The sequence below is a fragment of the Helianthus annuus genome, chromosome 13 (genome assembly GCF_002127325.2).
Source record: "Helianthus annuus cultivar XRQ/B chromosome 13, HanXRQr2.0-SUNRISE, whole genome shotgun sequence".
NCBI classification, from domain to species: Eukaryota; Viridiplantae; Streptophyta; class Magnoliopsida; order Asterales; family Asteraceae; genus Helianthus; species Helianthus annuus.
In genome coordinates this window covers 85815219-85887307 of record NC_035445.2, presented here as the reverse complement: position 1 = coordinate 85887307, position 72089 = coordinate 85815219, and the positions used below count along the sequence as shown (strand labels likewise).

Below are 72089 nucleotides of genomic sequence, written 5' to 3'. Positions count from 1 at the left end.
AAAATTTAATCCAGTCAACCAATTAAAAAACACTTTTATAGTTTTGCTAAAAAAAAAACTAAAACGATAGCAATACTGTAATTTGAAGTGAGGGCAAAGTTGTATTTGTTGACTTGGGTAAAATCGTAATTTGCCAAAAGTTAAAGTGATGGTAATGCTATAACTTTGAATCGGAGACAAAATCGTAATATAACTATGCACTAAAGATAAAATCGTAATTTTAAGCTGGGGACAAAACTATATTTTTAATTTAAACTCGGGCAAAATCAAAATTTTGAAATGATGGCAAAATCGTAATTTGAATTGGGGGGCGAAAGCATAGTTTTATTTTGAAGCAGTCAAAAACATAAATTTAAACTTAATGCGAAATCATATTTTTTGAAAAGGGCGAAAATGCAAAGTCGTCATTTTTAGTTTGGGCAAAAGCGAAAATTTATTTTTAACCGGGGCCAAAATTGTAGTTGTAATATGGGGAAAATAATAATTTTGAACCGGGGGCAAAATCGTAATTTTGGGCAAGGGACAAAAACGTAATTTCTTTTGAAGTGGGGGCGAAAATATAATTTTATTTTAACCTAAGGACGAAATCGTAATTTTAAAGCGAATATAAAATTTTTAAACCGAGGGCAAAATCGTAATTTTGAGCGAGGGACAAAACCGTAATTTTATTTTGAAGTGGGGGCGAAAATATAACTTTATTTTAAATTAAGGACGAAATCGTAATTTTAAAGCGAAGATAAAATAATAAAGCCGTTGGTCCAATAGGGGAGTGCCACACAGCTGTGTGGCACTATTCCCCCAATCTTCATTTTGTATTTTTAATTTAAACTCGGGCAAAATCAAAATTTTGAAATGATGGCAAAATCGTAATTTGAATTGGGGGGCGAAAGCATAGTTTTATTTTGAAGCAGTCAAAAACATAAATTTAAACTTAATGCGAAATCATATTTTTTGAAAAGGGCGAAAATGCAAAGTCGTCATTTTTAGTTTGGGCAAAAGCGAAAATTTATTTTTAACCGGGGCCAAAATTGTAGTTGTAATATGGGGAAAATAATAATTTTGAACCGGGGGCAAAATCGTAATTTTGGGCAAGGGACAAAAACGTAATTTCTTTTGAAGTGGGGGCGAAAATATAATTTTATTTTAACCTAAGGACGAAATCGTAATTTTAAAGCGAATATAAAATTTTTAAACCGAGGGCAAAATCGTAATTTTGAGCGAGGGACAAAAACGTAATTTTATTTTGAAGTGAGGGCGAAAATATAACTTTATTTTAAATTAAGGACGAAATCGTAATTTTAAAGCGAAGATAAAATAATAAAGCCGTTGGTCCAATAGGGGAGTGCCACACAGCTGTGTGGCACTATTCCCCCAATCTTCATTTTGTTATAGTAGAGAATATAGAACTTGGTTGTATTTATTTTTTTTCACATAATTAACTCTTATTATAAGCTGAACTCGATAAGAATGATCACTTAAAATATAAAGATCTTAGCCTAAATTAACTTTTAAATAAAAAAATAAAAAAGTTAACATTACAAAACCTTGTTAAGTATCATAATTTGTTAAAATTCACATACTATAAAAAAATAAAAATACACAATAAAAATTTACGAGAATGCAACTAGTACGATAAAATTTACGAGATCATCAGTATAAGTTAGCAACAAACCGAGAAAGCTAAAAGATAGTGAATAATCAGTGGTGTTTGTTGAAGTAATAAAGATACATATTCCATAACTTAATATATATTTTGTGATTCACATGTGTGTTCATTGTGGGTTTTTTGTTGATGTTTAAAAAAGGTAATTAAGAGACATACATCATCACTGGAAAAGATGTATTGTCGAGACATTTGCTAGGGAGAGGAATCACTAGTACTTCTCTAACGATAAATCAAATCTAAATAATTTGTAACATATTAGTCTCCTTCTATGTATATTTAACTTATCATTAAAATGAACAAAAAATCCCGGTTTTTCAAAGATCAAACTTTTTTTTCCTATGATTATTTTTTCCATTTTATATACAATACACACATCCTCTTTGTATAAAATTTTCGTGTACATATAATGTCTACATGTGTTTAAAAGAAAGGAAAGAAACAAAAACAATGGACCTATACAATACACACACCCTCTTTGTATAAAAATTGCGTGTACATGTAATGTCTACATGTGCTTAAAAGAAAGGAAAGGAACAATAACAATAAGCTTGCAAATGTCTCACAATTTCTAAAGCCCAATAATATCAGTTCTTATTTTTTTAATTTTCAACACACCCTTGTATATACAATTAGAGGAAGGTTAACGTACTACAGCTTAACGTATATCACGTACGCGACCAAATTACGCACGTTCATTTGAAAATCACGCACGTTATAAACTCAAAAAACCAACATGTGTGATTATTTCATATAACATGCGTGATTATATCAAATTTTCATTTAACCTGGGTTTGATCAATTTCATTGAATTGGGTTCAAATTTCTTTTTGTTTCACTTCAAATTGGCTATTGTTCGGTCAATTTCATCGAATTGAGTTCAAATTCATCGTTGATTTTGAAAAGTTTAATCAAAATATCGACCCTCGAAATCAAACCGTAGAACAGAGGATGAAGAAAACACGACCAGTCTTTGATTCAGACCGTAGAATAGAGAATGAAGAAACATGACCAAGCTTTGATTCAGACCATAGAACAGAGGATGCATGAACATGACCAAGCTTTGATTCGATTAGAGTCAGATGGCAGTAACAGTGGTTTCAGATCGTAGAACAGGGGATGCGATTTTTGAACTAGGATGTAGGGCATGCGTGATAACGTGCATGATTATTTGTTTCAACATGCGTGATTAGGTTTTGTTAAGTTTATAACGTGCGTGATTTTCAAAATAACGTGCGTAATTTGGTCGCATACGTGATGTACGTTAAGCCGTAATGTATTTTACACTTTCTCTATATAATTATATATACATACAAACATACTATACATACAAGTTGATTTTGCATCTTTTAATATTCAAGTTGTTATTGGACTCCCAGTTTACGTTTTCTTTCTTTCATTTGTGTAAATTATTCGAACTATTATTCTTATCCAAATATATAAGCCAGTAGTTACCTTTCGATGTAAATTGGTTCTAAGTGAAACTAAAGACGAAAAACAAGTGCATGGTAATACAAGTGTAGATAAACCACTCGTTTGTTGACGTATAATTATAGAAATAAGGCAAAAGTGTGTCTGCGTTTTTTTTAACGACGAAACTTTTAAAAAAAAATATAGAAAACCAGGCCAATAAGCAACTAGAACATCAAAAGTTACAGAATTACATCACGAATATTAAATTCACATCACCTATTCCAATTAATCTCAACATATTTTGATCTATTTGTCATCGAGTAAAACGAATTCTCTTTAATAAGATCCCCGGATATTATGGTTGTTGAAGGTCTTCTCATTTCTTGTCTTCCAAATCTCCCAAGTTGTAACCAAAAGAACCACTCCAAAGATCTTTTTCCAGTCTTTTGAACCTTTAATATTGATTACCAGGCCTAGGATTTGTTGGACAGGGAGCTCCGAGTTAGTGAACGGGATATTGAGCCAAACCATAATCGACCATCAAATAGATTTGGCTATCAAACAATCCCACATAATATGAGAAGTGTCTTCCTCCCTTAATCCACATTGAGAGCACTTCAGATCTTCAACTGCCGCACTACGAAGGGCCATATTCGATTTTGAAGGTATTCTGTTAATTGAAGCCCTCCAACCGAAGATGTTAATTTTTGTAGGAACCCGATTATTCCGCAACAGCCATGGTTTGTTATTTTCTAATCTAGCAGTTTCGTGAAGAGAGAGAGAGAGAGGAGATATATTGGTGTAATTACATAGCAATTTAAAATAAAAACACCAGTGTATAAATTTCGTAAAGTTACATCATTATATATCGTTCTGAAACTTTTTGAAAATAAACAATCGAAAGATTTGTAAAATAATAAACCAATGAATACTCAACCCTTTCCATTAAGACCAAATCCCTTCAAAACACAAGTCAAAAAATTATAGTAAACACGAACGCCTCATCTAGTTGTAATGATTTGTGTGACGTTTAAGTCAAAAAATTATAGTAAACACGAACGCCTCAAAATAACGTGCGTAATTTGGTCGCATACGTGATGTACGTTAAGCCGTAATGTATTTTACACTTTCTCTATATAATTATATATACATACAAACATACTATACATACAAGTTGATTTTGCATCTTTTAATATTCAAGTTGTTATTGGACTCCCAGTTTACGTTTTCTTTCTTTCATTTGTGTAAATTATTCGAACTATTATTCTTATCCAAATATATAAGCCAGTAGTTACCTTTCGATGTAAATTGGTTCTAAGTGAAACTAAAGACGAAAAACAAGTGCATGGTAATACAAGTGTAGATAAACCACTCGTTTGTTGACGTATAATTATAGAAATAAGGCAAAAGTGTGTCTGCGTTTTTTTTAACGACGAAACTTTTAAAAAAAAATATAGAAAACCAGGCCAATAAGCAACTAGAACATCAAAAGTTACAGAATTACATCACGAATATTAAATTCACATCACCTATTCCAATTAATCTCAACATATTTTGATCTATTTGTCATCGAGTAAAACGAATTCTCTTTAATAAGATCCCCGGATATTATGGTTGTTGAAGGTCTTCTCATTTCTTGTCTTCCAAATCTCCCAAGTTGTAACCAAAAGAACCACTCCAAAGATCTTTTTCCAGTCTTTTGAACCTTTAATATTGATTACCAGGCCTAGGATTTGTTGGACAGGGAGCTCCGAGTTAGTGAACGGGATATTGAGCCAAACCATAATCGACCATCAAATAGATTTGGCTATCAAACAATCCCACATAATATGAGAAGTGTCTTCCTCCCTTAATCCACATTGAGAGCACTTCAGATCTTCAACTGCCGCACTACGAAGGGCCATATTCGATTTTGAAGGTATTCTGTTAATTGAAGCCCTCCAACCGAAGATGTTAATTTTTGTAGGAACCCGATTATTCCGCAACAGCCATGGTTTGTTATTTTCTAATCTAGCAGTTTCGTGAAGAGAGAGAGAGAGAGGAGATATATTGGTGTAATTACATAGCAATTTAAAATAAAAACACCAGTGTATAAATTTCGTAAAGTTACATCATTATATATCGTTCTGAAACTTTTTGAAAATAAACAATCGAAAGATTTGTAAAATAATAAACCAATGAATACTCAACCCTTTCCATTAAGACCAAATCCCTTCAAAACACAAGTCAAAAAATTATAGTAAACACGAACGCCTCATCTAGTTGTAATGATTTGTGTGACGTTTAAGTCAAAAAATTATAGTAAACACGAACGCCTCAAAATAACGTGCGTAATTTGGTCGCATACGTGATGTACGTTAAGCCGTAATGTATTTTACACTTTCTCTATATAATTATATATACATACAAACATACTATACATACAAGTTGATTTTGCATCTTTTAATATTCAAGTTGTTATTGGACTCCCAGTTTACGTTTTCTTTCTTTCATTTGTGTAAATTATTCGAACTATTATTCTTATCCAAATATATAAGCCAGTAGTTACCTTTCGATGTAAATTGGTTCTAAGTGAAACTAAAGACGAAAAACAAGTGCATGGTAATACAAGTGTAGATAAACCACTCGTTTGTTGACGTATAATTATAGAAATAAGGCAAAAGTGTGTCTGCGTTTTTTTTAACGACGAAACTTTTAAAAAAAAATATAGAAAACCAGGCCAATAAGCAACTAGAACATCAAAAGTTACAGAATTACATCACGAATATTAAATTCACATCACCTATTCCAATTAATCTCAACATATTTTGATCTATTTGTCATCGAGTAAAACGAATTCTCTTTAATAAGATCCCCGGATATTATGGTTGTTGAAGGTCTTCTCATTTCTTGTCTTCCAAATCTCCCAAGTTGTAACCAAAAGAACCACTCCAAAGATCTTTTTCCAGTCTTTTGAACCTTTAATATTGATTACCAGGCCTAGGATTTGTTGGACAGGGAGCTCCGAGTTAGTGAACGGGATATTGAGCCAAACCATAATCGACCATCAAATAGATTTGGCTATCAAACAATCCCACATAATATGAGAAGTGTCTTCCTCCCTTAATCCACATTGAGAGCACTTCAGATCTTCAACTGCCGCACTACGAAGGGCCATATTCGATTTTGAAGGTATTCTGTTAATTGAAGCCCTCCAACCGAAGATGTTAATTTTTGTAGGAACCCGATTATTCCGCAACAGCCATGGTTTGTTATTTTCTAATCTAGCAGTTTCGTGAAGAGAGAGAGAGAGAGGAGATATATTGGTGTAATTACATAGCAATTTAAAATAAAAACACCAGTGTATAAATTTCGTAAAGTTACATCATTATATATCGTTCTGAAACTTTTTGAAAATAAACAATCGAAAGATTTGTAAAATAATAAACCAATGAATACTCAACCCTTTCCATTAAGACCAAATCCCTTCAAAACACAAGTCAAAAAATTATAGTAAACACGAACGCCTCATCTAGTTGTAATGATTTGTGTGACGTTTAAGTGTTGCATTATATGATTCTTCATATTTGGCATAAAGTTCCATTTTGATTTAGGATTTCATCGCCTTTTGGATTAATATAGGATTTGAAGGTGATTTGATATTTGGTTGGTGGAATCAAATTCTTTGGTTTAAATGAATAAAAGGTGAGTGGGAGTGGTGGTTAGGAGGCACTGGTGGGGTTTTTTGGTTTGGTAGAAATGCTAGTGACATCATTTTTTGATGGATTTTTTTTTTGGTTTAGTAATATATGATTAAATTAAGATAATTGACCCGTATAACATCATGACAAAAGATCAAATACAAATACCCTTATCATACAAAACGTATGAATATAGTAAAAAGGTAAAAAACGCGGTGATATATTTTCATAATTATTTACTTATATAATAATTATCAAAATTACCCTACAAATGATCTTGTAGGGTAATTTTGTAAAATGTTCTTATAGGGTAATATGGATCTTGTAGGGAAATTTTGTAAAATGTTCTTGTATGGTAATTTTAATTTTGTAAATTTTATATTTGTAAAGTATCATAATTACTTTACAAATGATCTTGTATGGTGATTTTGATCTTGTAAGATAATTTTGATCTTGTAGGGTAATTTTGTAGAGTATCATAATTACTCTACAAGTGTATCAAAATTACCCTATAAGATCAAAATTACCCTACAATAACATTTTGCAAAATTACCCTACAAGATCAAAATAACCCAACGAGCAAATAATTACGAAAATGCTACTGCGCTTTTTTGCTTTTTCATGTTTTTCGTACGTTTTATACGATAAGACTGTTTGTACGTGAACATAACTCATAACTTCATTTGTAATCTACTAAACGGCCTCTATTAATTTAGTCGGAAAATGTAGGGTTATAAATGAATCAAACGAACATGAAGGGGGTAATTCTTGTTTATTTGTTTAAGTTTAATGAACAATTATAAACCTTCAAATAAATGAATTTTCTTGCTTTGTTCGTTCGTAAAAAAAGATACCTTTTTTATCCGTAATAACAAATATAATTAAATGAATATAAATGACAAATTATAGAAAGTTAATGAAATAGTCTGTCAAAAAAGTTATGAAAGGAAAATTTACATAACGTTCACATATGCATACATTATTAAAATATGTGATGTGTATAATATAAATGACTATATATGAATGAAAAGTGTCACACATTTATTTACTAACATCAATAAATAAATAAATAAATAAATAAAGAGTTTGTCCATGTTAGTTCATTTACATAAAAGAGCATAAAAAATTGTATATATTTGCTCAATTAATAAATAAATAAACGAACATAAACAAACAATAGATGTTACTAAACATTCTGTAAACTTATAACCTTAACAAAAAATTTAGCGACCTATCACCATGAATGAAAAAATAGTTTATCTCTATAATAAAGTAACAGCAACAAAAATAATATTTTTCTATGCTTTACAACATGCTTTAGAGGAGTTTATCTATAAGTAAATAGAAAGAATAATATATAATCTTTGATTATATTGAATGATAACAAAGTAATTAGTAATAATAATTGTGGAGTGGCAATGAGTTCATATGGTACATATTCTTTACTTGTTTTGCAAACAAAACACACCCCAATCTGGGTGCTCACGACAAGAACGTGTCAATGAAATAGAGAAAGCTTACCATAGAAAAAATATTGTGACATCCAGCACAATGATGATGACACATCGCATCCATTACTATTTCGTGTGATTTTCCTTCCATTTAAATATAACTATAGTGTTGGAGGTGACTTCATATTCACTATAATCGACTTATAAATTATAAATTTCAACTAGTTCATACAAACAAATAAGAAATTTAATAGTTTACGAATCAAATTTAATGCTTTTGAAATTAGTTCCTTTATGAACACTATTTTAATAATCACAACTGAAGAGCTATGGTCCTAAATCAGGGTATATTTGGCATAGGGACCATACCACTTTTTCCAGCTTGACGTCTACATCCAAAAGCTTCTAGAAATTTCTGGAAGAAATCACATGTGACAAAGAAGATGCTCCTCCAGATTTAAAGGACGACACGTGTCACCTATAATTAGACGCCAACTGGACCTGTAAGATATTTGGAGGACAATCCGACAGCTAGTACATAGGAGAACCCGGCTGGATCGAATAGGCGCGCACCAGATCATACACTAGACTGGCAACGACAGAGGGGACTAGAAAAGATATTCCCCTTGGTCGGACAGCTGGCGCCCACGGGCTAGCTAGCAAACCTCCTCCTCCTCCTTCATCCTTCGGCTATAAATAGAAGACTCCACCTTCAGGTTTAAGGATTCTGCTCACACTATTTACTCTTAACACACATTATTCTCCTCAGGATAGTACTTATTCTCACACCGGAGGGTGGTCACAAGGAGAACCCCCTAATTCCCTTCCTTGTGGCGAGTCACTGGTGTTCTGTTTTGCAGGAGATCGGCTAACGACGAGTGGAGGAAGAGATTGAACCATCATACACGAAACAGTTCAGCTGGGATAACCTTGTGTTAACCAGTGTTTCATCATCTCTTTCCTCTTTTAAAACACTCTTCAATGGCTGAACAAAACCCCTCTTTCCACATCTACGGAGAAAACTCTCCGTTTGATCCGGCTACGGACGACGTTCACGTCCAAGGCCACCAAAGGGACGAGGCCGTCAGAGAGGAGTTAGCAAATACCGAAATCCCCGATTTCTTCGGAAGTGCTTCCCGGGTGATCAATCAGACAACTCCCAGCCCTCAAAACCCAAGCAATGGTGCTGGCCCCTCAGCACCATCGATCTCAGCACAACCAAATGTCTCAGCTTTACTTGGATTACCAGAAGGAGAAACTTTTACTTCCTGGTATACCAAGCAACAAGCTACACTAAACTTGGTCTACGTGCAACTAAGCGCACAACAAGCATTACTCCAAGTGTAAGCTCAACCGTCTCTTTTTGTAACTCCAGCTCAACGACAAACGAGTACCCAGACTCCGCAACACGCGCATACGCATACGCGGACCCAGCAACATGAAAGATCATCCACAATATGGAGGCAAAGCGTGTATGACACACGCTTGGTGAAACGGAAAGCAATTATGAACAGCATACTCATCAGCAGAAAAAACCCCGATTGCACAGCCGACTGGGCCCTACGCAACATCAACAAAGAACGGGAGTACAACAACGAAGAAGAAGATTCTACTTACTGACAAGAAGAAACTTCCGTCTTCAGCAGGCTGCCACCAAACCATGAGGCATACAGGCCCCGCGCGCACGGGGTCCTGATGCGAACATGATTTCACTTTAAGCTATTTTCCAGAAGGCGTAGCGGAGAAGTCCAAATTCATTAAAGAAATAGCTATGGCTCCGTTAGAAAAGACAAAGCTGCCACACAACGTGGGAAAATACAATGGCCTCACAGATCCGGATGACCACTACAAGTCTTCACAAGTGTAGGTGTTGTGGGAGGTTGGTCTTTACCACTCTGGTGTCACCTATTCGTACAAACCTTCGTAGGAGCGACGCACGCATGGTTTGATAGTCTACCAGCAGGAAGAATCAAGTCTTGGATGGATTTCCAGAGAAATTCTTGTCTCATTTCAGTCAACAGAGAAGGTACACCAGAGATTTAGCAGATGTTCTAAACATCTGGCGCAAGGAACACGAAGGTATTGAGGACTTCATTACCAGATATAACAAAGAATGTTTGGAGATAGGAAACGTTGGAGATGAGATCCGACGCGCGCACTTCATTTGCGCCGTCAAATGAGATGATCTGATTCAGAGAGTAAAAGGCAGATATGGAGGTCCCAAAGACTGGGAAACCTTCATAGAAGTAGCAAAAATCATCATGCAGACTGATAAATAGTTGACCAGTGACGAAGGCCGTCAACACAATTATAGCCAGCATGCCAGCGACAAGCGCAACAAGAAAGGACGAGGCCAACCTTGGAAAGCATCTAGTTATAGAGAAAAAAGCCCACCGGTAGAAGATGCGTGCGCAACCATCAATCAGATAGGCTATCAAAAAGAAGTCAAGAAAGAAAACAAATGCCTCTCACAAAGACCCCGTCCGAAGTTTTATCCACCGAAAATCACCAATTCAAGGCTCCTCTACAGATGCGCAACAAGAGAGGGCAAGACCCAAACCTCTTTTGCGAGTACCACAAAGATACTGGACATCTAACAGATGACTGTATTAGCCTAAGACAAGAAATAAAGCAAGCACTAAAGAGTGGCAAACTTACACACCTGGTCAAGAGCGGCAAGAGAGATACACGCCAAATCCAAAGACGAGAGGAAGGGCCTGATAACAAGAAACTCCGAAAGCTGGAAACACACATGATACAAGGCAGCTCAAGAAGACCGAGAAAGAATTACAACAAGCGTGCGCAGGATGACTCCTGGAGCGAGAGGCAAATCGTTTTTCCAGTGGTTAGAGGAGGACCAAGAGAAAGGAGACCCACCGTAATCTCAGGGGTGTTCGGCTACTACCAAACAGATTACATCTTCATTGACCCAGTGAGCACAACGGATATCATTTATGAACCGTGCTTCAATCAGCTGGACCAAGAAGACAAGGTGCTCTTAGAGCTAGTTGATTATCCCCTTACTGGTTTCTGTAACGAGGTCGTCTTTCCTTCGGGTCAGATATCTTTTCAAGTACTGCTTTCAGATGGGAGAAATTCTAGAACCGAGGAAGTTATGTTCATGGTCTTACCAGCGAACTCCAGACACGACATTCTGTTAGGAAGAGAATCCTAGGGTGATTTCAGTATGATCTGCTCAGGACCACATTCAGCAGTAGGCTTTCCAACTAAGACTAGGGTTGCTATCATTTATGCAAGCAAGGAGGTGCTCGTGACTGATGAGGCACGACCTTCAAAGACAAGCAAACCAACCCCGCGCGCAGAAGCAGAGAAGTGGATCCTGAACAGGAAATACCCAAAGTAAACAGTTACCTTAGGCGCAACAATATCCGAAGCCACCCGCACGTCCCTTAAATAGTTGTTATTCAAGAACATGGACATCTTTGCCTGGATACCAACCGACATGGTAGGATTTCCACGGCACGTTGTAGAACACATGCTTAATGTCTCTGAAAACGCCAAACCAGTTATGCAGACGAAGCGCAACTTGGGGCCAGAAAAGCACGAGGCCATGTAACAACAAGTCACAGAACTGCTGAATGCAGGGATCATCAGAGAAGTGCGCTACCAAACCTGGGTTTCCAGTCCAGTGATGGTGCCCAAAGGGAACGACGGATGAAGAATGTGCGTGGATTACAAGGATCTCAACAAGGCGTGTCCATGGGATTGTTATTCCCTACTAGAGATCGATGAGAATATTGATTCTTTAGCGTTTTTGTTTTCTGGATTGTTACAAAGGGTACCACCAGGTCCAGATGGCAATTCAAGATGAAGACAAGACGGCGTTCCGCACGCCAATGGGTTTATACTGCTATACAAAAATGCCTTTTAGTCTGCGAAATGTAGGAGCCACATACCAAAGGCTGATGAATGAGATGTTCGGGGATGACATTGGCAAGCACATCGAAGTTTACATGGATGACCTGGTCATCATGAGCAAAGAAGAAGATCTGATGCTACAAAACATTCAGAGGACTTTCGATACACTTCGAGGCGTGAACATCAAGTTGAACCCAACCAAATGCTCCTTCGGGATGGAAAAAGGAAAATTTCTGGGCTTCATAGTTACAAAAGATGGGTTCAAAGTCTACCTTGAAAAAGTGCAAGCAATTGAGCGAATGCCTTCCCCATCAACAGTGAAGGAGATGCAAGTCCTAGCAGGACGTTTAGCTGCGCTAAACCGTTTCCTCGCTAATCATGCAACAAAATCTTTCCCGTTCATCAAGACCCTTTGGAACTGTGTCAAGAAAAACAAATTTTTGTGGACTTCAGAAGCGGAAGTCGCATTCAAGGAAATGAAGGATTGTTTAATGCGCCTGCCAACCCTCACGGCTCCAATGAAAGATGAACTATTGGTTATGTATTTATCAGCCTCAGAGAAAGCGGTAGGAGCGGTCCTATTAGTCGACCGACAGGGTGTACAAACGCCGGTATACTACGTCAGCCGTACCTTGAACGACCCTGAAACGAGGTACTCCATGATGGAAAAGCTAGTCTTAGCTCTTATCCATGCGTCAAGAAGGCTACGCAGATATTTTGGAGGTCATGTCATCCATGTACTGACAAATTACAACATCGGCAACATCTTAGCTCGACCCGAAATCTCTGGGAGATTAGTAAAATGGGCCATCAAGCTAGGTGGACACAACGTAGTTTTCATGCCACGGCCGGCAATTAAAGGACAAGTATGGCAGATTTTCTCACAGAAGTACCGGATGATAAGGATCGTGAGTGCAAGGCGATGGAAAAAGCCGAAAAATAGTCTTCAGAGGAACCGTGGTTGTTGTACACGGATGACACATCCAATGAAGACGGAACTCAAAAGAGGGGATCGGTAGACGAATTATTCATCATTCTGTGGGCCTATCGAACAATGCCGAAAACAAGCAATGGGGAAACCCTGTTCAGATTGGTATATGGGTCAGAAGCTGTCATACCAGCAGAGATTGGCCTGCATCTCCATGAATGTTAGCGATGAATGCTGTGAACAATGAAGAGCAACGAAGATTGGATCTAGATCTCCTTGAGGAAAGGAGAGAGATAACCTTGTGTTAACCAGGGTTTCATCAACAACAAATTTAAAAAAAAATGTTAGAAACGTTATTATAATACACACACATATATAGGTACCAGATCATCTATAGAGAGAATTAACGTGCGAAGGCTAGGAAAACTTTTGGACCAATAATCTAGCAATCATATGGTTGCGGTTATGTGATCCCCAAATCACAAAATCATGTAACAAAAACAAGTGGGTAAAAAACAAAAAATGAATAGTAAATATTTTTTACTACTAAACTTATTTCTCTCACGATTTTTAAAAGGCCATAATTCTTTCATACGTTAATATTTTTGAAAAAAAATACACCATGAAAACGAGCATTTTATTCTTTTTAATTTGAGTAGAGTATTTTTATAGGTTTTTTTTTTCAACATGTTACATGATTATATAACATTATGTATACGTAGTATGCCTTATATTTAGAACAAATATAACGTTGCAAGATTTATATACACTACGTGATTATATACTACTACGCAATTATGTAACACTACGTGATTATGTACTACTGCTATGTGACTACATGAACGATTATACCCATAGCTTGAAGTAAAAATGTCTATTTTTACTAGGGTGGTAAATGAATTGAACGTTCAACTAACATTTTCTGAACCGTTTGACGGGAAGTTCATTTACGTTCGTTCATTTAATAAATGAACGGACATGAATATAAAATTTCGTTTGATCAGTTAAATGAATGAAAATGAACAACGGTCTCGTTCGTGCAATTATGCCCGTGAACCGTTCGGTAATGTGTTCATGAACGTTCGTTCTTTTACGATCATTCATGTTCGTTTGTTTATATTGTCCATGAATGATCTTTGTACATTTATTTATGTTATCTAAACATGATATATTATTACCCTAACAATTAAAATAGGAAACCCCTATCCCCCCACCTTGTTTTTGCATCGTTCCCCTTTCTTTCTCATTATTCACATCGATGAATACATTGACTTCCGTTCCACTATTATGACTTCAAGTTCCTACGCGGCTCCCTCCGACCTAATTGCAAAAACCACTAAACTTTTGAGCGGGAAAACACATTGGAATGGCTCTATAATGATGTCATGTGTCCCTTAGGTATGTTCTTTATTAGGTAGTATAGATATTTTCGATTATATAACTTTTAAATAGTTGTACAAATATTTTTATATTATATAGGTTAAGATAATTTGTATAGAATAACTCAAAATTATAAAATACAATCTAAAAATAATTTAAGAGTAAACAATGTGTTTTATGTTACGGTGGATGTGTGGGCACACAAGGTGTTACAGTGGAGAGATGAGAATGCTACGGTGGATGTGTGGGCACACAAGGTTAGACCAGATAAGAAATGAGGTTTTTAGGAAGAAGTTAGGGGTAGCTAGTGTATCAGATAAGATGAAGAGAGAAGATTGAGATGGTTTGAGCATGTGAAGAGGAGGCAGACGATAGAGCCAGTTAGAGTGGTTGAAACTCTCACTTTGGAGAACAGGAGGGTTAGAGGCAGGCCCAAATTTACTTGGGATGAGCGGATCAGACAGGATATACTAGGATTGCACCTCTCCGAGAATATGATCCAGATAGGAGTTCATGGAGATGTGTGATTAAGTTAAGGATTTTTAGGGGAGAGTACAAACTATTTCTTAGGTATGGTGTATTGCCGTAGATAAGCTTACGCGTTAGTGGAACTTACATGCGTTTGTCATCTGTATCTAGGTGTATAGGTTGTTGTGATGTTATATTTGTCTTGTTTACCATGTACTCTGTCACCACACATGTTATATTAGTAGCTTCATATATATGTAAACACACCTCATGTGCTAGTTATTGATTTATTGGGTGTTTTGGAGCCGAGGGTCTCGCTGGAAGCAGTATCTCTATCCCTTAAGGTAGAGGTAAGATGCGCCTATATTTCACCATTCCCAGACTCTACCAATAGTTTCGCTATATGAATGATTTTACATCACATGGTGGTTGTTGTAGTTTGTTTTGTGTTAACTACTATATGTTAAAAAAATGAAATTAATTCAAAAGAGAAAATTGTTAGAAAAATTAACCACTGTTTGAAAACCACTGATTATAAACCACTGATTATAAACCACTGATCAGTTTGATAAACTACTGATCAGTTTGTCTAACCACTGATGAAGTTAACTACTGATCAGTTTAAGCACTGATCAGTCTAACCACTTATCAACCACTGTCGGTTTGAAGGCAGTGGCAAGTTGAAACAGAACCACTGATTAGAACAGCGGTCAGAAAAGATTGCAAATAGAAGTATAAAAGAAACAGTAAACGATTTAACCGGGCTTGTGTTTGACACAATTCCCTTAAACAGATTCGCCGTCTGTTCCCAGGGTACGCCGGTTTGAAACAGCACCGAGCGCTGCCGGACTTGAACACTTGCCTGAAAATAAACTGGAGAATGCTGTAGAGAGATCGAGAGAAGAGATTGTGTTTCGGTGTGTTCAACTGTGTTGGTCTGCATTGGGTTTTATAGACACAGATCATAACTGATTCTGGCCTCATCATTGCAGAGAATTAAAGCTAGTCAGTTTCAAAACGTATGCCTCATCATTGCAGTCGAAACTGAATAGTATAATGGTTCTCATTAAAACTGAAAATCATTTCAGTTAAAGACCCATTAAGACCAACCGTTTTAAAGACTAATAAAAATAATTAGTCAGTCTCGAGTGCAAAAACTGTCTCCCGCGAGCCCGGGTTTTCGGAGCTGCATTCGTGTCCGCAGGACGTACACGAGTTCAACTAAATCCGGTTCCATTTTTTTGCACCCCCCCCTGCGTGCGCGCGGGTAGGACTTGTGGTAAAACATGTCATAAGACTTCAAAGGCTTCATTAAGGTTTCACCTTATATATAGCCTATCTTTTCATTCCCACACCAATGTGGGACAAAGTGAATTACCAACTTGAGACTTTCATTCACACTAAACTTCCAACAAAAATCAATATTTTCTTTTGAAATATATATGTGGACCTAATTGAGTAACAAGTCTCATTCCTTGGAATTATTAAGATTTTATTATATGTATATATAGAAGTTTTAGAGTTTCACAATCAAAATTTTCACACACTATTGTATTACAACTAAGTATCAAAGTAGTCAAATTCACGACACATATAAACACCCTTTTAAGAGTGATAACGACTAATGTATGACTACCATTAACATTACCATCAAACTAGTAATAATTGTTACATATTAGAAAAAACATTTGATATAATCATAAAAAACCTTCAAAATCAAGCTTAAAAATAGGTTAAATATCAGCAATATATTTAGTTTTGTTTTAATATGGCACTGTTTCATTTTTCTTTTCATTTTGGTATGGTAATTAATAATCTTTTAACCGATATGCTATTGGACTATTGGTGTGGTGATGGTCCTAATCTTTATCACCACATTCTACGTCATCGTCACATCACTCTATTCTTCACCACTATCCCCATCATCAATATATATGGTGTGGTGATGGTCCTCCCATTTTTTTAATTTTGTTTTTAAATTAAATATAATTTTTTTTAATTTTGTTAAACAATTAGTAAATAAAAGTAACATTTCAGTCATATTTAAAAAAGGAAAAAAAAATACATAATTTAAATATGAAAACTAAAAAACTAAAGACTCCATTTTTTTGGTAATTTTCTACTTCATTTTTCGAACCCTTCTTTGTATCTATATGCGAGTGACTCGAAGTTGGTTGTCATTAGTTTAAACTCTTCGCGTTTGGCCGCTTCTTTTTCTAACTTATGCTTCCCTTTCTTTTTCTCGACCGCTTCTTCATTTACTTATTGTTTTAACTTAAGCCTCCCCGATTGTATTTGGTTATATTCGGCAAACTTACTCATCAACTTATCCACCTTCGATTCACTAGGAAATTGGTTTTTTGCCGATGCGTCCTTTTTTGCTTTGTCTCTACTGATAATTCAAGAATATTCATGACATCATCATCAAACACTGGTTCGTCATTAATATTAATATTGCAACGCGCATCCGAACCACCGACATTATAATCTCTCGACTTGGATGTTTTCGAACTTTTTTAATTCACCATCTCATTTGGTATCGGCGCCCACTTGGATTACTTTTTTTTAAAAAAAATTTCTACCCCTACATGTTGAAACGTATGCTTATGTTTCGACTTATATCTGGACATGGCCATTGTAAACATCGCTTCATCACTCGACTCACTTAGCCGATTAACGTAAGCATTGTTGTATTAACAAATAAACCACAAGACCCTTCTGTTCATTTGTCGATACTTCGTGTCGATTGAATCGATTCCTCGGCACAACTCTTGTTGCATTTAAGAATTTCCTTCCAAAAGCTTTCCGATCTTTTATTGTTACCTACAAAAAATAATAATTCGTAAAGAAAGTAAAAACAATTATGTATATAACAAAAAAATAATAATAATTAGTAAACAAACTAAAATAATAATGTATATAACAAATAATAATAGTAATAAAAATAAACCTATTATTGGACACGTAGAAGCATTGCACCACGCCCGTGTCAATGCCTCCCTTCGATCGGTGTCCATGCTCTGACCTCTTGCTTTGCTTGTAGTTTGAATTTTCGGTCGCCCGACCACTTCTTTGACTTTGTTTTCTTCGACGTTTGAGGTTGTGTTTTGGGTACAACTCCAACATCGTCAAAGTCTTCTCTAGGTTGGTGTGGTAGAATTTGGATTTGTTGTTGACTCATTTGTAATTGTTGTTGCATTTGCATTTGTTGTTGTTGGAATTGAGTTTGTTTAAGTTGAGTGAACATATTTGAAGTTTGAGTTTTCTAAAGTTGAGTGAACGCATTTCGAACTTGATTGAATCGCAAAAGAGAATATTGTGTTGACGATATCAGATCACGGTGGGCTAGTAGCCAGGTGACATAAACAGGGTTGGTGACGAATTATCAGGTCGTTTGGATCTGTGGTTGGTTTTTCTTTTTTTTTTGGGATACAAAATAAGAAAAAATAGAGGGAATGAGAGAATGAATACGTATTTTAGTGTAAAAGAATATTGGTGTGTTTGTTTAAATAGTGATAAAATAGAAATTTTATTATTATTATTTTTTAAATCGACTGTTCCATATGGGTCAAAGGCACAACAATCAAGAGGGGAGGAACATGGAGACCGTTGGGTTCTCCATGAGTACCACGAGTGGAGGATATGGGGGGGGGGGGGTGTACAATATTCTTCACGACTCATGTGGCAAGGCCATGGTCCTCTTTACGAGGGTCACACCGTGCAACCTTATGATCATTATGCAACTCGTGACCGGTTAAAAATCAGATTCATAACTTTTTTTTTGTACGATTGTTAAAAATTTTAACAATATACTATCAAGATAATATTTTCTTTGTTTTGATATGATCACCAAAATCTCAAAGAACTTTCTGTTATGGTCGCTATATTGAAATATTGACCATCACAACACTCCTTTTGTATATATAATGATCCTAAGAAGATAAAATGTTAGCATATCATATTAAAATAAATAATTATAAAATCATTCATACTAGAATATTACTTGTTAAAAATGTGAATTATTTCAACTTTTTGAATGAATGCAACACTCGTATTATATAGAATTGTCAAAATAATTGTATCACAAGTTTTGGAAAATCCAAAAGAAAAACATTATGAAGCTAGTATAATGAAATTAAAAGATTATTGATACAATAACATAATTAATTGTTAAGCATATCAATATATTATTGAGTGGGGTAATTGCCATTATCAAACAAGGTGTACATCATAATAGGCCAAACTAGAAAAGAAGGCCATTCTAGTCTAGTAGGCCCTCCACACTCTCTATTATAAGATAATAACTATTAAGATGTGAAAGAATATTTGTTGAAGTAACATGAAAGGAAGGTATAGTCAAGGTCTCAAACCTTCCATCCATTCACATTACTCTCCATTCACCATTTTTTACATTATCTTATTAAGGAAATACTGCATTTATTTATTTTAAAATACAATATATAATACTATTATTTTATCTTCAAGGTTGTCTTAAAAGATGGAATGTTAATTTTCATAAAGTTGGATCCGTTTCATTTAGGTGTTAACTAAGAACCGTTAAACATATTTATTAGTTCTAAACATTATAAATATTAATGAAACTATTTCTTTTTTCCTTTAACCGCAAACTCAAACACTTACTAAATATACCCTCGAATTTTACACAATGTTTAAAGGGAGTAGAACCTGCACCACTTAGGAGCAATACCTATCAGATTACAAACCCTTTGGTTAAAATTGCTTCTTACTAAAGTTAAGATATATTAAATAATATTTAACAATTTCATTGATTTTGTGGTGTAAAACATCCCTCATTTGCTCATTTAGGGCAAATGAGTGCACATACATTTAACTTTAAAAATATATTTTATACCTCTTAGCTAAGACTAGCTATGTTTGCATACAACTAAATGAAACCAACATATTTTGTGTCATAAAATAATGAAGAAAGATTGTGGATGTCTAAATATAGAAAAACTGAAAAGATAAATATAGCCAGCAAAATGAAAGATGGCATATGCATGATTAACATTGGGATGGTGGATGGTGGATGATGATGGGTGCCGGTGGTGGAGGCAATGGCCAAGAGGTATGGATGGAAAGGAGTAGTTGTATATAAGGCTATTTTATTTGTGTTAAATATTCACTAATAACTTAGAAATGTCTTCTAGTCTAACGGCACTTCATCTCTCTTCTAAAAGGGAGATCGAGGTTCGAATCTTGTTGCTGGTGAATTTCTTTTGAAAAACCAGTAAGGAGGTTTTACGAGCCAATTGGTTTCCTCCTAAAACGGTTTGGTGTCATCCTCGTACGCCAAACTAATAATGGACAGTTGTAGTTTGGTCTGATGTATGAATATATGCATGGGCTATGAAGAGGCATGTTACCGAGCCCGAATACACCGTCATTCAAAAAGAACTTAGAAGTAAATATATATTATCATAGGGGTGAGCATAAAACCGAATTAATGGAGCCGTAATCGAAATAACCGAAAAAACCGAACCGAAATAACGGAAAACCGAAATAACTGAAGGGTCGGTTATTTATATTTTTGATAACCGCATGTTGTGGTTCGGTTATGGTTATGGTTATTCTTATTTTCAAAACAGAAAATAACCGAACCGAACCGAATGTTTTAACCATGGCCTAATCCATATGTTTTCTTTTGTGAAGTGTTTAAGTCTTTTAACCATGACCCGATCTCATTAAATTAAAAACTCTAGCCACTTTGTGTTCGTATGTATGCTTCCACATAACACGTGTCTACATGGGTTATTTTTGTTTTTGGATTCAGTATGCATGTGTTAGTGAAATATAATTGATAACTCTACAAGCTTTAACTATGTACATATATTTTTTGCGCATGAAAATTTTGCATAAACCACACAATTTAAAGCCTAACTTTCGAAATGATAAAAAAGAAAACTGACCTATAACCGAACCGAAATCCATTAACCTCAAATAACCGATTAACCGAACCAAAAGGATATGATTTTTTGATAACCGATGTAAGCGGTTATGGTTTCGATTTTAGGCAATAACCGAACCGAATTTTGTTATTCATATATGGTTTTGGTTGTATACTTATTGTTAGAGGCATCCAAAACTCCAAGTTTTAATGCATTTCCAAACTATGTACTTGCCTAACTAGATTGATGATTGGCCAACAAGACACGACACCTATCCTTATGGTTATCTATCAACAGAATAAAACTAGTACAAAACAAAAAGGACGTCATGGATCACTGTGTTTGCGTATTTGTAGAGAAATCGAAGGACCACAATATAGTTTCGGTCCCTATGTCATATGGTCCTGACATATACTATTTAAAAACTAACAAGTGATTCATTATCCTCATTAGTCTACATTTAATCCATCCATCCATCCATATATATATATATATATATATATATATATATATATAAACTAAATATCCTAATATATTCTTCATTATTTACAAAAAACATTTAACTTCTTTCATCATTTTTTTTTAATTTAATTATATGAAAATAACTTTATAAATATAAAATGCTTGAATGAAACTAACCTACTCTCATGATTGCAAAACAATAGTAAAACAATTAATATATTATAAAACTACAATGATTTAACTTAGTTTCAACAAAATAATATAATAATATTAATATATTTAAAATAAACTTGAAGTCGATCAATCAAGTCACAACATATAATTGTCTCCACTACATACATACACACACACACACAACTTATAAAATAAGATTACATACACATACTATGTACGTATATGCTTTTGTCTATATATATACACCCAGGTGATACTCTTAACCATATTTACCTTGCATGTAGCACACTCTTCTTTACCTTTCTCTCTCTTCATAGTTTTGAACTTGAAAAACTCCTTTAATCTTCACTCTTTGATCTCCCCTTCACTCTTTCTCACACACACACACAAAAACACCCAAGAAAACACACAGTGAAACTTCATGGAAGTAGAAATGGATGTTTCAAGCCTCCACCATCATCATCACCAACAGGTACACTACTAATTCCTCTCTCATTCATCTTCATTCTTTTTAAAAAAAAAAAACTTTCAGGATGAATTTCAATCAGAAATAAGCAAAGTGTTTGAAATTTATGAGTTTTTACTCGCAATTAGGTTACGGAAAGATTATTTAATTTGTTTGATTTTGTCCTAAATATATATAAATTTTTTTGAACGGTAAAATCACTCCACGCCTGTCCTTTGTAGAATTTGAACCCACACCGCAACCATTTTTTTAGGGTTTTCGTAAAGTTTTTGCTTAGTTACCAAATTTTGATCAGAATTAATTTATTTTTGTGAATGTGAATTTATGTATGTAGGATATATCTTCACAAACACTAGAGAGCATGTTGGTGTGCACAAAAGCCCAACAAGACAAAAAACCAAGACCACCAGAAGAAGCTTTAAAATGTCCTAGATGTGATTCAAGCAACACCAAATTCTGCTACTACAACAACTACAGCCTCACACAGCCAAGATACTTTTGCAAATCATGTCGAAGGTACTGGACGAAAGGCGGAACTCTAAGAAATGTTCCGGTGGGGGGCGGGTGTAGGAAGAATAAAAGGCCCTCTTCGTCATCATCCGCGACATCATCGAATTCATCGGCATGCTCTGGACTATCAAAGAGACCTCAAGAACACCACCTTATCCCACAACATCATCATCCACTTAATATTATGACATCTAGTTCTAACAATCACCTGCTTTCAGGTCTACCACACTTACCATATGACTCAACTTGCACTGATCTCTCACTTGCTTTTGCTAGGCTCCAAAGCCAAGCAAATGGGCCCATGGGGTTTGACCACAATGACCACCATTTGGGTAGCAATGGGGACCAACACCAACACCAACTAGGTTTTCTTGATGCGGTTAGGGGCGGGTTTCTCGAGAACAATAACGCGCTTAACGGGTTCCACAATGTGTTATACAATGGGGGTAATCTTGGAAATGGGGACATGGGAAGTTTAATGGGATTAAACAATGTTGGTACTAATCATGATCAAGACCAACAACATGTTATGAACCCAATGTTTCATGATCATCAAGATCAAGAAATCACTTGTGGTGCAGCCACAACAGCAGTGACAATGACAACAGTGAAGCAAGAAGCATGCAACATGATGAGATCAAGTGAAAATCACATTGGAGATAGTAGACCAGGAGGAGGGGTATTATGGGGATTTCCATGGCAGATGGGTGCAGGTGGTGGAGATCAAACAAACATGGTTCATGAGGTTGAGTCAGGGAGGTCAATGATTGGAGGATGGAATGGGATTGGTTCAACAAATTGGCATGGACTCATAAATAGTCCTCTTATGTAGTTGAAGTAGAACTATATATCATATGTTGTTGTTGTTGTTTAATTAATGTTAGTTGGTCAGGAGAATTTTACTTTTAAAATATTTTGTTTGGATGAGGGAAGGATAGATCATAGATTTATGTACTTGCTTGCTTTTAACTAAATTTGTTTGTTTGTTTGTTTATGTATGACAGTCTTAGAATTACCAGTTTTTGTATCCCAATCCAAGAACATTAATACGGAATGTGTTGTATTGGATATGACCAAATGTTTATTTTGATGTGACTATGGTCTTGTAGGTATTTACATATAATCAGAATTTTACAGTCTTTATGTTATGATATAGGTTTTATTTATGGTAAATGTAGGAGGAAATTAATCATATTATTTCTTTATGAACACAGAGAAAATTATAGAATATGGTGAGTGTAAAATACATCAACCGGATAAAAAATCAGAATGTGTAGAAAAAATTCAGAGGAGATCATGAAGAAATAGATTTGGTTTTTATCCTTATTGAAGTAGAGATTGAACAATAGAGAACAAACAAGAATGGTTGATATTTGTGTTTGACACGTCGTAAAAATATATGTGTTTTTTTTTTGCGCGTCTGTCTAACATGATAAAACAAATAAAACAATAGTTTTATTACCGAGATGACCATCTAGTCTGAGAATAGCATCGAGTATTCTATGTTGTCTCTTATGTGGAAATGAAAGAATCTGCTTTAAGATTGCAACGGAGCATTTGTGTACGTATACAAACAAGAGAGTTCATGCCCTCTCTTGTCACATGTATATTGTGCAACTAAACTATAACACAAAAGAGTAGTCTCTCTTTCTCTCCAACAAAACGGAGTTCATGCCCTCTCTTGTCACGTGTATATAGTTTGCACGTTGCACTGTCGTGCATGATAATTTTAAATCATGTAAACAATTTTAGATTGAAAATTTTCAATTAGTATCTTGAAATCTCAATTAGAAAATTCAAAAGACAAGTACGATATTTATGTTATGAGAAAAGTACCAGAAAATTGACTCTATTATTAATATGTAGAATGGGAACCAACACAACATTTAGTTGAATCGATACAATATTTCATGAAAGAGTGTCTCAATTTGACGGTTAATTACGCTAATTTGCTTTTGTCAATGGTAACTAAGTATAGTTGATGATTTTCTTACATTTTATGTAACTTAGTTACTGTTAATGGTTGATTACTGTTGATGACTTATTAGTTGCCGATCGCTTGATTGTTGATGTTCACTCAATTCCTAATGATGGATCATTTCCTACTAACCCCATATATTAGAAGTAAGTTCCAGAAGCACAGAACCAGGGTAATTGAGTTTTTGCTCGTCACAACCCCTTGAACCCCAAGGTTCGGTGGTGCTAGAAATTAGATTACTCTCAAACAAACATGCACTCTACACCTAGCTTTCAACTTATATCGATATGAGTTGAGAGGCGTAAAGTACATCTTTAACTAAAACAATTTGATAATATAGCAACACTATATATTTTTCAAATAAATACGAATTTGAAAAATGGTCGCATAAGCATGTGATAGATAATGAAAACCAATTTGAGTTTTATGCCTCTCATATTTTTAAAACCAAATCAAATATCTCTATTCACCTTCGGTTCTTCCAATATCATTTTGCACTAATTTTTTTAATTCCCTCTTCTAGTTTTTACATCAATAAATCTTAAAAACTAGATGAAAACGTTATAGATTAATTAAAAAACCTTACAAACAAACATTTAAATATCTAAAAAAATAGCTAGCATTGTGACTAAGTCACACATTAAGTTATATTATTAAAAAAAAATTAGAATGATATGAAAATGAAATCTTAAAATATCTTAAAAACGCACTAACATTAAAAATAAAGAAAATCAAAATCGATGTATGTGAAGACAAAATGAAAGATTTGAGCGTGAGAAGATTGGTGTCAGTGAGAGTACCAAATCCCCATTCCAATCTGTACGTAAACTCCCAACAATTATTTTATTGGTCGATTCCTGTCCACGGATTTTGTCTCATTGATGTACATTATTCACATATTATTTTTAATTAGATTTAACATTATTTAATTAAAAAAATAAAAAAAATACCATTAATAAAATTCATTTTTTTATTTACAGTGGTTAACACTTTATTTTAACATCTTATTAACACATTCATTATCTATTAGGGATTTCTATTATTTTTGTTTATATTTACTTATCAAAACCAAACCGCTATATAATATATAGTTAGTGACATTAAATCAACCGTTCTATTATTAAAATCACATTCAAATCTACTGTTTATTAAAGAACATAATTTTTTTAATGAACCCAAAGTATCAACACACATCACCCTTGACAACCCCACACATAGACGCTAGAGCACATGGGTGGAGAGGACTTTACAACCATCTTACCAAATAATTAAATGGGTTTTATTAAACATAATTCTCAAGAATAATTAAGAGTATTATCTTAAATATAATACTCAGGATTAATAATGGGGATATCAATAATCAAATGGTTAATTATATAACATGATTCTTTACATTTTAATTGGTTGTTATTATTTATTATCAACTATATATTTAATAGATGACAAATTTGAACTATAATACGATTGTTTACTAAATCTCTTAGGATTATTTTTAACTATTAAAAATTAAAAAAGAATCCACTGATCCATAGCTTATATCGCCAGAAAAGAAAAATGAAAATCCTAACTTGAAAGCTTCAAACCTAGCATAATTTATTAATAATCTAATATATTCAATTTTTTGGTGGTAAATGGATATTGCACCAGGTTTGTGTAATCGGGTCAAGGATAATTTTATACAATAACCGTACATTTAGGATGCTCGTGATCATATCTTGGCTCAACATAGGCTTGATCTCGACAACATACAAGCCAACTCAGCTCGAACTAAGCTCGTTTACAAGTCAAGACAACTCATGACTTGACTCCACTTAAAAAAAAATGAGGAACTGAGTGATTGTAAAAGAGGGTGAGAAATGGAAGAGGAAGCCAAAATAGGAGAGGGGGGTTGACCCAAATGATTTGATTTTTAGTTCTCTTTGCCGAGGTTGGACTTTTCAATAGTATTTCTTTAGAATTATATTATGTAGAAGATGAATGAGAAGTGACACACTACATTGAGTTATGTAATTGTCTGTTCATTTTATTATTAAGAATGTTATATCCTCCCAATGTGAGGCCAACCCACTTGGTAGAGACATATGCCTCTTAGAGAAGAGGTCCCAGATTCAATCCTGGGCAAGGGTGAATATTTAGAATTATTGTTGTAATAGAGTAGAAGCAAACGTTCTCATTAAAATTAAAAAAAAAGAATGTGATATTCTCAATTTGTCAAAAATGATGTACTACTTTCTAAGGGCTCAAATGCAAGTGTTGAGAGCTCTAGAGGCGGATCTAACCCTTTATGATGGGGTGCCCAAGCCCCCATAAGCCCACGAAAATTTATTTGTCAAAAATGGCGATGCTACGTCACTTGGCGAAAACTATTTACAAGATTTCAAGGCGAGTATACCATTCCAAATGAGGACACGTCGAGTTTGATTTCTAAAAGTTCATTTATGATAAAAGTTGATTGTAAAGTACGGCAAATCCTTAATTTTGTTGTTGGAAGATGTTCTCATATCACTTAATATATTAGCATATTAGTGATGGTTGTTCATCTAATCATCTTATGAGATTGCTAATATTTTAATGATGGCTGTACATATGATGAGATCCATATGGATGAGGGTTGTTCAAGTATATGATGAGACCGGAAGTCCTTAGCATGGATTCATAAGTATAGATGTGTTGAATGAAAGATGTTTCAAGTGAGGGACATATATCACTTGTCATATGTAGACATCACTATAATATTGTTGAATAAGCATAGATATTTTACAATTTTTGGTGGGCCGGGTTTAGTGGTTGAAATGATTGTGTTTTGGCACTTGGAAGAGAACTATAAACTTGCTTTTGGAAGAATGCTTGATTTGTGTCAGGATGAACATTGTGGGACCGATTCCCATGGTTACATGTGTTGGAATCTAACAAGAACCATATGGTTTTTAACCGTTGGGTGTCTGGAAATGGGGCCTAGTTAGGTCGGTGTGGTCGAGTGGGTGTCAATCTTAGACCAGGGGTAGATCATTTATTGATCTCGCTCCCTGGAAAACATGAGTGTCCGTTCTAACTTTGCCAAACTTGATCCCAGATTTGTGGCGTTGGTGCCTTGACCCATCAAGGAGCTTTCTCGGTGCAAATATAGACGCCATGATTTTATTATTTTAAGCATGGTTGTAAAACAAGGTTTCCAAGTCTGAGTACTCTTCGAGTAATCGCTCCAAGGTAGACTACCGAGATGACTTTCTTCAACTCCATCTAACTACATGGAATCGATCAAACACGGTCAACCTCGACCAAAATCGGATCTAGTAGGTCAACTCAGTCCGAGTTTGGCTTTAAAAAACAAAACATAATTTCTATGTTTATCATATTAAATAATAAATATCATTTTCACGTATTTTGTTTATTTTGTTATAATTATTAGTAAATTTATGTTATTTGACATATATTTAATTTTTGAAAACTAATTTCTTTATAATTCAGCATGTCCCAGTACTCCCCGAACACTCTCCGTTTAGACTGAGTACTCTCAACTCCTCGTTCAACCGATTAGGGAGCGCTTAACGACTTTTGCAACCATGATTTTAAGTAACTAGGTATTAAAATAGATTATTTAACGATTTCTGAAATTGTTTTCTAATTTACTAAGCAATTAAAAGCAATTAGTTCGGCCCAAAATAACTAGTTAAGTTAACAAGGGCAAACTTATAAATAAACAGAATTAATCAATAAGTTAAGTCTAGGCCCAGCACCCAGCTACAACCGGCTTCTTGCTGTCTTTCTCGGCCCAGAACCTTTATAATCTATTAGCTCACTATATACCTATACAACTTGAGCCCAAGATAATGAAGTAACATGTGGTTACTCTCATTTATTCATGTGTATATATACTTGTATTTCCAATCCTATAAATTGCTTGTTAGTCTGAAAATTATCACACATTTTTTTTTTAATTCTGACATGTTGCCAGCTCTCTATCTTATGTATTGTATAACCAAGATAAATGTTTAGAAGGATCCCAACCGAATCAAAGTAATGGCCGCCATGAATATCAGTAGATTATTTGTACAGAAGAAATTACTTCATACGCATAAACTACACACTATAACTTATACTAGCAACAATTTTTTTAATGTACAAATCAAAGTAAAAAAAATAACAAGAGCTTGCAAATTTTAGTTTTTAAGTATTTCAAAGAATTACAAAGATTGTTACACAAGAAAGTAACAAATATAATGAAAGTTAAAGAGAATTTGAAGTACATCATTTGTTTTGTGGTTTCTTCCATAACACTCCAATTCTTTTAAGCATATTACCATTTTTCCTTTTTAAGAACTCTTCATCGTCATCATCGTTATCATTATCATCATCGATTTCCATATTAAGAGGTGAACCAGTAGTATTCATCTTTTTCCGTGGGCTATAATGGCCCATTGACCACGCCCTATCCGCCACCATCCGACCATTGTTATCCTTGTTTTCATCACAAAGCATAGCGGTAGCCACCTCTGCCGCTTTGCGCCATTGACCCATCTGCAGTTTCAACTTCCTCAACTCTTCCTCGAGTTCACAACTTCTCATCTTCACCGTCTCCATCACACCATCCGTTTTCTTGATTTCCAATTTAAGCGTCTCATTTTCATTCGACTTTTCACATAAGTCCGTGTCCATAATAATCAACTTTGACTTTAAACCGTTGACTTCTTGTTTTGACTCCTCCATTACACCTTTCATTTTATGGATTTCGAGTCTAAGATTCTCATTTTCATCGTACTTTTCGAGTAATTTGCTCTCTAGACTTGTCAGTCTCTTGATTTCCAGTTTAAGCTTCTCATTTTCATCCGACTTTTTGCGTAATTCGTTCTCCAAAGTAGTCAACTTTGACTTTAAACCTTTGACTTCTTCTTTCAACTCGTTTTCTTGCACACCCGCGATCAAATTCCCCAATTTCGCATTCAAATCCTCATTCTCTTCGACTACACACTGCAATTCAGTCTCTTTATCCATCAAATTAGCCTTCAATTCCTCAATATCCTCTTTTGACTTTTTCAATTCAGCAGTCAACTCCATAGTTTGACTACATTGTTCAGTTTTCTTCATATTCTCAACAATCTCTTCTAAACAACGTACACGCGCTCTCGAGTGTTGCAACTCCATAACCACTGCATTATATGCATCACTGTTTATACTTAATGACTCCATGTTCTTTTTTGCAGCTTCGAGTTGCTGTAATGTTTCGGTTGCTAAAGCCCGGGCTTTAGACTCTGAAACTTTGCAGTCTTCAAGTTGGTTCTTCATCTCCTTCATTTTCGAAAGTGTTTCGGCGATGTTTTCTTTTAAGGTATGTATCTCGGCTTCTGCTGATTCTGCTTGTTTGGTTTTTGTGGCTTCTGATTCAGTTGTTGTTATAAGTTTGACTTTTAGTTGGTCAATCTCAATTAATGCAGCTGCCAATGCTGCTGAATCATCATCTTGTTCATCCTGTGAGGAGATTGTTACAATGTAGTTGTTATTCAAATGTGGTTTTAAATTTGAATAAAATAAAAGTTTTGACTTTACGAGTAAGTCAACGGCTGTGTTTATGGTCCGGTTTGGCCGGTTTCGACAAAAAAGTTTGGGCCAAACCGCTAACTACGCTTTGAAAAACGAAAAAAGTTCGGTCAGGATAAATGGGTTGGCCTCGACGGTTTTGGCGGGTCGGGTTGAGGGTTGGAACCAGTGGCGGATCCAAGAATTTTTTCTACGGGGTTCCTTTTGTTAAATTCTCAATAATTTTTCCAAATCATGTAAAGTTTCCACTAATTTTTTTCATTTTTTTTTAAACTGAGGGGGTTCCCGGGAACCCCCAAAACACCCCTAGATCCGCCCCTGGTTGGAACCCATTTTCTTTTCAAAATAGTTGCATTTTTATTAAATTGGTAAAGATGTTTTAGGGTAAATTACTTTTTATGAATATTATACATATAAATATAATACCTATAAATAATAATTTGTTCTAAAAATATTAAAAAAAGGTTAAACAATTAGTTCAATTTACAAGATCGGTTCAAATTTCAAACTGTCCGCCGAACCGTTAAACTAGTGCCAACCCGTTAAAACCAAATGGTATAAATCTCAAACTTGTTAAACCCACCAACTTGTTTCAGCTTTGACAGTTCGGGTCGGTTTCAACGGTTTATAAACACCCTAGAACCAATTTATGAATATAGTTATTAAGAAAAGGCCTTACACGCGCTTCTTTGGAAGATGATTGATCTAAGAGCTTTTGAGACTCTTCAAGCCGTAAACTCAAGGCTAAAAGCTCCTTTCTCGACTCTTCGGCATCTATCTTGGCTTGTTTTTTCCATGATTCCGACACGATTAGTTGATCCTTAACCGTCCGTAAAGCATCCTCGAGTTGAGTAACTTGAGTTTCGAGTTCAGAAATTCTTCCTAAACGATTCTTCTGCAACTTTAACAAAGAAATATGATTTTATTCCACATTTATACCCAAAAAAAATAGGCATGCTATCAACTTATCATCTCCCAAAAGAAACAAATACCAATTTGTGTACATTTTTTTAATTGAAAGTTCAAATATCTTTCCTAAGTTCCCACTTGTTTTGGTAATTTAATATTCATTATGTGATATTGATATGAAAAGAACGTTGTTTTCCATTGGTCCGAGAAGACCCGCTACTTTACGTAATGAGAAACATTTAAAAACTATTTTAAACAAAGACTAAAAGTTTTTTATTATTGGCTAATTTTTGTAACTATTGACGGGTCAACCACTTGAGTGAGAAACGCGTACGTATTGTTAGACCAAAGTCGTATTTGTGATTCTAACAAACTATTTAGGTGCAAACAGTGGATTTTTGGTTCATTAAAAATACAACAATTGGATAAAACAATTGAATACGGGTAAACTTGTGTGTTTCATGTTAAATTTTAAAGGGTTATTGGATTTAAATAATCTCAACTTTTATTATTTGGCCGATAACACTCCTAACTTATGAATTGTACCACGTCACTCCCAACTTTCAACTTATTTTATTTTGGCACTCCCAAACTAACTAAACCCTAACCCAATTAGCTGACATTAGATGCTAAGTCACTAAATAAGTTTCATATCGGATGACACGTCAGCAAAAAAATGTTACATCACTAAACAAGTGCCACATCATCAAAAAACTAACTGGGTTAAGGTTGAGTTAGTTTGGGAGTGCTAAAGGAAAATAAGTTGAAAGTTGGAAGTGGCGTGATACAATTCGTAAGTTAAGAGTGTTATCAACCAAATAGTGAAAGTTGAAGTTATTTAAATCCAATATATCAATTTTAAAAGATAAAAGAGAAATGAGGTTAAGTTTTATTTTTTCAATGTATGTAACTATTTTATATACACTTTGTATATTTAGTTGAAAGTTACTAATCGTTAAATCTCAATACACAAACAATAAAGTAAAATATTGGGTTAAATGGGTGGTGTTATGGCAACGTAAGAGAACTCATGTCGTGTTCGGGTAAAAGTGTCACGATTTTCAGGCGCGTGTCAGGTTCGATCCACCCACACATCAACATTGTCCATTTAACACTTCTATAGACCGTGCATTTGCGTAATTATAGTAAAAACATATCGTAAGAACATTAACACATCTATCACTCTCCTAAATATATAGAAGTGTTCATACGGTTATCTACTTAAAACTGATTGTGTATTTAACACACTTGTATATGATGAGGTTCTATAAGAACACCTCCAAATATAACAACCAAAATGTTTGGCTTCTAAAACATGTATAACGGTTTTCAATTTAAAATTGGTTATATATTTACGACTATATCGGCATGTATTAAACATAATAAGGTTTTTATAATATGAAAAGTACAGAAAAAAAAACAAAAAGGCAAATAAGCACTTATGATTCAAACCCCAAAATGAAAATATAATTCGGGGTTTTTTAGCCGAACCCAACCTAAAATTGAACATACAAATCAATGGGTCAAAACAAAGATTCGAAATTTGATGGTGGACACGGGTTCCTCTCGGAGTACTCCGTTTGGTCCAATGAATGCCCCGAGAATGCTCGGGATTGATTTTGTTGATCGTTAAAAAAAAACAAAGATCCGAAAATTCAAACCATTTGATCCAATCCAAATTGTCTTTATTAAATAAAAATATGTATACCTAACTTAAAAACATTTTCAATTACCTGTAACAAACTGATACTATTCTTTTTTTAATGTAAAATGAATTCTAGAAAAAAACCACTATATATTTTCGAGTACCTTACATTTTAATACATATTTTTTATACACAGTAGGGTTTTTTTTTCGGTTTTTAAGTACATCAAAAACAAACATCTTAGTTCGATACACGCATTTACAAAATTACAATTGATGTAAATAATGTTAGAAAATTACTAGAAATAACGACATGTATTCATATTTTACCAATTAAATTAACTATGATGTAAAATGTTATTATAACTGATGAAATATAAAAACACATTAATATTTCAAAATACTTTCAAAAAGAGTGTTGCTAAACGTATATCTTCCCTAGTTTTACATGTGGGTACGGCTCACCACTAAAAACCAATTTCTTTCTCACGTGGGTACGTTTAGCATCACCCTTTTAAAATAACATGTGAAATATGATCAAAACCATAGATTTGCTAGTACAATACCTCGGTAACGTGGCTTCTCGGTGAGGCGCGATCAACTATTTTCGGACTAGTAGTTCTCGGTGTTTTGGGCGGTTCAAGCCGGGTGGTCTTAAGTTGTCGAACAACTTGACCAGAGGTCCGGTCACTGCTAGACGACACCGATCGAGGCGATACCCTCCTACCACCTTCAGATCCAGAAGAGCTCTTTGTGCTAATAATAATAGTAACAACAATTCAAACAAGATCAAAACACATATAAAAGACAATATCTAATATTATTAATAATAATGATAATAATATATTGAAAGTTGTGAAGGTACCTTGTTTTTGGAGTCTGCATTTGATTTGAAATCTTAAATTCGATCCAATTAAAACCAAAATGGGGTGTTTATACCCAACTGGCCAAATTAAATGTTATGTGACCCACAGAACCTGCAACAAGAGGTTTAAAAAGTGGCTAGAAAGAAGAAAGAAGAGATAACAACCGGTGGTTATATGTATATATTGTTTGTATATATGACGTCATAAAGATGAAAGTTGTCATGAGCAAAATGGGAGAGAATTGAATGTGAGATTGGAGAATTAAATGGCCGTGAGGGTGTTTGAAATAGGAAAAAGGGTATGTATGATTATTAATGATAAAAAGAAAAAGAAAAAAAATAGAAAATAAAAAATTAAGAAATATTGAGGTAGTGATGGAATTTGACAACGATGAAGTAACAACAAGCATCCAATATAGTCAACTCACAATGGTTGACTTGGACTCTTAAACTCTCATAATACATATCAATATATGGTAAACCAAAATGTCTTCTAAAGTGGCAATTTAAGATAGAAGTTAGATACTTTAATTAGTATAAATTTTGATGATTTAGACTTTACATGGGAAAGAATCTAACAGACTACTTATACGGAACTAATTCAAAAATTAGTTGATCTAAATTTGAACCAACTAATCACATAGACAAACGAGCTAGAAAACGAAACAACTTAAAATATGGGTAGCTTTCTCTCTCTCTCTGTGTGGACTCAGAAGACCTATAAGTAATTGGATGAAAACGTCTTAACAGATCAGACGTTTGAACAAAAAGCCTTAGACGATTTGCCCAACCCCAACCCTCAGGGTCCCAATTTCATAGCTCTGATTTTGAATTCCAATTTTTTTCCCAACTATAACAAATTTACTTATTCAATTTTGATTGCCAAACTTGTAGTTTATTTGTTGCATTAATTTATACTTAATTAACTTCCTTAATTTCATTTCAAGATCTGATAATATCTATCAAATATAAAATTTTCATATAAAAGATAGCTATAAATACTTGTTTAATTAGAGTGGACAACTTTCATTAGTGGAATGAACTAATGGAGTTAAATCTAAGATTTCTACTTATAAAAAGTGAAAGTGATATAATATAGTCTAAGGATTCAATTACTTGCTAATTCTCCACTATTTTTTTGAAAAATAGATCACTAATATCTTGCCTACAGCCTATACATACACATATATTAATATTGCAAGCAGCAATTATTTCAGTAGGAAGCAATGGTGATAAAATTTAATGAAAAATAATTGAGTATCTGAGTAGCAGTTGAAGCATGTTTGGTGCTCTCCATTATTGTTTTCACGAGTGTCAGGCCAGAAGGATGATACATCACGTATTACCCATACTACCCTCATTTCAAACTTAATAACGTCTGTTTCCCAAGGGCATTTCCGTCTTTTCAACTAATCCTCAATTTTTTATCCGTGATTGAAGGTTGTAGAAAAAGTACGTAGACTAGTCTGAACTTGACTATTTGCAGTTTTGCACCACGAAAAATAATAATAACTAGTAAAATATCCCGAGTGTTGTGATGGGTATTTGGTAAGTATTGATTTGCTTCGTTACAATATTGGTATGATACCGGTATTTTGTATAGCAATCTAAATAAATATGTCTCAATAGGATATTGACACGCAATTTACATCGACGGAAAACCATAAAAACGAACATCAGTATTAGTTCGTAATAACAATATCGGAACCTGTTTGGATAATTATTCAATCAGAATCATTATGTTCATCACACCATAAAAACAAATATCAGTACCAAGATTGATGCCGGTTCAATTCGTCATGGAAAAGAACAGAAAGTTCAACTATATTTGACCCGTTCGATTTTAAACAAATCTTTTATTGAAACGTAATATATATAGGCATGTTAGAGCATCATACTCGTAACTTTATAATACATAGTATCTAAAAAGTTACGACACGTGCCTTTGGGGGCTTGCTTGGCTAGAAAGATAAAGTCTTCAGCCTAGCTTGATTGAAAGGAAAGGAGCGATAGCAACTCACCAGAAAGAAAAACAAAATATGTCTATAATTAATTATTATAATAAAATAAAAGTAATGATAGAAAAAACTAACATTTTTCATGTAATTAAAAGAGAAAAAGAATAAAAAAACATAGACATAATAGTATTTAGTGGGAACCCGTCGAACTTTGGTGACAAAAATAAAAAAAACTTTAGCTACTGTTACTAAGCCTTTCATTTCATCACTAGTACAAAAATGATCAAAAGAGGCTATGGGGGTTTTCAAAAGATGCGGTTCCCCTCTCTAAACCGCATCTTATGTATGTTTTGAAAAAAATATTAGCCAAAAGATGTGATTCTTATGTAACCGCATCATATGAGTGTTTTGAAAAAAATCAAGAGCCAAAAGATGCGGTTCAAAAACCACATCTCTTGATACAGTAATAATAATAAAAAACAAGTATTAAGTAAATACTACTATTGATTAATAAAAAACTAATAATAAACAATAAGTAGATACTACTTGTATATGTATAATTGATTTTTTTTTATTAATGATACTAAATAAGAAAATATATATAAAAAACGTTTTCATATATAGTATCAACAATAAGAAATAAATAATTTTTTTGTTGATTACAAATAATTATTTTTTATTATTTGATTTATTGTGTATATAGGTAAGTACTTATTTATTGATATGTACTTTGTATGTGTTAGTGTATTTATATGTGTATATATCGACGTATACTTTAATGATTGATATAAAAAAGGTTTAAACATATAGCGATGATCATGTGCATGTTGTTTAAACATATAACGATGATGGTTAACTAAGGTTGTTCGTGAAACATTTTTGTCAATGAAGGTCGTTTAGGATGACCAATGGTCTATTAGGACTATCGACAATGGTGGTTAACTAGGGCCATTCATGCTCCATTTTTGTCAATGAAGAGCGTTAAAGATGATCAATGGTCCATTAGGATGATTGATAGCTCAAGTAGTGACATCGGTGGTAAAGTATGGTTGTTTATGCTCCATTTTTGTTAATGAAGGACATTATGGATGATCAATGGTCCATTAGGATAGTTGTTTGTTGTAAATAGTGATTGGAATTGCTTAAATGTTTCTTTATGAGTATTTTACAGGTTCCTAAGTGAGATAAAGGATTTACGGGTTAGAACTGAATATCACTGAAGATGTGTAGAAGGCAGGCCCAAGTCTGTTGTTTACGGGCCGTGAGCCTAGAGAGTGAGTAAGAGTCGTGAGTCCCAAGTCAAGACCCCGACGTACTATGTGGAAACCCTAGATCAATAACAACAACTTTCCCTTATTAACGGGTTGTGACTCGAGTTCGGGTATACAGGTTGTAAACAGCCCAACTTACAAAGGAGCAGTATATAAAGATAGAGATGTCATAGAAGCCCTAAATATTGGACAAAACAAGGGAAAATAAGAGGAAAAAAAGGCTGTTGAAGTTCAAGGGATTCAAGATTGGAGATTCGAGAAAGGATTCAATGAAGAAGAACGTACAGGAGGACAAGATATTGTTCCTTACTAAGCTAACACCTTTCCTATTGTTAATGATACTAAATAACAAAATATATATAAAAGGTGTTCATATATAGTATTAACAATAAGAAATAAATAAATTTCTTATGATAAACAATTTTTATGATTACAGATAATTACTTTTTTATTTATTGATTTATTGTGTATACAGGTACGTACTTATTTATTTATATGTACTATAGGGGTGGTGGTAGTGTACAAGTCGGGGTTGCCCATGCTACCCCTCAATTCCATCTTCGTAGTATAAAAATACCCCTCAACTCCATCTACGTAGTGTGACTTTTTTCGGTTTTATACAAAGGATACCTCTTATCCCAAAAAATGGGATACCACTGAATTTTTGGGCTAGATCTGCCACGGATGTACTACGTATGTGTTAGTGTATTTATATGTGTATGTATCGACGTATCCTTTAATGATCAATATAAAAAAGCTTTAAACATATAGCGATAATCACGTGTATGTTGTTTAAAAATATAGCGATGATGGTCAACTAAGGTTGTTCGTGAAACATTTTTGTCAATGAAGGTCGTTTAGGATAATTAATGGTTCATTAGGGTGACTGATAGGTCAACCAGGGACAGTGGTGGTCAACTAGGGTTATTATGCTCCATTTTTGTCGATAAAGGGCGTTTAGGATGATCAATGGACCACTAGGATGGTTAATGGGCCTATTAGGGCCAGTGATGGTCAACTATGGTTGTCCATGTTTCATTTATGTCAAAATACTAAATAACAATATATATATATATATATATATATATATATAAAGGTTTCATATATAGTATTAATATAAGAAATAAATAACTTTCTTATGATAAACGATGTTTTATGATTATAATTAGGTAAATGGTGGTCAACTAAGGTTGTTTATGTTCTGCTATTGTCAATGAATGGCGTTTAGGATGATCAATGGACCACTAGGATGGTTAATGGGCCTATTAGGGCCAATGACGGTCAACTAGGGTTGTTCATGCTCCATTTTTATTAATGAAGGGTGTTAAGGATGATCAATGGTCCATTAGGATGATTATTGATGCACCAATTAGGGCCAACGATTAGGGCTGTAAACGAACCGAACGTTCAGCGAACATTTCGTGAACCGTTCGGCGGGAAGTTCGTTTATGTTCGTTCGTTTAATAAACGAACGAACATGAACAAGAAATTCCGTTCGATTAGTTCAATGAACGAACATGAACAAAGGTCTCGTTCGTTCAATTGTGTTCGTGAACGTTCGGTAAGGTGTTTGTGAACATTCGTTCATTTGCGTTCGTTTATGTTCGTATGTTCGTGTTTTAATTAAAGATTTTTATACTTTCATATATTTTATCTATACTTTTTTATACTATTAAACTTTTATTTATATCATTACCCTAACAATTAAACTAGGAAACTCTTTTTCACCTTGTTTATGCACCATCTCCCTTTCTTTTTTTATTATTTACATCGACGAATATGATCTACCTCCGTTCCACAATAAAGGATTCAAGTTCTAGTGCTACTCTCTGGGCCATCCACCTTTATCCTTCATCGCGTTCGTCAAATTTATTTGTGTTCGCTTGTGTTCGTGAACACGCTCATTTCCTTAATGAACGAACACGAACATAAAAACTCGTTTGGTAAGTGTTCATGAACCGTTCGTAAACATGTTTATTTCCTTAACGAACGAACACGAACAAGGCCTCATTCGTGTTCGTTCGGTTCGTTTACAGCCCTACCAACGATGGTTAACGAGGGTTGTTCATGCTCCATTATTGTCAATGAAGGCCGTTTAGGATGATTAATGGTCCATAAGAATCACTAATAGAAAATAAGGCTAATGCAATTTTTTAGATACAACCCTTTTCAACTGTGTTACATTTAACTATAATGCAACCTCATTCGACATAAAGTTTGCATTTAATGATCTAATATAACTCTTTTATGTTGCAACCTTGTTATTTATAAGTTGAGAGATTTACTAAAACATAATAGAAAAGTTCTTATGTTTTGGTTGCTATTAATAGTGTATTTTTTTATTTATTGGTTACTATACTGAATTCCGATAATAAATGTTTTAATTTTTCTTGGTATTAAGTGGCGGTACTGTAAAAAACTGAATTGTTACCAACCAAATTTTGGTAGTATAACTAACTAAATGGATACCGACCTATTTTTCTGGCTAGTTCTAATTATTTGTACTTGATCATGATTAAATATAGTATAATTTTATTCTCATTTTATTTATGTTTTATAACTTACAATTATTTTCTACAAATAATTTTAATATCTTACCCAAAAAATTTGATTTTTTATTTGAACGGATTCAAAAATTTTGATACTCCCACCCTTTTGTTATATGTTCCCTCCTAATTTTTTAAGATTTCCCCCAATTTAATTTCCCTTCCAGACTTCAACTGCTACCCCTTATTCTTCTCGCCATTTACTTCTTCTCCTTCTTCAATGTATCTTATTCTATGTTGTTTCTAGTGGATTATCTCTTCTTCTCATCCAAAATTCAACCAAAAGTTAAGTTGAAAAATGGTACTTACGATCTTGTAAGTGTTTTTATTTATTTCATTGTTCTTTACTTCTTTCTATCCGTATAATAGGAGTTCAACTACGATGTAGAGAAATTATTTTTTACCAACAACATGCTGACCAATTGTTTGATGTATTGCTTATCACTAGGACCTGTTAGCTTGCGTTTTTTCTCCATTTAAATGCTTTTATTTGTTTATGTTATTATTTAGGCATTGATTTGTGTTTCATTAAGGTTGTTGTGAAAGATGGCATATCAGGCATGGGCGAAGCTTTTAAGGGGCGGCTGACCTTCCGAACTTTTTGCTCAGTAGGAGAAAATATGTAGTTTTCGTATAGAAATTTTTGGCTATATACGCTTGACCCCCCATTTTTATAAAAGACTCTTGGGCATTTTGCGTCATGTGTTGGTCCAGTCAGCATGTGAGCATTGTGGGGCATTATGTTAAAAGTGGTGTAGTGGGAATGTGAGCATTATATTAAAAGGGGGTAATATAATTAAATAAAAAAAATCAAAAAATGCTATGGGCCCCAAAAAAGAAGAAGACTTTTAGAAAAGCACGCTCCTCCATTTTTTTCAAAAAAAAGAAAAAAACGCCCCGGGGCGGTCAGCGGCGTTGTTGGGCTTTTTTGGGGGGAAAGCACAAAAAATCCCCACTACTAGTGGTCTAAAACTTATTCCATTTTTATACAACTCATCAACTCAATTAGCACGTTTACAACTTGGTTATCACTCACCACCCGCCTACGCTTTGACACGTTTAGAAAAAAACGGGTTAAACAAATTAATCGTGTTAAGCGAAGTATTAGTTGATTTGTTCTTCTGAGGTTTTGTTTTCTTTGAAATATATTGATATGTAATATATAATGAAACCTTTAAATAATTAAGTCATAATTAAATTTCAAATGGTCTTTTATTTCACACTTAATGCACTATGCTCTCTGTATATTGATTTAACATGTTATTATTGATAATTTGAGGAATAACAAGAAGTTATTTTATGTGTTCTTATTTGTGTTTTTTTAATCCCTGTAATATATTTATTCATATACAACCATTAATTATTTGCATTAGTGATCAGAAGCCAGAAGTTGCGGGTGGTTCAATATGTGCTTCAACCCATCTTCAAACCAAGGTCAGTATATAAGAAAAGGAATATGTTCAACTGATTAAAATATGTGATTTTGTGTTTATGTGAAAAGATGCAATTATGGTTCTGTTTATTTTTTCAAGCTTGAATTGGATATGAGTTTTAATTTTGTTTGTAGTTATTTAATGTATGCCATATACTCGGATGTTCGTTAACAAACCCGGGGGCTGGACGTGAACTCCATAAAGGCGTCTCAAGGTTAGCTCATATTCTAATCACTTAATGATTTATCGCTCAAATTCTACTATTTAACATTTGAATTTAATGATTGCATATTATACATATCTACAATTGCGTATACATTTTAAGCTTTACTTTATTAATATAACGTTATGTTTTGTTAGGTAATTTCTATCGTTCTGGTTCCAAGTATGATGGAAGAGGTCGGTTCGGGTTGCAAGAATGAAGGGAAGAGGTCGGTTTAGGTTGCAAGTATGAAGACATTGGTTCGGGAATGTACATCACATTTATCTTCAGAGTTGTGTTACTTTGAAATTTTTGTAAATTTGTGTTACTTTGAAAACTTTGTAATTTATCTTCTTGGGTTATTTTATATTGGTTTTAATATAATTTACTTTTTTGTATATTTTATTTTTATTTTTTGATAATTTGTTTATAATAGGAATTTACTGAAAATATTTTTAATAAATTTTTCTGAAAATTGAACCGTAAAAGAAAAATATATTTTTTAGCTTTGACACCAAGAGATGCGGTTCTAGAACCACATCTCTTGGATATATTAGGAAAAACAGTTTTTGCTTAAGTTGTCAAAAGATGCGGTTCTAGAACACCATTTTCTGAACCCGCATCTTTTGGCCTATAACCATAAGATGCTATGCCATAAGATGGGGGTCTAGAACCGCATTTCATAGCCAATTTACCCGCATCATTTGATTACTTTTGTACTAGTGCATGAATAATAATAATAATAATAATAATAATAATAATAATAATAATAATAATAATAATAATAATTAAAAGTGGGTCGTGACACAACTTGTTATTTGTTTACTTGCCTTGAAAATTTGTAATGGTTTGTAATAAGAGATTATATAATATGATTAAGATATAGTAATGATAATAAATTGAAAAACAAGGTCCCATGATTTACATAGCAATGTGGTTTACATGTGTAATCATCGATTGAATTAGCAATTAATGTTTTATAGATCTAAATCTTTATTTAGGAAAAATGAAGGTTTTTTTTTTGTTTTTATATATCAAGAATAGGAAATTAAAGAGATACAGATGGGGATGGATCGTAACAGTGACATAACATGTCTGTGAATTTGTGGATAAGCCGCCAATTTATTACACTTTATGTGAATTTGGGTCCATGTGAAGGATTAATGTGACGTTAACATATCATATCGTTATGTAAATGCCAATTTAATTTGTAGAAGAGAATTGTTGCTATGTAAAATGATGAAACTATCTGATAAAAAGTTATTAAGTTTGTTTTTTCGTTATATGTATATAGTCATGAGCTATGAAAGACGCAATGCGACGTTCTCGGACCGGCTAATAGAACAACTGATAACATAAACAATCTGGTTGAGTACTTTTGAAAATACCCCATATGAACTGGCGAATCATGATTGGAATAGATTTAAAAAAAAAAGAAATATTTTATTCTTTTCCAAATTTTCATATAGTTGTTCATTGATATTTCAGACTCTATATTTTGTTTATTCCAAGCTTCATATTTTTGTTGACGTTATAAATGTACTAAGGATATGCGTTGTATGTAGGTTAACCAAAAAGTGCATGTTAAAGCGTTATGTTACTATCACATCACTGCCGTGTAGGCAGTGTGCTTTAACTAATCCACTCTTTAGACCATGTGTAGTGGTTTGGGTGAATAATGTCCTTACCCTAGGGCGTTTTCCGTCACGTGTCAGTACAGTCAGCAAGGGGCATTATTGGACGTTTTTCTAAAATAGGTGTAGTGGGGATGTGGACATTATGTTAAAGGGTGTAAAAAATTAAATAAAAAACCAACAAAAAAACACCTATTGGATAAAGATGGGGAAGAGTTAATTCTATTGGCCAAACAAAATCCTTGAGAGCGTTGTTTAAATCACGCCAACTGAATTTTTTTTTGCAAAAAAACGCTAAATAACGCCGGGTGTAGTGGATGCCGGGCGTTTTCCGGCGTTATTTTTGAATTTTTTTTTTAAAAAAACGCCAGACTACACATGGTCTTAACAAGCGCGTTATGCTTTAACTATAAAATTAAAAAAAAAGCAAATGAATGTTTATGTGTATGCATGCATATTGAAGAATCATTTGGCTCAATTGAATTCTACTTTCATTGATACATCAATATAAATACAAGATACAATCTCTTATTTTAGGGAATAATTAATTACAAAGATAATGACAAATTATATCTATATTTACATAACGATATTCTATTACACCCCCGCAGTCGAAGCAAGAGGTGGGCGAATGTTGAGACTGGAGCGAAAATCTTCGAATAATACTCGAGGTAAGCCTTTGGTGAAGATGTCAACAATCTGCAAACGAGTAGGAGTGTGAAGTATCCGGATGGTACCACGTTGAACATGTTCACGCACAAAATGAATGTCCAGTTCGATGTGCTTCGTGCGTTGATGCTGAACCGGATTACTAGATAGGTAGATGGCACTGATGTTGTCACAATATACTAAAGTGACTGTGGAGAGCGGTCGATGTAACTCGAGAAGGAGGTTACGAAGCCAACAAACTTCAGCAACGACATTGGCAACCGCTCGGTATTCCGCTTCGGCACTGGAGCGAGAGATGGTAGACTGACGTTTTGAAGACCAAGAAAATAGATTTTGTCCCATGTAAACACAATATCCGGAGGTTGAGCGACGGGTATCCGGACACCCCGCCCAATCTGCATCTGTATAAGCCCGTAGAGAGATAGAAGGACATGGAGATAGAGTAAGTCCATATTCTGCCGTGTCGCGTACATAACGAATAATACGTTTCAAGGCTTGCCAGTGCTCGATGCTAGGATTATGCATATGAATACATATTTGTTGAACGGCATAACTGATAACGGTCCTAGTGAACGTGGGGTACTGTAGTGCTCCCGCAAGACTGCGATATGAAGTGGGGTCCTCAAACGGGACGCTAGATCGAGCACTAAGTTTTGGTTTAGTATCAACAGGGGTGGCGACTGGATTACACGTAGACATACCCGCACGGTTGACAATATCCAAGGCATAAGAGTGTTGTGATAAAAACATGTTGTTTCCTGTGCGAGTAACCGTAATGCCCAAAAAATAGCAGAGAGGTCCCAGATCTTTCATTGCAAACTCAGTCGTGAGGCTGCCCATGAGCTTGACACGAAGCGAGTCAGTTGAGGTAGTAAGTATAATATCATCTACATAAATTAATAAATAAGCAATGTCACCCTCGTGATGATATGTGAAGACAGAGTTATCACATCGACTCTGTAAGAAACCTATAGAGGTTACAAAGTCGGTAAATCTTTGATACCACGCCCTCGGGGCTTGCTTGAGCCCATAAAGAGACTTGTTGAGCCGACAGACATGATCCGGAAATCTCGATGTCGAAAACCCATTGGTTGATACATATAGACAGTCTCGTTGAGGTTCCCATGAAGAAAAGCGTTGGTTACATCCAAGTGATGAATGGACCAAGACTGAGATAATGCTAATGTCAAAACGGTCCGAATCATAGCCGGTTTAACTACCGGACTGAAAGTTTCCCCACAGTCGATACCCACCTCCTGATTTCTACCATCACACACATGTCGTGCCTTGTACCTTTCGAGTGTGCCATCGGACCTGTATTTGTGGTGAAAAAGCCACATGCTGCGAATAACGTGCATATCAGGGTGTCTCGGGACAAGTTCCCAAGTCTTGTTTTTAATTAAGGCATTAAATTCGGCTTGCATAGCGTTAAACCATTCCGGATTAGACAATGCATCTTTGGGGTTTTGGGGTATAGGGGCGATGTTTGATGTGGAAAGGTTGAAAATATGTTTCGGTTTGGAAATACCAGACATGGCACGGGTGTGTATAGTTCGAGTGGGGGGTAAGGGTGGTGGAGGTGGTATGGATTCGGTGGGGTGCTGAAGTGGTGAGTGGGGGGTCGGGTCGATAGGTGTAGGGTGGGCCGTGGGTGATTGAGGGTGGGCCGAGGGAGGAGGTGATTGGGCCGAATGGGCTGGCGGAGTGGTGGTGATCAGCTGGTCGGAGTGGGCTGGTGAAAGGGTAAGAGGTGAGGTTGATCGAGTATGGGCCGAAGGAGGAGGGGATTGGGCCGAGGTGATAGTGGGATGCGGTGAGGGATGTGTAGGTGAGGTGGGCTCAGGTGGCTGGTGTGGTAAAGGGGGAGGTATGTGATGTAAGTATGGGTGCATAGGATCATCCAAAAAATTGTAAGTTTGAGGTGTTTGCTTGTGGGATTTGGAAAAAGGGAAAACAGTTTCATTAAAAAGGACATGTCGATTGATGGTAATTTTTTGGGTTTTAAGGTCAAAGCATTTGTATCCTCGGTGATTAGAGGGATAAGCGAGGAATACACACGGGTAGGAACGGTAAGCAAGTTTGTGAATAGTTGTATGAGGAATAAGAGGATAGCACATGCACCCGAATACACGGAGGTGATTGTAAGATGGGAGGCAGTGATATAACCGTTGGGTGGGGGTTTGAAAATTATGGATTTTGGTAGGTATAATATTTAATAGGTAGGTTGCGATTTCAAGCGCGCGTTGCCAAAAGTTGGTTGGTGTAGAAGAGTGGGCCAAGAGGGTACGGATAAGGTTATTTGTTGTACGTATTTTTCGTTCGGCTTTGCCATTTTGTGAGGAAGTGTGAGGGCACGAAAAACGGAAGTGCATGCCATGCATATTGCAAAACGTTTGAAATTGATGGTTGGCATACTCTCGGCCGTTGTCGCATTGGAATTGTTTGATTTTAGTGTCAAATTGGGTTTGGATAAAGTTGTTGAATTTTGTGAACATGGTAAATACCTCAGATTTGTGAGATATAGGGTAGGTCCATAAAACATTTCTGTAGTCGTCCAAAAATAGGACATAATAACGATGGCCCCCATTAGAAAGAATGGGAGATGTCCAAACATCACTATGAATAATATCAAATGGTTTTAAAGTACTTGTATTTGATGCAACAAAAGGAAGTCTAGTATGTTTACCAAAAATACAATCGGTGCAAACGTTTTTATTAAAAGAACCAAAAGAAACGGAACGAGAATTTTTTAAAGTTTGTAAAATAGCTGGGCCTGGGTGACCGAGCCGTTGGTGCCAAATGTCTTGAGAGATAGCTGCATAAGCAGAAGCGGTGTTGAGGTTCGTGATGTTGGATGGACTGAGAGTGTATAGATCCCCCGAGCTATTGCACCGTAGGATAGGTTTCTTGGTCTGGAGATCCTTCACAGTAAAACCATATGGGTCAAATTCAACAGACAAGTGATTATCAGTTGTAAAACGACGTACAAAAATAAGGTTTTTGACTAAGTTGGGTGCGTATAAAACATTATTGAGTTTAAATGGTGGGAATGGTGGTGGGAGGGTGTAACATCCGTCAAATTGGATTTCTAAAATCGGACCCGTTTTGAAATTCTGGATCCTAAACCTTGAACGTCGAAAATTTCTCGCAAATTAAATTACCGTTGAAAGATTTTATCCTATTTTAATTCGTTTTTAAATATGGTTAATTATTTATTCAATTGTTAAATTAATTAAATTAATTAACATTACAATTAAAAGTTTTGTTTTTTTTTTATAAAATAAACTAATTCGTTTTGTTAAGTTTCCAAGTTAGTTAGTTAAGTTGGTAGTAGTCACAATAGTCTAGGGACCCATTTGTGGGAAAGCTAAAAGTATAAAAAAAAAAAAAAGAAACTAAATGAACGGTGGAAACCATGGAAATCATTTTTGAACAAAAAAAAAATTGAAGGTTCATATTGAAACCTTTTGCCGCCCAACAGGATGCCATGCCAGCGAAACTTTGCTTCACATTTCCTTTTATTTCATGATTTCCTTTTGAAACAACCATATCTCCTTAGAAATTTCCACTGATTTCTCGAGAATTATAATCAATTCCACATTTCTTTTTTTGAAACCAATCACGAACCTAACCATTGCTCACGGCCGCATACATTATCGTCTAATCAATTCCCTAATCATCGACAACTTTGACCTTCGCTGATTGACATCATGTACGCGTTTCCTGTTTTCGATCAATCACGATTTCGTTTCCTAACTTACGAGTCATGCGAGTGCTATAAGAACCGAAGCCTTCTTCACCGATTTACCCACACAACTCCGCAACATTGTTTCGCACATCCCTCTTCACGATTCGACACCCTCACAACTCCGCAACACCTTCGCACAACTTGCACACTAGTTGGAGTCCTACCGGAGTAAACCACAGCCTACCGGAGATCGACGGCGACGCCGGAGACGGTCGCCAGAACCAAGGTTCAAGTCGGAAACTTACGTCGCCATGTTTCGGTATAAATTTTAGCTCCTCGTTAATTTCATTGTGATTATTATTCATTTTTTTCATCTTAATAATCTTCTAACCCAAACTCAAAATCAGAATGTTAATCGTTTTATTATTTCAAAACAAACTAACAATACAGTTTAGATATATACAATTCTTTTACTGTTAAGAGTTTTGATCCAAGTACCTTTGTATTATTTTATCAAACTCAATTCATTGAAAACATATTACTTACTTATGACCAGTAAGATTACTCCATCGGAGTTATCTATACTATATAATAAAAGAAACCATTTTCGGGACACTTGTCATTATATTAGACCATGTCTTATAAATAATTATTAATTAAATTTTGTTTTCTTTTATAGATAGTTAATATGTGGTTTGTTTTTTAATATATTGTACGAAGTAGAAAGCGAGTAAATTGGCCTATAACATAAAAATATTAATAAACCTTTTTTTACGAAAATCAACTCATCCATCGGTATTAAACACGTAGTTGAATAAAAAAATAAATAAATAGATCACGTGACATTTTTATATAATATCATAGATTAGAGATTCTTTTATGGAAAAATATTATGTAACGAGTTTTTAAAACCCACACGTTGCGGCGGAACCAATAAACCGGAAAAATAAGAGTAGAAATGTTGAACCACGTGCGTGCGCTGTAGAGTGCTAACTCTTAAAATTTAGACCGAAACGTAAAACATTACTTTGAAAAGAATAACCAAGTCAAAACGATAACAAAATCAAAGTAAAAAATCAATACAATAATATAATATAGCATAATATAATATCGTTCAATATGATTTAGTTCGTTGCGGTGCTGACATTCATTATAGCAACAAATCTATATCTATGTCTATACTATATAATAAAAGAAACTATTTTCGGGACACTTGTCATCATATTAGGGCATGTCTTATAGATAATTATTATTTAGTTTAATCTCTTCTGGATAATTATTATTTAGTTTATTCTATTCTAATTAATTATAGATAACTCTCCTAAATATTATTTAGTTTAATCAACAGAACTAAACTTTGTGATAATATATTATTTTTTTTCATTATTAAAAAATTATTATATTGATTTTATTATATAATTTTAAACAAATTGTATATGACTTTTAATATTACTTTATATATAAAATTAGATTTATTACGGGTTTTTTAAAATATAATGTATTTTATATTTTATCACTCAAATAGCCGCTTGTTTGCTTTTTGAATAACATGTTTGACCATTGTATATTCTTTTCAATAATCATCTTCGTAATCACCATATCTATGGCATACCGAGTATATCCATTTGTTTTTTTAATATAATTAATTTATTACGGTTTTTTTTAAATATAATCTATTTTATATTTTATCACTTAAATAACTGCTTATTTGCTTCTTGAATAACATGTTTGACCACTGTATATTCTTTTCAATAACCATCTCCGTAATTACCATATCTATGGCGTACCGAGTATATCCATTAGTTTTTTTTGAATATGATTTTCTTATTATTTGGTATATAAAATAATATTTATTCAACCCGTGTAATACACGAGTGTTTTTTAATATATAACTTTTTGATTATTTGGTAAACAATATTACATTTATTCAACCCGTGTAATACACATGGTTTTAAAGATATATTTTTTTATTTGATATACAAAATTACATTTATTCAACCCGTACAATACATATGGTTCTTATAGATATAACTTTTTATTATTTAATATATATATAATTAAATTTATTCAAACCATACAATAAAGGAGGTTTTTAAAGATATATTATTTTATTATTTAGTATATAAAATTTTTTTATTCAACCCGTGTAATACACGGGGTTATAACTTAGTACATATATATTTGATTCTTATGCTTTAAGGATATTTTTTTATGTTAACATCTATACTATATAATAAAAGAAACCAACTTTGGGACACATGTCATTCATTGGAGTCATCTATTTTTTAGTTTTCTCATCTTTATCTCCTACTTAATTATAAATAAATAATTATAATTAATATTAATTAAAAAATAATTATAAAATTAAATTTAAACAATTCGTATAGCAGATAATATAATCTTTTGAAATATTTATTCGATTTCAAAATTATTTATCATGACATTAATAAAAGACGTACACTAAATATAAATAAATATAATGTAAAGAGTTAAATATCACTTTAGTCCCTGTGGTTTAGCCATTTTGTCAGTTTAGTCCAAAAGTTTTATAATACACAGGGCTTATAAAGATATAATAAGATATAACTTTTTATTAATTGTTATATAAAATTACATGTGCTCAACCCATACAATACACGAGGTTCTTAAAAATGTAGCTTTTTTCATTATTAATATATAAAATAAAATTAACTCAACCCGTACAATACACAAGGTTCTTAAAGATATAACTTTTTATTATTTAATATATAAAATTACATTTATTCAACTCATGTAATAAATGAGATTTTTAAAGATATTTTTTTATTAATTGGTATTCAACCCGTGTAATAAACGAGGTTTCAAAAATATAATTTTTTATTATTTGATATATAAAATTACATTTATTTAACCCCGTGTATTACACGGGGTTCTAACCTAGTATATTTTCTAAAAGAAAATTGTATTTTTGGTTTAATCATGGGAACAACATATTAATTATCTCTACATGATTGCAACATAGTTATTATATATTTAAATGTCTCATCTTGTTTTATAATTAATTCTATGATTTTTTTTTTAAATCTTTTTGTGTTAATTAATAAGAAACCTTGGATTGTCTGTTTCTCTTGAATAAATGAAAAAAAATGTGAAGTCCTAACAATAACAAATGAAAGAAGTGAGCTAAATTATAAAATATAAATAATCAATTTATAAGCAATAAATATTAGTAACATTATTTAACCTATAACTAGTAACGAGTTCGTTATTCTAAATATCTAGATTAATCGCTCTTGTTCGTTCTTTTGGAAGTTTCCAATCTTACTCGTGCGTTCTTACAAGAAATCGCAACGCAACCAATGTGAGTATACATGACCCGTTTTTTATTTTCCACTTTTGGGTGCAATATGTATTCTATATAAAAAATCACAATCACATCAAACATTTTATGCATACTCTATCCTTACCCTATGTGATACATTTTAATCATGTTAGACATGTTATGCTAATGTAAACATTCATGACTATGTGTTCATTAACTTCGTACAAGCCTCCCCTAACAATGGTAGCGCTATAGGTTGAGAAACGCCCCTCCCGTTATATTAACGGGTATTGTTAGGTTAAACTATGTTAAAACCACCCGTACACTTTTGGGTTGGACACTTTAATTGCGTTAAACTTTGGTTTGGACACGTAGAGTAACATCGTTTCGAGTATATACTGTCAATATGATATTGTATTTCACATTTGGATATGAGCAACATTTTAAACACGTACTATGCTATGTATGAAAACTTGTATACTCGCCAACATGCTTTTGTTGACTTTATTTTAATACATATTGCAGGTTGATTTATCAAGATACAAGAAAGCAAGCTAGGATGGCCTAGAAACTCATTTTAGAAATAAACTATTGTTTGAATTTATATTTGGATGTTTGAAACTTTGTATTATCCTTTAGTATCTAATAAAATGATTTAATTTATATTGTCACATTTAGTGTTATGTTGTTTTGAGCAATTTGTTCGTCTCATCCCGATGTTTCCGCCATCGGTTGGGGTGTGACAGAGGGTTATGTTGCCTTGTCCAAGAACCGGAATGGTTGTGTCATTGCCAACTATTATATTGCTAATAATGCCAGAATTAAAAATAGAGTGAAACTTATCAAATTGAGGAGACATTGTACCTGACGCACCAGTGTCCATGGTTCATGATGAGTCATTGTTGTGAAGAGCCAAGTTGTAGAGAGCTTGGGCTATGTCGGTTGGAGAATAGCCGGTCGCATATGTTTGGGCCGTAGAAGAAGCTGCTGGTTTTGGGCCTAAAAGTCCCTGGGCCGAAGTTGAAGGTTGTGGTGATGGTGCATTAGTTGGGCTTGGGTTGGACGGGTAGGGACATAGCGGTGGGGTCCATTGGGTCCAATAGTTCATGGGCGGCCGAGATGAGTACCATGGCGGTGGTGGCGGCCAATAATTTTGCTGTTGCTGATAGCGTCCGCCGCGTCCATAGGAGGAGCGACCGCGGCCACAGCCACGACCTCGACCACGTCCCCGTTCAAAATTGTTGTCGGTTCGGGTGTGAGTGCGGCTGTTAAGAGATGCACGAGTAGGTTCTGTGGTGGCATGAAGAGCAGCGCCGGCTGATTGGGCCGAGAGTTTTGCTTGTGCAGTCTTTCGGTCTTCAACTTGGCATAGACGCGACCGAGTGTTGTAAAAATCCGGAAGAGGTAGTGTTTGCTGTAGTATGAGAGAGATGCTCTCATACTGATCCGTTAAGCCGGTGAGAATCTGAAGAACCAGTTGGTTTTCGGAGACGGTGGACCCGAGACTTATGAGTTGATCATAAAGCAGCTTCATGTGTTGACAATATTCGGCCATAGTGGAAAATTGTTCAAGGCGCGTGTTGAAAAATTTGTTTTGGATAGTGATGGTACGAGCCGCTTGGTTGTCAAGAAAAAGATTTTTAAGTCGACACCAAGCGCCGTATGCGGTGGTGTTGGTAATCATGATGGTGTGCATGAGATCCTGAGATATGGTACCGTATATCCACTGAAGACAATGGAATCTATACGTTCCCATGACTCAAGATAGGTATGTTTGGGGGCGGTTTCTTTGGCATTGTCTTTGTCTGTTTCGGTGGAGGAGGAGGTACCGGTGTCGCGAAGTGGTCGAAGACATCATAGGCTTTACAGTGAAGAACGAACAATTCAGCCCATGTGTTGTAGTGTTCGGTTTGACTATCAAGAATCAGCGGGATGAAGTTCTTGATATTATTAACCGTGACAGCAGGATGGATGGTTGAGGAAGACATGATCGGCCGATGTATGAGATTGACCGATTACGAGAGAGAGGATGAGGGGGGGGGGGTGAAAGAAGAAGGATTAGGGTTAGGGTTAAACTCTTGATACCATGAAGAATGATATTGCTCAATTGAATTCTACTTTCATTGATACCTCAATATAAATACAAGATACAATCCCTTATTTTAAGGAATAATTAATTACAAAGATAATAACAAATTATATCTATATTTACATAACGATATTCTATACATATGATTGGTGAAATGTAGTGGAATCCACCTCCACTTTGTTTCCACGTTCGTTAAGGGGCTAACACCTCCCCTCTTAACGCCCCCTTTAACATTCACGTTTTGATTTTTGGTGTTGTTGAAAGGGTGAGGTAACATGGGCGCTACTCCACAAACATAGTCTAAAATAGCTTCGACTATTTCAAAGATTTTTGACATTAAATTTTGAAAACAATAGGTTTAAATGTTTAATAACCGGTACCGTTTTGAAAACAAAGGTAACATGTATATACCATCTAGCATTGGAAAATATCTAGTATAGATCTCATGACCCACATAGAATCATTTATGAAACCGATTCATGTGGAAGAGACAATATTATCATTTAGTATTTGCAAATTGATACCAAGTTATATGTGTTTTAAATATTATATTTTTTGGATTTTTTTTAAACAAAACGAATTTCGTCTACATTTGATCTTGGAAAAACATAAAAATTAGGTTAGGTTACATCTGCTAGGTTGAGAATGTAAAAATCTATTGGAATATAGACTTATATGCAGATAGACATGAGACGTTATATGAGATTTTACCTCTTAAAAAGCAAATCGCACCTAACTCCACGTCTTACCCACCTGACTATGAGATTTTTTTTTATTATGTACTTTTAACACTATTTATTATTCATAGAAAAAGTACGATTAGTTACAAATATTTATTATTTGTTTTCTTTTAAAAACGACTTAAAAGAGGATTAGTGATTTACTTGTATTTTGAAGTGCAATGAGAAAATAGGTTCTAAAATAATCCAATTTTAAATAACTAGTAAATAGAGACGATTACAGACTAATGACAGGTAGACGAGCAACAAGTTGCGTCGCTACCCCCTTCTAAAATCAAACTTCTGTGTGTTTTATGCCATAAACATAAAAGAATAACAGAAAAAAAAAACGAATAAAATAATACAAAGGAAAAAACATAACTGTCAACTTTTATGTAGTCAATAACAACTTTATTATTTGTTTTCTTAACTATGTAGTATGTCCCAAACACCCTTTACAATCTCTTGGTTACATTTTTAACACCTCTTGTTCCCCATTAAGCAGTTTCCATGTCAAGTGTCACTTGAAACAAACATAACTAGTAGGGAAAGAAATTTAAATAAGGAAATCCACATAAACAGTTACAAATATTTAATTTATGTACAAAGTTTAAAAACTAAGACAGTATGAGAGTATTTTACATGGTTACACACACTCCCTTCCTTGTTATCCACCTCATTCATATGTTTTCCCCTTTCATCGTTTCGGAATAGTCATCACTGATTCTCATATTATTGAACTCAGTGGCGAAGCTTGAAAAAAAAGTTCGGGGGTCAGAAGGTAACGGACCTAAATTTTTTTTTTATATCATGTAGTTTCGAGGTGTATGTTCGGGTCGGACGTCGGTGATTCGATTCGGGTCAGGTCGGGTGGGGTCGGGTCGGGTCAAACATTAATATCAAATGAAAAAACGTTATCAAACATTAAAAAAAAGTTATCATTTTATTATTCCCCATCGCATAATCTAATAACAAAACAAGTTAACAAATCACCATAAATTTCAAACTCTAATTTCTATCTAAATCAAATCACAATAAGATTAAACAAATAAAATTAGACATAGTTACAAAAAGATTCAACAAGTTTAGGGCAAAAATTCGGACCAATTTTACCCCTAATTTCAACCTAAATCACATAAATTGCAGCCCTAAATTAAACCTAAAGATAAAAAACACACACATTTAACATTATGAAGATTGAAGAAGTTGAACAGGAGTACAAGACCACAACAACGAGCAACGTTTTGGCTTCTGTTCTCGAACAAGAAGCTGAAGTCGAACAGTACTGAAACCTGCGTTTTTCCCCCCTTCTGCAGTTCTGGCTTGTGGCTTCTGTTCTTCTGGTTGATGTCTCAAAGTAAATGAATTTAGGTTTTTTTTATAGAGTGGGCTTTTAAGTTGGGCTATATATATATTTGATTTGGGTTATATAATATACATTCTAGTATTCTACCAAATATAATGATTTGGGCTATAATATTTGGGCTAATTAAATATTTTATTTGGGCCATATAAATAAAAAAATTAAAACCAGGGGGTCGAAAAAGTATATACCTAATTTTTTTATAAAACCGGGGGGTCGGAAACGTATATACCTACAAAATCCTATCCGAAACGTACATATATAACACTACTGACCGAAAAGTTCGGGGGGTCGGGCGCCCCTCCCCGCCCCTTAAATCCTACGCCCTTGATTGAACTCACTACCTCCACACTAGACCTCACAATTGTACTGCACCCAATTTTAGAAGACTGACAAACAATTAGAGGTGTGAATTTCTGACACGATCCGAAAACATGACACAAACCTAGCACGAAATTTGTGGGTTTAGGTTTAGTCTAAACGAGTTCGGGTCAGTTTCAGGTTGAACCCGCAAACCCGTTTAGCTAAACGGGTCGGGTTCGGGTCAACCTGGTTGGATTGGCAGGTTGACCCGTTTAACCCCTTTATATTATATAATATTTTTTACAATATGTTTTATGTTATAAATTAAATTGGATATGTATTTTATACTATAATTATAACTTAGAAAAAAAATCATATAAGATTTTATAATTTAAATGTGATTGTATTATATACATTTGTATTTTTTAAGCAAACTTTAAATTTAATATATTAATTTGTGTAAAAAAAATTAAAAAATAAAAGTTTTCGGGTTGAACGGAACGTGTTCGGGTCAACCCACAAATATTCGGGTCGGGTTCGGGTTCATTGGTATGGCACAATTTTCGAGTCGGGGTCGGGTTGAACTCGCCAACCCGCGAACACGACCCGTTTAGCACCCCTACAAACAATAGAGGTAAGTAAGCAACTTATGTTGATAGTTAAAAGGTTTAGTTCAAAAGTGTTAAGTAACTTAAAGTCCAAGGTTTTCTCTGTAAACAAAGTATATGGATTAAACTTGTCAAATTGAAAGTTAATAGTTGTTAGATTCTAATTAGGGTTATAAATTTGGGGATTCTTCATTTAGAGACCAATAGTTTAATTCTTTGAAACCCTCTTTAATTCATGTTCATTCTTGTATAATTCCAGTTACAGTTGAATAAATAAAGATTCATAATTCTTGTATTCTTTTGATTGTGTTTCTTTCATGTTCGTTTTGATAATTCCACTTTGAAGTTAACAAAAAGCAATGCCCACGATGCATTAGGGTTCATTGATGGTTGTACTTATCCTAAAACTTAGTAGTTCACGGTTTGCTTCGGCCAGGTAATTTGCCAAAAAAAAGTTATGGGCCAAACCGCTTACTACGATTTCACAAAAAGACAAATCAAACTGACCAGGTGATTATGTAGGTTTTGACTTTTGACGGTCTGAACTACTTTTATATCTATTTCAAAACTGTTAGATTGTATTGATTTTTTTTTAAATGATAAAGATGGTTCATGAATATATTAAAAGACATAACAAGGCTAAACGGCCTGGTCCAAGTTCTAAACCGACCGCCGAGCCACCAAACCATCAAATCAAAACCATGAACCAAACCACATAAATTTAAACTAGCCGACTTGATTCGATTTGAATGGTTCGGTGAGTTTCAACAGTTTATGAATGCCCCTTTTGTAATTGTAGTGCCAGGTCCAAACTATGGGTCGAACCCTTGAGCTTTAAGGGGAGCTTCACTTTATCTTCAACAACTTTGCCATTGGAGTATTGGACCCCACCCCCTTATTCATTTTAGAGTAAACTTCAATTTTGGTCCCCGTGGTTTATACCAAATTGTAGTATTTTACAAATTTGTAAAGTACTGTAAAAAACACCATCCAAATTTATATTCGTTGCTATTTTAGTCCACTTTACTAATGGCTATTCAAATCTCTGTTAAATGTTGATCACATGCAAGACATGCGATGGGTAAAATGGTAATTTTACGATTCATGTTGGGGGAAATTACGATTCACACTGTTTATTATGTTATCACCTTGTGTTAGGGGACCCGGGGTGGGGAGGTTTTACCCCGTGAAAGTTTTCTTCCACGCGTGAAACAAACAAACAAACCACCGCCACTTAAACAAATTAACGCGTGATAATTGGATTGCATGATAATTGGATTGCGTTATAAAATTGACGCGTGATGGGCATTCCGTGATAATTGGATGTGAGGGTTTATTGTTGGGTGTTGTGAGTGATGAGCATTTCTACTAAAAAAGGTTGTGAGTGATGGGATAATGGTTGATGACATGGCGGAACTTGATTGAATGTTGTGAGTGATGGAATTTTTGCAAGTGATAACCACCCTTAGAGATTGAACTTACCATTTTACCCATCACATGTCTTGCATGTGACCAGCATTTAAGAGAGATATGGATGACCACTAGTGAAGTGGACTAAAATCGCAACGAATATAAACCTCAGTGATACCATACTTTTCAAATTTGTAAAATACTTCAATTTAGTATAAACCACGAGGACCAAAATTGCAGTTTACTCTTCATTTTATATTCACTTTGATATTTTAGGACTTGTATGTTTGTGGTACAAAAAAGCCTTTTTAGTTTTAGAACATTTAACATGCAAGTTAGGTGTTTGACAGTGATCTACATTTGATAAAGTTCATTGATTTGTAAAAAAAAATGTTAATGATTTGAAGTTTGCTAGTCGCTATGTACTCAAAGTGTTTGATATTTACATTTGATAAAGTTCATTGATTTCTTCTAATTGTTTGATGAAATGAAATACTAATTTAGATAGGATAAAATTCATTTGTTTGTTCCAATTGTAAGAATTTGAAGTTAGGCTGTCACTTTGTACCTCGGGTATTTGATGAAATGCGTTTATGGTTTACATTCGATAAATTCATGGATTTGTTCGATTTGAAGTTAAGGGGTTGCTTTGCGCTCCAGGTATTTGATGAAATCTGACGTCTTTTTGTAGTTTTTGAGCTTCTTTGAAGAACTAAGTCAGTCGAGACAAAGCCTTTGATTATTCATTACTAGATTATATATACATATTTTTTTTGTAAATCATATATATTCAAATAACAATTGTTTGTACCACGTGGCGATTTCCTCGTTTGTGAATTTGATATGCCTACAGGTTTAACTTACATAAAAAGGAGAATGAATTTTGCAGCTTCATTGTGTAAGAGATTGACTGTTAATGATTCGGTTACAAGAGTCCCTGTCTACACTTCAAGCAGTATATTATAACCCTTTCAATCTTTCACCTTTCTGTTTATCTGCTTGTACATATGGTATATTGGTATTTATATATTTATTAAAAGAGTTAACTGCCATTTTCGTCCCTGTGGTTTGGTCACCTTGGCCATTTCAGTCCATTTTTCAAAAATGCGCCATTTTCGTCCCCCACGTTCTAGAAAGGTGCCATTTCAGTCCAAAAATCATAACCCAGTTAAGTCAGTTAGTAAATAAGGACTGATTGTGTAAATTTGTAACATAAAGGACCATTTAAGTAAATATTAAACACCACCACCACTAGCCCTGCCACCACCACCACTCCGCTGCCACCACCACCGCCACCACAGCCCTGCCACCACCACCACTCCGCTGCCACCACCGCCACCACAGCCCTGCCACCACCACCACTCCGCTGCCACCACCACCACCGCCACTGCCACCACAGCCCTGCCACCACCACCACAGCCCTGCCACCACAGCCCTGCCACCACCACCACAGCCCTGCCACCACCGCCACCACAGCCCTGCCACCACCACCACTCCGCTGCCACCACCACTCTCACAGATCGTAAACAACTCCCCACGCTTTGTAATTGTTCAATAAGCATGCCCGACACCACGTGAAATCGGAGTTTTTATAAAAAATTCAAAGTGGAATTAATCCACAGAAGTTTGTCGATTAAGTGTCAAATTGTTGTGTTATTTAGAGCCCCTGAACCCATACGAAACTCTCACACCCTTCAAAATCCTTTACCCCTTCGAAAATACCCTCTGTTCATCGTCTGCAAGTCTCGTCGGAATACCCGTCGCCGGAGACTGTCGCCACGTCGTTGCACGCGATACCGGATCGGTTTTAATCACCCAATCGGTATGTTTATACTTGTACAATGTTTCTGCAAGTTTAATTTGAATATTATCCGGTATTGATCGAGAATTAGGCCGTTTGACTTCTATTGACCGTTTTGGGGAAGACGATGAACAGTAGCATGGTCACCACCGTCACCACCGTCGCCACCGGAACCACCACCATCAACGTCATCATCGTCATCATCTGGGGAAGGCAGCCCCACCGTCGCCGGTTCTCTCTCCCGCCTCGTTATCTCTCTCTCTCTCTCTCCGACTTTCTCCCTCTCTCGTTTGATATGATGATGAACCGGCTGTGGTGGCGATGGTGGCAGGGCTGTGGTGGTGGTGGCAGGGCTGTGGTGGCGGTGGTGGTGGTGGTGGCAGCAGAGTGGTGGTGGTCGCAGGGCTGTGGTGGCGGTGGTGGTGGCAGCGGAGTGGTGGTGGTGGCAGGGCTAGTGGTGGTGGTGTTTAATATTTACTTAAATGGTCCTTTATGTTACAAATTTACACAATCACTCCTTATTTACTAACTGACTTAACTGGGTTATGATTTTTGGACTGAAATGGCACCTTTCCAGAACGTGGGGGACGAAAATGGCGCATTTTTGAAAAATGGACTGAAATGGCCAAATTGACCAAACCACAGGGACGAAAATGACAGTTAACTCTTATTAAAATAATAGAGTAATAGACGTGTGTGGAGATGGATTGAGCATGGTGTTCAGACGCTGGGCCACCAAGAAAACTGTGGGGTCCACCAAAAATGGGCACGACTCAAAATCCAAGAATCTTGGTGTCTAGAAATTTGGTGGTGAGGTGAGGTAAGTCTCGATTATCTGATTATGATCATACAGAATCACATAATCACTTTCGAAACAATATGCTTTCCCATATTTGAACTCGTTTCGATTGTGCAAAGAGTGATACCCGGGAGATTATGTTGGAATGGTACACCACAAGCTTAGCCCACGCAAATGTTGAACCAAAGGAGGGCCATGTACTTCACCTGCTCTACTCGAAAATTGATGCACACCGCGACTTAGTTGAGACTTTTTACTTATAAAGTGTGGCCAGACCAGAATCATTCTCAGAAACTTTGTCCACTGCTTGCAACTTGGCAAGTATCTATTGCAATTTCCAGTTGGTTTGAAGGTTATTATAATACAGTTTTGAAGGCTAAGTTGACCCCTCTTTTATTTTGAGTTTTGCATAATACCACCACCTCTAAGACAGCCACAACCATGAACACAGCCATTAAGATGGCGACTATGACGATTACCACTACCAGCATGCATATTTCAAGGGCGGACCCAAGCTTTGGCTTGGGTGGACGAGCGCCCCCCTTGAAAAAAAATTTAGTGTATTTTCGAGGTAAAAATCCCGACTGCACCCCTTGAAAATTTGGTTGAAACCTTCGTTCGCACCCCAGAAAATAATTTCTAGGTTTGCCACTGGCTTATTTACCGGTCTATATTCACATGTGAATCTACTAATGGAGTTATTAAAGTTAGGGTTGTAAAATAGTCGGTTACAAACCAATCAAACATATGATAATTAGTTATTGGTTTAAGAATTTAAGAAATGCACTTCAGTATTGGACTCTTGATTTTTCTTTATGCACGACCCATTAACATTTTGTCCATAACAAGTTTTAACCATTTTAAACGAGGTATAACTGGAATCCAGCCCTGTTTTCTTATATGGTCCCAGCAGAGGAAAATAAGCCCAGCTGGACTATTAACCCAAAATCACCTAGCCCAATAACCAGTCAAAGACCCAGCCCAGTAAGCAGTTAAAGATAGTGGGCTGAATTAGTGGGACGGTTTATTAACTTCTTTCTTTCTAGGTATTTGAAATAGGGAATTATATATATATATATGAAACCCATTAAGTGGAAGTTACCTTTGAAATCAATCTCCACCGTCGGATCATGCTGAGATTAAATCTTAGCCACTTAAACTCACAAAATTAACCGCTATTGTGGCGGTTCAGAGCGGTTATTAGCGGTTTCCTTAATGGGTGGTTAGCTCCACATTTTCCTACCCATTATCTCCACAACTTTGGTGGTTATCTCCTAATGGATGGTTAGCCCAACTTTTCAGCAAGTAGTGGGGATAGCGGTCTACGTAACTATCAAGCATAATGTGTATAAAATACGTAGGGAGCATGAAAACGTATTTCATTTTGTTGGTCACATAACCAAGACAAACACTGCAGATTTCTCACAAGACATATTTCGTGCTATGCAGTACCTATTTTCAACAGCAGAGTTTGCATGCAAGGTAACTCTGATTTTCTACATGGTGCGGAATTTAAGTGTATGATCCAAAAGTGACAAAATACATATTATATATATTGTATTAGCAACTTAAGAAACTTTCCATTTCCGCTTTCTAACAATGATTCTGAAGCCAAGCAGGACTGGCTTATAGTTAGTCCGATCAGAGAAACACTCCCAAGTGTTGAGATCCTTTATTACGGCCAATGTTTCAGCCCTACAAATCTCAGTTTGAGAGAGATTAGTGAAGAGGTGACCTTTCTTTATGTAATTTTACAATACCAATGCATCAAATTATACGATTTTAGAGTTGAATGCATGCATGAGTGTATTTTTATTTTGTTGATTTTATTATATAATTGAAGCCCCTCCACTTGATGTATCACATTTTAGCTTTCTAAAAAAGCTTTTGTAACCAAGCAGGACCAACACATCAGCCCGATCAAGAAAGAACAAAAGGTTTGTTCTACTTTAACAATACTGGAAAATGTTTATTTTACTTTTAACACTACAGGTAAAAGTTTAGACATGCTGAATATTTATATTTCTTTTCATAAGTTTCAGACTAACACAAGCAGGAACAAAGTGGGGCAACGAGGGAAGTTGGGGTTGCAACTGCCCTTTAGCATATCTATATAATACGCGAATAGTGTCTTAAAAAAATATTTTTTCTCAACAGAACTTGCGGAGCACTTCAACTTATAGAAATGAAGTACATTTTCGAAGTTGACGATTACGAAAGCCAAGGTAAGATAAACTAAACAGTAGAGATGGAGACGTACATGTTTCATTGTTGTAATATAGTTATGCTTTTTTTTCATCTCATCCGAGTGACATGGAACAAAAGTAGCAAAGGATAAGTGGAAATGGATACATTTACATGGAGCAAAAGTAGATCCGAATGAAACCAGAAACTAACTTGCCAATGTAATTTATTTTATTAAATATTCTACTAACCTACATCATTAAATGTAATCAACAATGAATTTTGTTTTCTTGTATAATGTGTATTTTTATGTTTATTTTATTTTTTAGAAAGACAGGTTTGGGCCCCTGAACCGGTTTAAAAAACTAATTTTCAACTTAGAAAGACTGTCTTTCAACTATGATACTTAATACCAAAACGGCTTGTGAGTCAATCTGCAACTCCAAATTCTTCAACTTTATATCATAATCACCCACTAAATTCACATCTGATTCCATTTTTATTTCCATGCAGGGTTGGCATTGCTCAACGGCCTAGGTTTTGGTAAGATTAGAAAACCAATCATTTGAGTAAATTCAGGAGCACATTTCTCCTTTTACAACTCATCCTATATTTGCCATATATTTAAATACCCTTGCATAAAGACTTTTGAGAATGCTTCACCAAAGGTGAACTTATCTTGGCACGGTGGGATATATTATCACATAAGAACATTTAAACCATGCCACATGTTGCCCCCTTGCTACCATATATTAGTGTTGATACTTTGACAAATGGGCATCATGCATCAAGTCAACAAGTCAAAAAAATGCCATCTTTGAGGTTAAAGAGGACGATCCAAAAGCCGAAAAAATTGAGGGAGTAAACCATGTTTGACTGTTACAAAACTTTCCCACATTGTTGCCTACCGTTTACTTTTGCATTAAAATGACATCATTTCATGTTTTGTTACTCTATCACTTTTATTTTGTATTGTTGTGTGGTTGTACACTATTCACGTTCGTTTTCCTTTTATAAATTAAAAATGGTGCTTTTGTTTATAATGTTGTTTAGACTTGTGTCCACTTAATGTGGGTGTTTGGGATTGCTTATTTCTTTTTGTAGTGTTTGGATAATGGGTTTTGAGAATAAGTTTTAGTGGTTTGAAAAGAAGAAAAGGAAAAGTTAGACGGTTGCAACCTTTTCAAAAAAGGATATGGAAAAGAAGAAAAGGAGAAGCGTTCCTGAACACCCTCAATATATATTATCTTTGTTTGTTACGTTGTTAGCATAAGCCGTCCAACGGACGGGTATTAAACTAGTTCTAATGAATAGAGAAGATGTAGATGTTTATGTTTATATAATCAGGGTTTTTACTCTAAAATTGGAGATCAGGCCTATCTCGAATGTGGCTAATTGTATCGTTCTTTCAGTAATCGAAGTTTTCAGTTTCAAGTTTCTATCGTTTTTTTGGTTTTAAAAAAGCAAACCGTCGGTCATTAGTTTGGTTTTATGATTATTTGAATCGATTTATTCTTCCTATTTTCTTGGACTCGTGCAACTTTGTTATTTGTTTCTAATCATTAATTCTTTTCTTATTTTTTTTTAATTTTTTTAGCTTAATGATAAATAAGTTATCTAAGGATTGTATGGGTATACAAAAGAAATAGTTTCAAACAATTTACCTTATCAAAATTTTTATTCGAGACATATATGAATTTTAATATTTTAAATATAAATCTTAGTATTTGGATGATGGGACCGCTGTAAACTCCCGTTTCATGCTTGGTATTTGGATGATGGGACGATTATCGGTAATGCCTCTGAGGTTGCTAAGGCCTTAGACATTATCAACGAGGAGGGGCCATCTCTAGGGCTTTATCTCAATATTAAGAAAACAGAGGTTTATTGGCCGACATGCGACGGCCAGAAAGTTCAGGACGGGCTTTTCCCGAGAGGGATCGGTAGACCAGAGAAGGGGGTTAAGCTCCTTGGTGGAGCTGTTAGTCGGGATCCTAGCTTTATTGGAGAGTTGGCAGGGCGGCGGGCCTCGGGGGCGGTTGACTTTATGAAACTCTTACCCTGCCTGAGGGATCCCCAATGTGAACTCCTCCTGCTAAGGTCGTGCATGCGTGTTGCTAAGTTGCTTTTTGGGCTGCGGACTTGTCAATCCCATTTGATGGAGGATGCGGTATCTCGGTTCGATGATGGCCTTAGAAAGGCTATAGAAGACATAGTAGTTGGTGGCGGCCCCTTCTTTGGTGACCTCCAGTGACATCTAGCATCTTTGCCAATGCGTCTAGGTGGTTTGGGCCTCTTCTCAGCCCAAGATGTTGGGGCTTATGCCTTTGTGGCGTCTAGAGCTCAGTTTTAGGAACTACAGGATCATATCCTTCGAAACGGTGGGGTCGTCGGGCTTGACCCAGACTATCAACAAGCGCTCGAAGGCTTAAATGTCTCTCTCCCAGACTTGGATATTGGCGGTTTCTCTAACAAGGACACCGCCCCCTCGAAGCCGCAAAAAACTTTGGCGAATGCACTTTTTAGCAAAATCGCTCAAAGCCCGGGAGAAGCTTTTGATTTTTCACCCCGCCAGAAGGCGGTGTTTGAGTGTCTGAAGGGTCCCCATGCTCAGGAATTTTTTACCGTTATCCCGATTGAGGGGTTAGGACAATGCATGTCGGCAGTAGAATATAGAACCATTCTCAAATGCCGGCTAATGATCCCTATGTACCCAGAAGATGAAACATGTCCGATATGTCGTAAAGCTTGTATGGATAAATATGGGGAGCACGCAGTTCACTGTAAAGAGCTCCCTGGGTTTAAATATCGGCATGACTGGGTGCGAGATGTTTTGGGGGACATCTTAAGAAGAGCTGGGATTTCTGCTAAGAAAGAGGCCCCTGTGAATTTCCTCACGGACCCTATGGAAGGGAGATCTACTCTGCGACCAGCGGATCTGCTCGTCTTTGGCTGGGCTGGGGGGAAACATGCTTGTGTAGACCTCACGGGGGTTTCCCCTTGGTTGGTTTAAGGGAAAACGAGTTTGTAGCTGGACTAGCAGCAAGAAAGGCAGAATCAAAGAAAGTGGATAAGCACCCTAAAGCTTGCGCAGAGAACCAACATGTCTTTATCCCTTTTGCCTTTGATACTTTTGGCTCCCTAACGCCAGAAGCCATCAACTTCTTGACGAGGGTTCAACGGGTTATCCACAACAATTGTTCGACCCCAAGGGGGCAGGGGTTTGTGTTCGGGAGGTTGGGGTTTGCAATTCAGAAAAGGTTGGCTGTGCAGCTTGTTGCCCGTCTACCTTCTGTTTTGATGTAACTTAACAAGTTTTCTGGTTATATTAATAAACGAAAATTTTCTCTACAAAAAAAAAAATAATAAAAAAAATCTTAGTTACCTATTTAAAGTTATAATTACATTTGTTAGTGATGTTTCCATGAACGTTTTCAGAGTCTTCGAGAAAGAATTCTGATTAGATTTAAGCAACAACTATCTTGAAAGAAAATTTGATAATACACACACAACACAAAATAATTTTTTTAAGTCGATGTATTGTTGTGGCACTTGGCATGGTGTGGGCTGCTTTCTCAGGTATAAGAGCATTCACATCCAGTCCATTATATATAGTGTGTGGAGGTTTTTAAAATGTAAAGAGTATAAAAGGTGGTTGTGAGTGAAGAAGAGAGAAAATATTACTGTTCATCTGTATATTTGGAGGGACACTGTTCACCCACTATAATTTTTTAATATATATTGAAAGTGGTTGTGAGTGAAAGAGAGAGAAAAATGTAATATATATTGAAAAGAAGAGTGAAAAAGTATTTGTTTTTAGTGGAAATATATTGATATATGAGTTGTTTTTTAGTGAAATGTATGTATATTTTTAGTGGATTGGATGTGAATGCTCTAAGACTAGGCTGCAACACAGGGAAAACCCGTCAAAACATGCTTTGAGACCATACACCATCTTTCAACGCTAACAAAGCCCTAAACAGACAGACAGAGTGTATGCACTATACACTAACAAAGCTAAAGGTAAAGTAAAACACATAAATAGTTAGAACTAGACATGTAAGATTTATACACCTACAAAGATACTCGGCCAAGACAAATGGCATTTAGTTAGCTGCTACAAATAATCCAAAGGTACGGGTAACAAAAGACATCCTACAACAGTTATCCAGGGGCAGACCTACCCTATAATAAGGGGTAGCCTTCACTACTTCGTTACCCATTTCTTTTTGAAACGTTACCCTTATAACGATTTTCTAGATCCGCCACTGCAGTTATCCATGTCATCTTACCCAATAATTGTGCACCTTTACATATGAGCATATCTAAAGCTGGAAAAGAGAATGAAGACTTAAAGCTCCAGGCTATAAAAACATAACCTGATACAAATAGGAAATCAAGATCAACAACAACCGGATGCATGAATGATACGAATCGCTTACCAAACTGTAGGTTGATACATGTGAAAGAAGCAAAGATCTACCGCCGAGGTAATTTGGTCATTGCATCAACTGAAGGAGATAGACGGAGAACACCTCATCTTCTCCGATCTGCTCCGAGTGAGAGCTGCAAAACAACATAAACGGCTCGTTTATCTACATGTCTTGCATTCATCACCATGATTGGACCGAAACACTGAGTAGCCAGAACCAGATGGTTCGCTTGTGGAAAATTCCGTCTTTCCTGTGCCTGTGCACGTGGAGGAGATTTCTTTCGTAACTTGGCACTTCTAATCAACAGCGTGATAGATAACAACAAAAGACGGTGTCACATTAGTCAATCATTATCTCTTGTATGAGTCAAACCATCGTATTCAACAATTCTTGTTGACCTTTTCATGGCTTTCACATTTACTTTCCTTTCATGTAGACAACTTATTATAACTATTTTGGTCTTTGGAGCAGATGCATTGCACTCTAAACCATTTAGACGAATGATTATTTTTTTTGCAAGGTTTGTGCCATATGTCATGATGATGCTGCTGCCTGAATGCATGATATGGCTGTAAATGGTGTTGAAGTGACTAAGTGAGTAACCAAGATGTGGAGCGGGTCTTACATTAATGCCTCGGTACTATTATTATCATCTTTTACTCTCTACAGTTTTTTCGTTAGCGCGGGTGCCATTGATGAATTTTGGAGCTGAACTTGGCACCTTGACTACAGACTTGGATAAGGAGCGTTTGGTGTTTAAACCAGGACTCCAAACCGAAGCACCCGACGTTAGTGACCAAGTCTGGAGATGGTAGGACTAGTGGTGTTGTACCGCGCAGTCCTTCTTGTTCATTGCTGCTGAATATAAACGTTAGTAACTCTCCGCTTAAATGGCAATTTCTAATAAACATAATGGTAAGTACATGTACGTAGTAGTGCATCACACGTAAAAAGAATATGGGATACTTATCAAACAGTGAGTAAGGGGTTGTTTAACAACTTCTGAATGAGTAAGTGTTGAACCAGTAAGAGGTCTAAACCCTTAAGTGATAGTCTGAACCATTAAGAGACAGTATAATGCTTAACCGTTCAGAGGCAAATGTATGACCAATTCATAGAAGAGGTCTTAACCATTCAGACTCAGTTTAATGCTTAACAATTCAGAGGCAAACGTCTGAATCATTCAGACATCTGCACGTGAAACAAACAGTCTGAACCATTAAGTGCTGAACCAGTAAGAGTTCTGAACCATTAAGAGCTTCATTAAGAGCTAAACAAACAACCCCTAAATTCAGCATACTTGTTCGATTCGTGACAGCAGTGAAACTTTTAATCCCTGCTTTTTACTAAGGAGATTTTGACCACTATTTGCTATTATCATTTGTAAGTAATCATTTAATTCACTAAGACAATTCTAAAGAAGTTAAAGATGTATCGATATTCTATCAAACTTTGGTTGACATTGATTACAAGTGTGACTTTGGTTGGTGTTGTATAATCTGCAGCACGTAATCTAGTGAGTAACAATGTCCTCATGATGTTTGTATAAAAGTCATGTATAGCACGTATAATGCATGAAGAGAAAATTATGAAAATGGCCAGGAAAATGGTTGACTTACCTAAATGGCTAGCTCATGCGTCCTTGGAGCAGGGCATCACAAATCCAAATGTACGCGATGCGTATGAAAACTTGAAGCGTATGAAAACTTGAAGCGTCTGAGATGAAGATGGGATGCATCTGAAAGATGGGTTGCGTCTTGGAGCGGGATGCGTCCTTCAAGCACGGGATGCGTCTTTGGAGCAAAACCCAATAAAAAAATGGACACGTGGCCACGGGATGTGTCCTTGGAGCGAGGCATCATGCACGGGATGCGTCGGACAAGTTTCCGGCGATGTTTTCCGGTGAGTTGCAGGTTTCCGCCAAGCTTTCCTACGAGTTTTCCTGAATATTATTTTCCGGAAAGTTACGTAGGTTACAAGATGATAAAATATTGGTTAAGGGTAGGAAGTGGTGGGTTTTGAGAGGGTGAGTTTTGAGGATAGATGATGTATTGCAAAATACATCATTTATTCGTGTACAGTTTGTATAGTTTTCATTATATTTAGTTTTGTTTTTCGTTAGAATATGCATACTATTGATCAAATCGTGTTTCGCAGGTCTTGATGTTCAAATATGCGGGAAACCGAGTGGAATGAGCCAAAATATTGAAGTGTCAAGTCTTGAAGCATGTTGGAAAGATCGGGAGCCGAAAAGAAGTTAAAAAGCTGAAAAAAGAGTATCTGGCACCCCATGAGAAGTTTCTGGCACCCGGCGAGAGACTGGAGATGTTACAAGAGGAAAAAAAAACAAGGTGGCACCCCGCCACCCATTCCTTCAGTGGGTGGCGCCCAGCCAGAAGCTTGTAGCTGCCAATTTATGCGAATTTAATAAAGGGTTTGTTATGGAAAGTCATATATAATCATCTTAAACTTGAAAAAAAACCCTAGATCGATTTTGGGACTTCTTCGGCAAAATTTTGAGCATTCTTGGAGCACTTTCGGAGATTTTGAAGCCTAGGAATCATCGGTACGAGTTCGGGGAAGAAGACTTGAAGATCTAATCGAGTTTTCTAGTTCTTTATTCTTAACTTTTCTTACGAAACTTGTTATGATGAATTCATGTTTAGACATCTTTGATTTGTTTTCACGTTTTAATATGCTTGGCTAAATTTATTAACCACCTAGCCTTGATGAATGGATTAATATAAAGTTTTTACCGTTTATGTTATTTGCATGATTTTTATGGATTAATTGTGTTTTGTAAGAGTTTGTCTTAATAATTTGATGTATATGCATGCTTTGAGTTGGTTTATTGTTATTATTTGCTTCATATGATTCTTAGTGACGGTCTATATCACAACATAGAGTCATATTAGGGTTTAGGATTTCGGTGAGTGTCTATATCGGGTTAGGAAACCTTAACTCTTTAGGGAGAATTACGCAATAACCCCTAGAAGTAATTGGTAATAATTTGCTAAGTCTTAGTGTTCTACTAGTCCTAATACCTGGAAAGTGAGGGGCTATTGGTAGGTCTTACCCGGCGAATTGCTTTAGATAGTCCTTGGAAAAGGTCATGTCTTGGTTTACCTGTCGGTTTTATTAGTCCATCAAGTCAAATTGATTACTTCAAACTACCCTAGATCTATGATTGGGAAAGAGTAGGTCAACATTAGGGTACTTACACAATAATTAGACAACTGGAAAGGCGTCTAATAACCGGCAGGATTAACGGCCTAGGTAGTCCCACAGGTTTCTCCTTGAGAAGGGTCGAGGGGCTTAGTTGGTTCTTAATAGGTTTAGTATCACATGATCCCGGTTCCATAATTCGTGCAGTTAACTTAATCGGTAATCTCTTAAAAATGATCCAGGATTCTTGTCTAGGTGGTCTCGTTCTCATATAAGAAAAGTCCTCAGTCTTAATTCGTGTTCAGTCTAGTTCTAGTTAATTTAGTAGTTTAATTTAGATTTCCTAGATTTTCCGTAACCCCCCTCCCCCAAACAAATAAACAAGTTAAGTCGTGTCTGTCAGCGTCTGTTAGAGTCTAGTTTGCGTGATACATAGAGTCTCGTGGTTCGATATCCGGACTTCCTAGGGTTATACTACATTGATCGGTACACTTGCCGATTATGTGGTTTTAGGTCGAGTCTAGAATTAAAGCTTTGTAGTGTCTAGTTTAGAGAGTCTAATATAGTTAATTTTTATTTAGCACACATCAAGTTTTGGCGCCGTTGCCGGGGACTCTTGGCAATCGCGTTCATTAGCTTTGATAGACTTTATTGACATATACGTGCTACGTGTTTAGTTTGTTTGAGTCTTTTATTTGTGTTTTTATTTTCGTTTGAGTCATAGTGACTAGTGTTGCTTTTCTTACATTCAGGTTTTTGCTTGTAGTGGATGCCACATCTGCGCTCGCACGGACCGCCACCAAAGCCACCAGTCACCGAGTCATCGTCATCATCATCTCGATTGGGTCAAGGCCCACAGGTTAGTATTTCATCTCAGTTTCCAAATTTCGATTCCACTCCATTACCCACCCCACCTCATTCACCTAAAACATCACCTAAGGTTTCCACACCCGATAGCCCCACCTTTAGCACTTCTACTATCCCATAAAACTTAGAACACATGGCCAACGCTAGGCAAACCGTTCACCAGCAAGCCACCCGGGGCTTCACTGGTCTTGCTTCACCCATCACCGTTCCACCCATAGTCAACGAAAACTCATGGCAGATTCCATCTTACGCCATGCAGGCCATTACCTATAGCATCCAATTCCATGGCCGCGAGGACGAGGACGCACCGGCCCATATAAACCGGTTCTCCCGTATCCTTGCTACTTTTAGCCTTCATGGAGCACCTAATGATGCTACTTACCTTCAGCTTTTCCCATTTTCACTAGCAGGGCGTGCAACTACTTGGTTGGACTCTCAACCAACCGGCACCTTTACCACTTGGGCGGGGCTTCGTCAAGCCTTTTTGAACAAATATTTCCCGCCCGCTAAAGCCTTACGTCTTAGAGATCAAATCCACTCCTTTCGCATGGAGCCCGACGAGCCTTACTACCTTGCTTGGGAGCGTTTCCAAAACCTTTGTGCTCGTTGCTCCCAGCATGGTCTTTCCGATTGGGCCCTATGTGAGAAATTCTATAACGGTCTCACCCAAGAGACTCGTGATCGTTTCGATACTAATGCAGGGGGGCATATGATGGGTATTCTTACAGTTGTTGAGTGTTTAGAGCGTTTTGAGGCATTTGCTCAGTCGCAATCTCAATCGCGAGCCGATCAGCGGTATCAAAGTGGTAATTCTAATACCACTACTAGTGCACCCGCCCGTGGGGTGAACCATGTCACCATGGATCCTAGTTTAGCCGCTGTGTTGGAAAACATGTCTAGGGAACTTAAGGAAAACAAGGCTAAGGTAGACAAATGTGAGTATTGCCGAGGGGGTCACGATACGAGTGCGTGCCCATTGCTAGTTGGTGAGGAGCAAGTTGATTTCGTAGGAGGAGGTTTCGGTAGAGGTCAACCTAGCGGGTTTGGTAATAATAATTTTGGTTCGGGTTGGCGTAATAATAATAATAATAATAATTGTGCTAATAATAATAATTTTCGATCAAATGGACCCCCTGGTTTTCAAATAGCTCAAAATCCAAATAGGGGTCTAGGTTCACTCTTTGGTGGGGGTTCAAATGGGCAGGTCAAGGATGGGGGGTCAAGTAGTCAGGTTCAAACAGGTCAAGGTTCAAGCTATGATCTTGGGGGTAGTTGTCACACCCTGGCTTTGCGGAAGCGTGGTTAATATGGTGGGACTTCTTAATAACATAGCTTAACCATAACAAGCTATATGAATTTAAAAACCATGCAAGATCATCCATTAAATTAGGTTTGAAAAGTAAAATACCATAACAATGTCTCAACGTAAACACATCCTAACAACATAAACAGTGTTCAACAGACACAAACATCAACATGACATAAACACAGTTTAAGAACTGTGACTCGTCCAGGAAAAAGTCACATCCCTTAAACTTGGATGACCTCGTAACTAGTACAGCGGGGAAAACGTGCCATACCGTGCCAGATCCTTTAATTCCTTGAAATACATGTAAGTTGAAAAATCAACAATAATGTTGAGCGAGTTCATGTGTAAGTGAGTAAATAAACCTTTGTATGTATAAAACCCTGGTATGTAGCAAATAAGGAAAAAGAGATCGCCAATGGTTTGCAAGGCCATTGATATGTGTGAAGTGCAAGTAGGAAGACTCAAACCTAGCGGATTTATGTGTTGGGCACAAAGTCACCACCTGGTCCATTAGGCGGGCTCAGGGGTTGGGCTCGCTACACCCAGATAGATCTACCGCTACTGTCCCTCGGTCCTACCTTAAGGATTAATGACCTCAAGTTTCCGCCTACCCACTCACATGATCTAAGTCGTAAACCTCCTTACGCTAACCATACCATGTATAAAGTATTCGTAATCAAAGTAACACGTATTTCACCCCCGCAGTTTAGAAAACTGAAAACAATTAAGAGAAAAGGGGGACATGAACTCACAGTGGTGCGTCTCTATCAAGAAAATCTCCTAATCAATCTGCTGAGCGACGACCTACACGTACTAACTTCTATTAGACGGGCGGCCGTGCCTTAGCTTAAGGTTTAAGTTTTGGGGAAATAGTTAGACAACTATTTCGTGTTTACACTTCGTAATTATTTGGTAAATACATTCCTTCCCAAGGATGGGGGTTTTAATACATGTGCGTTTCGTATGTCTTCGAAATATATTATTAAGTCTCACTTACAATATATTTTAATTCTAACTCCAAAA

At 35.6% G+C, this 72089-nt stretch overlaps 4 protein-coding genes and 2 long non-coding RNA genes across 7 annotated transcripts; 3 read left to right on the top strand and 3 right to left on the bottom strand.

Moving 5' to 3' along the window:
• The first annotated feature begins 21666 nt into the window (after positions 1 to 21666).
• LOC110898461 (dof zinc finger protein DOF2.1) lies at positions 21667 to 23398 on the top strand. Its single transcript, XM_022145246.2, has 2 exons — positions 21667 to 21879; positions 22208 to 23398. Exons 1-2 carry the CDS (start codon positions 21829 to 21831, stop codon positions 23213 to 23215), a joined length of 1059 nt encoding a protein of 352 aa, XP_022000938.1. The 5' UTR covers positions 21667 to 21828; the 3' UTR covers positions 23216 to 23398.
• A 5095-nt stretch (positions 23399 to 28493) lies between these two features.
• Positions 28494 to 33571, bottom strand: LOC110898460 (interactor of constitutive active ROPs 3). Of its 2 annotated transcripts, none has more exons than XM_022145245.2 (4): positions 33315 to 33571; positions 33016 to 33205; positions 30576 to 30791; positions 28494 to 29827 (listed from the first exon to the last, which is right to left on the bottom strand). In XM_022145245.2, exons 1-4 carry the CDS (start codon positions 33332 to 33334, stop codon positions 28610 to 28612), a joined length of 1644 nt encoding a protein of 547 aa, XP_022000937.1. In that variant the 5' UTR covers positions 33335 to 33571; the 3' UTR covers positions 28494 to 28609. The 2 variants fall into 2 exon arrangements, with proteins under 2 accessions (XP_022000937.1, XP_022000936.1); XM_022145244.2 differs by having other exon boundaries at positions 30576 to 30797; positions 33315 to 33570.
• A 5665-nt stretch (positions 33572 to 39236) lies between these two features.
• Positions 39237 to 41108, top strand: LOC110902916. Its single transcript, XR_002571522.2, has 4 exons — positions 39237 to 39404; positions 40463 to 40523; positions 40657 to 40736; positions 40883 to 41108. It is a non-coding gene; the product is annotated as an uncharacterized LOC110902916 (long non-coding RNA).
• Positions 41109 to 42955: 1847 nt separating this feature from the next.
• Positions 42956 to 43867, bottom strand: LOC110901189 (uncharacterized mitochondrial protein AtMg00810-like). Its single transcript, XM_022148033.1, has one exon. It carries the CDS (start codon positions 43865 to 43867, stop codon positions 42956 to 42958), a length of 912 nt encoding a protein of 303 aa, XP_022003725.1.
• Positions 43868 to 46277: 2410 nt separating this feature from the next.
• On the top strand, positions 46278 to 50687 carry LOC110902915. The gene is made up of 2 exons (XR_004877414.1): positions 46278 to 47034; positions 50542 to 50687. It is a non-coding gene; the product is annotated as an uncharacterized LOC110902915 (long non-coding RNA).
• Positions 50688 to 50902: 215 nt separating this feature from the next.
• LOC110901188 lies at positions 50903 to 51571 on the bottom strand. Its single transcript, XM_022148032.1, has one exon. It carries the CDS (start codon positions 51569 to 51571, stop codon positions 50903 to 50905), a length of 669 nt encoding a protein of 222 aa, XP_022003724.1.
• Positions 51572 to 72089: the final 20518 nt, after the last annotated feature.

What these genes read in the sequence shown, in the direction of transcription:
- LOC110898460 (XM_022145244.2), bottom strand. Translation starts at nt 33,334, where the DNA reads ATGCAGACTCCAAAAACAAG. An exon ending in CGAGAAGCCACGTTACCGAG is followed by an intron (nt 30,798 to 33,015) that starts GTATTGTACTAG and finishes TCTTTGTTAAAG; the next exon opens with TTGCAGAAGAATCGTTTAGG. An exon ending in CATCTTCCAAAGAAGCGCGT is followed by an intron (nt 29,828 to 30,575) that starts GTAAGGCCTTTT and finishes ATCTCCTCACAG; the next exon opens with GATGAACAAGATGATGATTC.
- LOC110898461 (XM_022145246.2), top strand. Translation starts at nt 21,829, where the DNA reads ATGGAAGTAGAAATGGATGTTTCAAGCCTCCACCATCATCATCACCAA. An exon ending in ACCATCATCATCACCAACAG is followed by an intron (nt 21,880 to 22,207) that starts GTACACTACTAA and finishes TTATGTATGTAG; the next exon opens with GATATATCTTCACAAACACT.
- LOC110901188 (XM_022148032.1), bottom strand. Translation starts at nt 51,571, where the DNA reads ATGGCCGAATATTGTCAACACATGAAGCTGCTTTATGATCAACTCATA.
- LOC110901189 (XM_022148033.1), bottom strand. Translation starts at nt 43,867, where the DNA reads ATGGGCAGCCTCACGACTGAGTTTGCAATGAAAGATCTGGGACCTCTC.